We start from the raw sequence: 72,089 nt of genomic DNA, 5'->3' as shown, positions 1-72,089 counted from the left end.
CTTTAATCTCAACTCTGTCCTCTAAACCAAAGCGACTGTTTGCCACATTTAACTCACTCCTATGCTCCCCTCCACCCCCTCCACCCCCTCCACCCATTAATGTAACTGCCCAAGATCTTGCTCATTTCTTTAATGAAAAAATCGATCTCATTATGCTGAGCATACCGTCTGACAACAATCCCAGACTAACATGCAGTCCACTCACATCCACTTTGCACTCCTTCACCCCCACAACTCTAGAAGAAGTTAGCAAACTTCTAGTCTGCTCAAAACCCACAACCTGTTCCTTTATCCTCTCGCCTCCTCTATCCAATCTTTGATACACTCTCTCCTGCACTTTCCCACCCATTTAATCTTTCACTCTCTACTGGTACTTTTCCATCCTTATACAAACAAGCACTAATCACTCCTATCCTCAAAAAACCTTCCCTTGATGCCAGCTCTCCCGTTCGGTTTTCCTTCTTCCATTCGCATCCAAATTACTAGAAAGGCTTGTTTAAAAAGGCCTGATCCAGCATCTCACTCACAACTGCCTTCTCAACCCCCTGCAATCTGGCTTCCACCCATCACACTCAACTGAAACTGCACTCACCAAAGTAACCAATGATCTTCTACTGGCAAAGTCTAAAGGTCACTATTCCATACTAATCCTTCTAGATCTCTCTGCAGCCTTTGACACAGTTGACCACACTACCCTTCTAGACATTCTATACTCAGCTGGCATTCGGGACACTGCTCTTTCATCGTTTACATCTTATTTGTCTGACCTTTCCTTTAAAGTTGCCTTCTCTAACTCTACTTCTACTACGTTCCCTCTCTCTGTTGGAGTTCCTCAAGGCTCTGTTCTAGGCCCCCTGCTGTTCACTCTATACAACTTCACTAGGAAAACTTATTCAATTGTTGGACTTCAGTATCACCTTTATGCTGATGACACCCAACTCTACTTGTCTACTCCTGATCTTTCTAATTCTGTCCTTTCCCAAGTCACAGACTGTCTCTCTGCTGTCTCCTCCTGGATGTCACAGCTCCACCTGAAACTGAACCTCTCAAAAACAGAACTCATTATATTTCCTCCAAGATCTTCCCCTGTCCCTCAGATTTCACTCACAGTAAACAACACCACCTTTCATTCCACCACACAGGCACACCGCCTAGGAGTAATCCTAAACTCGCATCTGTCTTTTTCACCACATTCAAACACTTGCAAAATCTTGTCGTATTCAACTGTTCAACATTGCCAGAATACGACCATATCTCAGTTCAGAGTCAACTAAAACACTGATTCAGTCTCTCATCATCTCCCGCCTTGATTACTGCAACCTACTCCTCGCAGGTATTCCAACAAGTCACCTTTCACAACTCCAATCTGTTCTAAATGCTGCTGCTAGACTCTATCTCACCACTCAACATCAGCTGCTCCCATATGCATGACCCTTCACTGGCTCCCAATCTCATCTAGAATCAAATTACTAACACTCACATTCAAGACCCTTAATAATGAAGCTCCTCCCTATATTTCATCCCTGATCTCCAAATACTCTCCTTCATGAAACCTTCACGCTTCTGGTCTTCACCTCGCTTCTCCTCTCATCACTTCTGTCCATTCTCGTCTACAAGATTTCTCTCGGGCTTCTGCTTTTCTCTGGAACTCTCTGCCTCGAGCGGTCAGACTTTCTCCTTCTTTCCAAACTTTCAAGCGTTCCTTAAAGACCCACCTGTTTAAAGAAGCTTATTCAATGTACCTTAATTAATCAATCATTGCTGTATCATAAATCACAAAATTGTTTCTAAAATCCTAATGTCTCAATTGTACCCTAACCTTTAGTTTGTAAACTATAATTTGTAGGGCCCTCTGTAACCCTTGTTTGTTATTCACCATTTATTCCTTATTTGTAAAGGTAAAGCACTGCTTATCTTGTCGGCGCTATATAAATAAATGATGATGATGGAAACTGCTGCTATTTACATTATACAGGTATGGGAACCATTATCCAGAAAGCTTCCATCTCCTATAGACTCCAAATTTTATAATGATTTCCTTATTCTCTGTAATAATAAAACAGTACCTTGTACTTGATTTAAACTAATATATAATTAATCCTTATTGGAAGCAAACCCAGCATATTGTTTATTTAATGTTTAAATGATTTTCTAGTAGACTTAAGGTATGAAGATCCAAATTAAGGAAAGATCCATTATCAGGAAAACTCCAGGTCCATATCTGCATTGGCTTTACCAGTTCAAATCTATTGACCTTTTCGAGGCAATCCTTTATTTGAATTAATACACGAATGCCTTTTATAATTCTAGTATTCTTCTGTAGGAAAAGAGACCGTTATCATCAAGTTAAAAGATATTCATTCAATTGAGATTATACACAAAATTGTACATGTTCCTTCTTATGGTTGCATTTAAAAAGAGAATAAATAAGGGTAGCACTTGTTTTTCTACCCAGATTAGATGCTATTAGCTTTAAAAGCATAGTACTTTACTGAAGGGTTTCTTTTCATGCTATATGAGAACATAATCATCCAGAGTAATTTACATTTACCAAGTGGTTAAATGGATACTTCGATACCCCTTTCCCAAAACAAATTCCATCTCTGGAAGCAGACCTAATGACTTGCCAGGGGCTACGGCTATCATCAAGTGTCATGTGGCTGTCAGCATGATGGCATGATGCTGGGCAATGAAAAATTGACATACAGTTTAAGGGTCAAGTACAGCTGCTGCTTGAGTCTGTTTTGTCAGGCCAAGGTTCATAGTCCAATAATTGCTTTTAGGGGTGCAAGTCATCTGAATTCTCGAAAGATATGATTAATGAGGTGCAGGGGAGAGATGTCATTAGTGAGATACTGCTTAGATATATCAGTAATGAGGTGTAGGGCAGGAATGCTGCTTCTGAAGTGCAGGGGAGAGGTGGCCCAAGTCAAACTTGAGGGGGGGGGGCACCATATGTGTGTGGGGGGAAGGGTGCCACTCATAAGAAGTGGAATTTTCATAAGGGCAGCACAATTATGTTGACATTCTGACAGTTGCGCTGTAGTTCAAAACATGACAAACTGCTACTTTTTTTGTACTTTGCTCACAGTAGATAAGCCCACTAGTGTGCCATAGCCCTAAAAGACATTAGTTCAGACTATTTTTCCCACTTATGTTGCTATCTGCATGAAAAGAAGAACATTCGCGCAAGCACAGTGTAGTGGCATTTTGTTGGGAGTAATCAAGTTGTATGATAAAAGAAAACATTTACTTTAACAGCCAATAATTGATAATATTTACCATATCTAACATCCATCTACTTTCTATACTGCTCTCTATATTTTGCTGTTATGCAGACAATTTGTCCCACTGATCTTGCTGCCTGCATTGTGCCTGAAAAGAGGCACATCCTAGCAAGCACAATGCAATGGCATGATGTTTGTATAATAGAAGATGGTATTTCCCACCTACTTTCAGTATAGCTCTAATGCCACCATATGGAGCATCAGCAACACTCAAGGCTATAGAGCACAGACGGCTAGTGCACAGCAGGCATCACACCCACAGTCAATACTTGTGCCCCCAGGAGCAGAGCTTTATGGGGGGGGGCTACAACACCGCCCCAAGCTAGTAGCATGATCTCATTCTATTTGTAGTAGTCCAGCTATTTCTCAACAAGGGATGACAGAATCTACCTCACATACACTGTAAGGAACATTTAACAAATGTAAGGGGTTCATACACCCAAAAGGGTGACAGCTTTACATACCTCATGCAAGGTTTATTCCTGTGCTGTCAAATATCCTGTCAGTTATCTCCCTGGATTAGGCTGGAATGCTTCACTTAATGTCCTTCATTGGACAGAACCAGCTGTAATAAAAGAATTGGATGGAATGTCCAGTGTCAGGGGTCACAGTGGCTTAGTGCTATTGTCTCCCACTTCTTTTAGAGTGATAGTAATGCTTAATGAGATACTCCCACAAAGTTTTCCCCTTTTGGCAGAAAAGCCATTGTTGTGCTCTCCTTTGTTTTACTCCAAGACCTTACAGCCATTTTTCTGCATGCAACAAAAAGCTTATTTCCTGTAAATCATCACAAAAAATACAACAAATTCCTTCTTGTCATTAGTTCGAAGACAAGATATTGCATAGAATACAAGGGAAGTAGGTAAAAAAAACGTTGCATTTATAACAGCAAAGCATTATAATTCGAACGATATGAGAATAGGGAAGAGACTTGAAGGGACTTGCTTGGTTAATTGGTGATATCTGAAGCACAGGCTAATTAGAACACATCATTTAGGTAAGTATTTTCTTTTTATGACTTGTGAATTAACAAGAAGCTATATATATCAATGGCATATAGGGATGTATTCCCACAGTGTACTGAGCCCTAGAAACAGATGACAGTGGAATATGCTGCTAAGTGGAATTTCCCTGGATTAGTAACATAAGATTTCAGCTGACTTTTCCCTAATGTATGTAAAGGAGGGGTGAGAGGGGTCAGTTTCTTTGGCTCCCCGCAGGAGAAGCTGGTGGGGGACTGAAGCAGATAGACTATGGATCAAAGACATTCGTGCAGTGATCCTCAACCAGTAGCTTGTGAGCAACATGTTGCTCACCAATCCCTTGGATGTTGCTCTCAGTGTTCTCAAAGCAGGTGCTTAATTTTGAATTCCAGGCTTGGAAGCAAGTTTTAATTGCATAAACATTTAGTATAGTGCCAAGTAGAGCCTGTTGTAGGCTGCCAGTGCACATAGGGGCTACCAAATAGCCAATCACAGCACTTATTTGGTACTCAAGGGACTTTTTCATGCTTGTGTTGCTTCCTAACTCTTTTTAAATTTGAATCTGGCTCACGGGTAAAAAAAGGTTTGGGACCCCTGCATTAGTAAATGAGCCTAGACATCTATAGGGTTAGTGAGTGTAATATAGGTACTTGAGAAATATAAAGTAGAGCAGGGGTCTCCAACCTTTTTACCATGGGCCACATTCAAATGTTGAAAGAGTTGGGGAGCAACACAAGAATGAAAGTCCATGGGATGCCATGTAAGGGCTGTGATTTGCTATTGTTAGCCCCTATGTGGACTGGCAGACTACAGGAGGCTCTGTTTGGCAGTATGCCTGTTTTTATACAACCAAAACTTGCTTCCAGGCCAGGAATTAAAAAAAAAAGCACCTGCTTTGACACCACTGAAAGCAACATTCTAGGGGTTGGTGAGAAACATGTTGCTCACAAGCTACTAGTTGGAGATCACTGAAGTAGAGAGTAGGCATGAGAATTAGTACCTTGAGTTCCCACAAAAAATGCAATGGGGTTTGTGACTCCTTGGGTTTAGCACACTGTATGGAAAGTGATGCTGCAAAAGTATTACTGGTTTAGTTTCTGGTCTTGGTCTTGTCTAAACTGCCTTTGTCTCTCAGGCTAAATGTGGCCCACTGCAGGCTGACAAAAGCTACAAACACTACCTGTGTCCTGCATAAAGGTGGCGATAAATTGTTTGGTGACCTCTCCAAATGAGTGGATTTTGCCCTGATATGCCCACCTTGAGCGGGCAATATCAGATTGATCAATTATTGGGCCCTAGGGCCCAGCAATTGTATCACGACAATGGGAATGCAGGTGGTAGGAACAAGGAACACATCAATGAACCGAAACAGTCCTCAAATTGACTGGATTTTTAAACCTGCTAGAACAACATCTGGCCGATTTTCAGCCAGATATCTGTCAGGGGAAGCGTATCGAAGGGCCCCATACACTGGCCAATAAGCTGCCAACTTGGTCTGTCTCAAGCTTCTATTGGCCTGTGCATGGCCACCTTAATTAATATCTGCCCCAAATCTCAGCAGATATTGATTGGGCAGGTTTGTAAATCTCACAAGCACATTGATGTGGTCCTCTCTCTAGGGATGTAGCGAACGTCGGAAAAAAAGTTCGCGAACATATTCGCGAACTTGCGCAAAAATGCGAGCGGTTCGCGAACGGTTCGCGAACCCCATAGACTTCAATGGGAAGGCGAACTTTAACATCTAGAAAAGACATTTCTGGCCAGAAAAATGATTTTAAAGTTGTTTAAAGGGTGCAACGACCTGGACAGTGGCATGCCAGAGGGGGATCAAGGGCAAAAATGTATCTGAAAAATCTGCCTGTGTGTGCTTGGAAGAGATAGTGTAGGGGGAGAGCTGTTAGTGATTTCAGGGACAGATGATAGTAAGTTTGCTGGCTAGTAATCTGCTTGATACTGCTCTGTATTGGAGGGACAGAAGTCTGCAGGGATTTGAGGGACATTTTAGCTTAGGTAGCTTTGCTGGCTAGTAATCTACTGTTCTCTTTAAACAACTGCCATACGTTGACCTTGTAGGCATTGTTTGCCCAGTTTTTTTGGACGCAGCCACTGAAGCACAGTTGCCAGAAAAAATATGCCATATAAATGCTGAAAATAGTCATTTTTCGCCATACGTTGACCTTGTAGACATTGTTTGCCCAGTTTTTTTGGACGCAGCCACTGAAGCACAGTTGCCAGAAAAAATATGCCATATAAATGCTGAAAATAGTAATTTTTCGCCATACGTTGACCTTGTAGACATTGTTTGCCCAGTTTTTTTGGTTGCAGCCACTGAAGCACAGTTGCCAGAAAAAATATGCCACATAAATGCTGAAAATAGTCATTTTTTGCCATATACGTTGAGTCAACGTATGGCAAAAAATGACTATTTTCAGCATTTATATGGCATATTTTTTCTGGCCTCTGTGCTTCAGTGGCTGTGGCCAAAAAACTGGGCAAACAATGCCTACAAGGTCAACGTATACACTACTACAGCGGTGGATACGGATTACGTAAAATATATTATGGCTGCTTGAAAAAAGTGACTCCGGTGTTTTTTCTGGAGACGGTAATATTATGGATATTTAGACAGAATGGGAACAAGGTCACACAGCTCGATGGCGGGTTGAAGAAAACAGTGTGCAAATAATGCCTACAAGGCCAACGTATACACTACTACAGCGGTGGATACGGATTACGTAAAATATATGAATGCTGCTTGAAAAAAGTGACTCCGGTGTTTTTTCTGGAGACGGTAATATTATGGATATTTAGACAGAATGGGAACAAGGTCACACAGCTCGATGGCGGGTTGAAGAAAACAGTGTGCAAATAATGCCTACAAGGCCAACGTATACACTACTACAGCGGTGGATACGGATTACGTAAAATATATGAATGCTGCTTGAAAAAAGTGACTCCGGTGTTTTTTCTGGAGACGGTAATATTATGGATATTTAGACAGAATGGGAACAAGGTCACACAGCTCGATGGCGGGTTGAAGAAAACAGTGTGCAAATAATGCCTACAGGGCAAATAATGCCTAAAAGGTCAACTTATACACTACTACAGCGGTAGTAAAATAAAAAAAGTAAAATAAAAAAAAATGAATATTAAAAAAAAAATTAAAGTTGGTGCTGCTGAACTACTAGGAGCAGCAGATTAGCACACCAGTCCCACTCCCCAACACTGCTAGACTAATAGCACTGGGCTCTTATAGTAGTAGTAGTAGTAGTAGTAGTAAAACAACAAAAAAATAAATAAAAGCAGTCCTTACAAGGACTACTGTTATTGCAGCAGTCAGCAGATGAGATCAGAAGCAGGACAGCTGCCCACTGCAGCTACATACAGAGCACTGCAGTAGAAGGTAGATTACTAGCCAGCAAAGCTACCTAAGCTAAAATGTCCCTCAAACCCCTGCAGACTTCTGTCCCTCCAATAACAGAGCAGTATCAAAACGATTACTAGCCAGCAAACTTTCAACTGTCCCTGAAATCACTAACAGGCAGCAGCTCTCTCCCTACACTATCTCTTCAGCACACACAGGCAGAGTGAAAAAACGCTGCAGGGCTTCGGTTTTTATAGGGAAGGGGAGTGGTCCAGGGGAGAGCTTCCTGATTGGCTGCCATGTACCTGCTGGTCTGGGGTGAGAGGGCAAAAAAAAGCGCCAACAATGGCGAACCCAAAATGGCGAACGTCGCGCGACGTTCGCGAACTTCCGGCGAGCGCGAACACCCGATGTTCGCGCGAACAAGTTCGCCGGCGAACAGTTCGCGACATCTCTACCTCTCTCAAATGTCCCCCATTATGAACCAGTCATTGGCACATGGTGGCCAGATCAGGTGAAGATCCGCTCATTTTGTTACCTAACTAGATGATGAGTAAATCTTAACGTGCATGCTCAGCTTAACTATCCACAAGCTTCCCTGTAACCTCCAACATCTCCCCGTATAGTTATATTTCCCATTACAAGAAGGCAATAGGGGACATGACCCAGTACTTCTTTTGCGTGTGGTCAGACAAACAGGCTCATGCATGCAACCCTTGACTAAATGCATATTTTGCACAATACAAAAGAATTACATCAGCATCAACCTTTGTACTAAGCACAATCCTGCAGGAAATGCTGATGGTACAATTCAGGAAGTTTACTCTGGCCTATGAATTCAAATAAGACAGAGAGAGAGAGAGAGGGAGTGAGAAATCAAAGGCATCCACTTATGGAGAAGGCTCAGAAGATAGGAAAGGGGACCACACGGCCAGATATAAGATGCCCAGTGTATGGAGCCCTCCAATAGGTTTTCCCAATCAAATGTCGATTGGCCTGGCTTAAAAATCCCATCAGATCGAGGTTCTCATCAGTCCTCGATCCGACCACCTGTTTTCTCATCGTTGTGGGCATATCGGGGAGATATCTGCTCCTTTGTAGTGGATCTCCATATGTATGGCCAGCTTTACACTGATGTGTCTTCTAGTGTAACAGGGGCAGGGTTTGAAGGGGTGGTTCAACTAAAAGATAACTTTTAGTATGTTACAGAATGGTGAATTCTTAGCAACCTTTCTCTTGGTCCTCGTTTTTTTTTTTTTAAATGTTTTTGAAATATTTGCCTTTGTCTTCTGACTCCAGATGGGCATCACTGACCCCAGTTGTCCACAAACTGTTGCTCTATGAGGCTACAATTGTATTGTTATTGTTATTTTTGGTTTCTTATCTTTCTATTTTCGTCCTCTCCAATTCATATTTCAGTTTCACATTCAAACCACTGTGTGGTTGCTAGGGTAAGTTTGATCATTTTGTTGCTGAAATTCCAAGCTGAAGAACATTGAGCTAAATATTTCAAAAACTGTACAAAATGAAGACCAAATGCAAATTGTCTCAGAATATCACACTCTACATCATACTAAAAGTTAATTAAAAGTGAAGAACCCCTTAAATAAGTTCTCAGGAACCCCAACATTTTACACTACATTTTTCCACCACTCCCTCTGCAATATCTAAGCCTGTCTGGTGTCTCGAAAAGAAGTCAAATAAGATTTTCTTGGTTTTAATTTAAACATAAAGGCCTTAATGCCTACAATAACAAATGTGTTGAGATAATAGTTCTATGAAATCAGAAAACTCAAACCACTAGTGTTAAAGTGTGAAAACAATAGCTAGAAAAGTTCCTTCACCTCTTCAAATGAATGCATGGTGGCAAGCACTAAAAAGCCAGAATTTTGGTAGATGGCTGCCAACTGACTTGTACGTGAACATGTAACAGAAGGTTAACTTGGTTAGTGCTTAAGGGATGCAGAGCAAACCTATGTGAATTCTCCAAAGGTTAATATATTGCCTCTGTACTGTATATGACTATGAAATATAATGTACACAGAATATTTGCTTGTTTTCTCACAAGGGAAGCCCATGCCGGGAGGTTAACACAAGAGGTCACCGAACAATTGTTGTCTTAGCGGAGCACATTGTCTCTGAGCTGTTATCTGGACTTTCTGATCACAAACACCAGCAGAGTTCTCAGCTACTTCACCATGCAAAGTCCCCTTTCATCTGAGCCCTGCTATAAACATCGGCCTACAGAATCCCAAGCTCGGAAATGACTAATACCAAGTGCTGCTTTGTGCATGTTAAGTTGAGTCCCACTCAGCCAATAACACAACATTCCTTTTGTGTTCAGCGTTTCCTTTTTCATCTTGATTTATATATTGTTAGAGAATTATCTTATAACATTGTGTGGTGCAGGAGCGGGGCTTAGTTTATTCCATTGTGTGGAGCCTGGCAATGTGGTGTTTATTATTTTAGCTGTAGTTTTGTTCTTATATCGACCAATGAGAGCACTTGAGAATATCAAGTTAAGGCACATATGTACTGAGAGGACTATGATGCAACAGTAGCTTTCATGCCTGGAGTTTATTCCTTAACCCCACCCCACTGTTGCTCCTTACTACTTATATGTTAAAGAAAAATCCTATTGAATTTATTGTACCAGCCCAGATGTCTGGCAGTCCTATTTAATGATCCATGCCTTAAAAGTTATCTATTGCATCTTTTGATCCTGTTAGGCCATCTCTTGAGTAGGCTGCTGTCCAGAAGCTAAATTTAGGATTATTTATGCGGAATTCACTGTGTTTTATGGTGTTAAGTATCATAATGTTTTTATTGTATATACTGTATATTGTGAGTTAGTCCCTAAGCTCAGATAACTGAGAGCAGCCCAGAGCATAGAATGAGAATTTAATCAGCAGATAGAAGATAGGGAGCTACTGGGAGCATCTACAGAGGCACAACAATTCACTGCTACAGGACAAAGATGTTTTGGAATAGCTTGCCCCATAAATGGGGTTGCAACATGGCCTGGCCGGTAAAAATGGTGCTTGATGTCAATGTTATTTATAGGGAAAAACAATTAAAATATAGGAAGGCGGGTATTTTTTTTTTCAGAAAAGCTGGCAACCGTAGCCATAAATGATGATGCCATTGTTCATATTTTTAATATTCCATTTGCACAGTTATAGCACAAGTGCATCAGCCTTAGCATATTGATCTGGTTTAGCAGGAGAACCAGATATTTGGGAAAACACAAGTTAGGGTAGCATAGAATGGTGTTTGCCATGGTAGACTAGGAGCATTAGTAGAAAGCTTGGGGCAATTGAATGAGACCAGAAAAATTTGCTCAGTGCCCTATAACACAGAAGAACTAATCACATGTTTTACAGAAAAGTAAATAGAACTTCTGGTTTATAGTCTCTCTAGACCTATACTGCAACACTGTTTGGAAGGCTTTGAGTATTCAGTATTCTAGAACTGCAGGCTGTGTAACTGCTGTTTTGGATCAGTATGATAGTTGGAGTTGTTGTCTACCAATATGTCTGAAACTATAAATTGTCTGATATATATATATGCCTATTACTTTTGGATTGGCTAGTATTCTGGGTAAGGTGGTATAATTTTAGCTTTTTCCCCAAATATGGGTGTTTGGACTGTTTGGGTATAAGTAGAGTTAGTGGGTAAAGTTAGTTAGTAAGTGGGTCAGTAAGCACTCAGGATCATTCGATAAAATTGCATCTTTGGGAGACGGCCTTTTTGTAATTTTGAGCTTTCTGGATAACAGGTTTCCGGATAACAGATCCCATTCCTGTGTTATAGTACAGGTGATTGATATTGAGGCAAGCCTAACAGTACCAGGGTCTCAATCCACCAAATTTACCAGGAGTTTCTTCCCCGAATTCCCCAAAAAAACCTGTAATTTTCATTTACTAACAGTCTGCCTCACCCTCGGTCTCTCCTTCTGCCTGTTAGCAAGTCGGTCTGGCGCTTGGAAGCCACTAAAATTAGCTACAGTTGAGACAGAAAATCAATCGCTTAAAACACAATCAACATAGTGCATTAAAGGCAATAAAATGTATAGGATATTAGTGAGCCAGAGGCTGGGTAACAAATATGACAACCCAAATGGCTAATAATCAGCAGTAAAATTTAAATGATCTAATGAAAATGAATCAGGCCAAAAAATCCATGTGCAACAGTAGTCATAAATAGCAATATTGACATACTGTATTTGTGAAATCAATTCCACTCCCATACATTATCAGTGTGTGCCGGGATGCTAGGCTGGGGATCATGCATTAGCAAAAAAAAAAAAAAAATTAATGGCTGTGTACGTGCACTTATGGTTTTTTAATAATCCTGACTGCTTTTTTTAAAATAATTTTGTTATTAATTTCTGTTTGCTGTAATATTGACAAACTGGCATCTCACACACACACACACACACACACACTTATGCTTAACTGCAACTGCTTTTCATTGGGCAGTTCATAATGTGTGCACAATATAGGTACTTAGGCTACAAATGAAAGTATATGCCATAGATCAGAGGTGTCCTAACTGTGGGGCAGCCTCCGATAACAGGCACAAAGAGGGCTAATTTACGATGCACCAAGCAGTGTGCAAAGTGCAAAAACAGGCCGCGATCTGCCTTTTTTTGCACTTTGTTGTGCATTGTACAAATAGACTCAGTCCTCTATGCTCCGCTTTGGAGCGAGATGTTGATCCAGTTCTCAGTGCAGAGAGTAGCAACCCCAGGGACTCAAGTAAGCACTGATGGGTCACCTTTTGCATTTGCGCCCCCATAGCATTATATTTAGACATAACAATATATCTTCACTCCTCTCACCTTCTAAAACTCACTTCCTAAAAGTGGTCTTTAGTTGCAATATTTTTGCTCTCTTAAGCTTCTGAACCTACTCATAATCACAGCAGTGTTCATTACTCAGTGCTGGAATATGGATGCTTTCCTTAACTTCTAAATATGCTCATACTCCAAGCAGTTGTCACTGCTCAATCCTAGAATATCTTTACTCTCCTAACCTTCTGATCCTGATAATATTCCCAGCAGTGGTCAGTACTCAGTACCAGAACATTTTTGCTTTCCTAACCTTCAGAACTGCTGCACTTATGTTGCTAGCAGTTGTCATTACTCAATACTGGAATATCTCTGTTTTTCTAACCTTCTGAACATCCTTATTTTCCCAGCAGTGGTCACTACACAATGCTAGTATGTCTTCACACTCCTAACCCTTCTGATCCTCCTCTTATCTCCAACAGTGGTCACTACTTAAAGAGATACTGTCATGGGAAAAAAAGATTTTTTCAAAATGAATCAGTTAATAGTGCTGCTCCAGCAGAATTCTGCTCTGAAATCCATTTCTCAAAAGAGCAAACAGATGTTTTTATATTCAATTTTGAAATCTGACATGGGGCTAGACATATTGTCAATTTCCCAGCTGCCCAAAGTCATGTGACTTGTGCTCTGATAAACTTCAATCACTCTTTACTGCTGTACTGCAAGTTGGAGTGTTATCACCCCCCTCCCTTTTCCCGCAGCCAAACAAAAGAACAATGGGAAGGTAACCAGATAACAGATCCCTAACACAGGTAACAGCTGCCTGGTAGATCTAAGAACACCACTCAATAGTAAAAACCCATGTCCCACTGAGACACATTCAGTTACATTGAGAAGGAAAAACAGCAGCCTGCTAGAAAGCATGTCTCTCCTAAAGTGCAGGCACAAGTCACATGACTGGGGGTAGCTGGGAAATTGACAAAATGTCTAGCCCCATGTCAGATTTCAAAATTGAATACAAAAAAATCTGTTTGCTCTTTTGAGAAATGGATTTCAGTGCAGAATTCTGCTGGAGTAGCACTATTAACTGATGTGTTCTGAAAAAAACATGTTTTCCGATGACAGGATCCCTTTAATGCTAGTATGCCTTCACTCTCTTAACCTTCTGAACCTTCACATATTCCCATGCTGGAATATCTTTACTCTCCTCACTTTCAGAACCTCTTCATATTCCAGTAGTGGGCATTACTCAATGATTACTCAGTGATCTTCACTAGTCTCACTTTCTAAACCTCCCCATATTCCCAGCAGTGGTCCAGTGCTCATTGTCTTTATTTTTCTCTATTTCTTAATTGCCCAATATTACAGTAATGTGTCAGTACTCAACAAATTCTGCTATTATTGAAGTCTAGAAATTCCTTCTGCAGTTATTATATTCTATACCAATTATGTTTTTCATAAGAGTGCCTTCAATCAAGTCAGCTGACATTAAAAAGCCTTGTTTGACTGAAGGCTCTCGAACGACATGACTTAAGTTTCTGGAATGCATTTGCACAATACTGAGTTTTTATACAATCAAAACCCTCCTGCTTACCTAACTCCTTCAGGGCTTCATGCAGACAACCTTCTCCATCCCCTTTTAATGCAGACAAATATAACTGATGTAACAATAGACCTGTCTTCATTATTCTATGTGCTGCACTGCAGCCCTCTGATACAAGTATACAGCTTTTTGCTCTGCAAAAGTAGAGACGTTTAATAAACCCTAAGGAGATGATCTACAGCTCCAGATTTGAACTTACGCTATAAAAATAATTCATGGCACAAGCAGCTTAACCAATTGTGCCTGAGTAATTGATTGGCAATAAGGTTACAATCAGTTTAACACAAGGACTCCACTCCATGTTTATCTCGGACATAAAACGCGGCAGCCAAATCATTGGCAAATCTCGTTCTACTTGATTTAAAATCTCTTTGGGGTGAGGGTTATAAACCTCGACTGCTGTCAGCTTTCATGATTGAAATTCTCAAATGCTTGGAAGCAAGTTGCAGGTAAAACTTAGCCCCTGTATAAAATGTATAATTAAGCAATAGAATTCATAAGGAATCAGATGAAAGTGAGTGTAGGACTGGCCAGATATGGGATGAATTTGTCAAAGCTGACCAGCTTGAATATATTGCAATATATGGACAAACAATCCCTGTTTTTTTAATGGGAGGGCATTTTCAATATCTTAAGGCACAAAATGTCTCAATATCCTAAACATGTTGGTAAAGAGTGCAGAGGACCTCTTGTATTTGTCTGCTGTCAGCTTTTTCTGGATGCCAGAAAGGCAAATCCTTCTCACACATGGAGACAGGGAGAACAGTTCTGATATTTATAAAAAAGTTAATTTGTGCAACTCAAGCAGCCCCATAATTTACCCACATATAAAATAAAGCTTGGAATGATGGCACCTCTGGTATCCACACAAATCCCCTAACTACATGCATGCTCCTGCTGCTGCCATGATTCCTCCACCTTTTAAACCATACATTGCAACCAGCACTGATCTATTAGCAACCTTTTTGAAGAACATCAGTCATCCCTTATGAAACTTCCTAAAGGTTTCCTACGGAGTCGGAAATACATCACTCAAATGTACATGATATGTATTTGTCAATTAAATGTGCCATTTATACAATGGCTTTAAGTAAGACTAAGGGGGTTATTTTCTGATTTTTTATTCTCATATTTTAAACAAAAAAAGCTCAACCAAACTCCCATCCACTAATTTGCCTCATTTATCATTAAAATAACTAGAATTTATTGGATCATGGAAAAAATTCCTTAAAATCGAGTGGAAATCCCGATCGTATGATTTTTTGGGACTTTTTTTCCAGAATCTTTTTTTTTCAGTTTTTGCCAGAATTTTTTAGATTCTCGGGCTAAACCCAGAGCAAACTACAATCCCCCATATGCAATAAAAGGCACTAAGTTTGCCCAGGAGCAGTAACCGATAGCAACCAATAGGATCTTTGTTTTTAAACAGGCGACCAGTAAATTCTACCTTTTGATTGGTTGCTATGGATTACTGCTCCTGGGCAAACTTAGTGCCTTTTATTACATAACCCCTAATATCTTCAAATCGGGATAGGGACATCTCCCATTGATTTATGTATGACTTCGACAGGTTGCGGATGGCAGTTTTCCAGATTCATAATTTTTTCAGCATTGGGGTATAGTAAATCTCGAATATTTTTTTGTTTAGATTTTGCCCCAAAAAACCCGACCAGAAAAATTAGAGTTTTAGTAAATAACCCTTTAGGTGTTAGTGCCGTACTCCTTCCTGTTATTTTAAAATACAAGTATAGTAATCTCATATGGTAACGCTGCAATATTGTATACAATTTTTTCTAATAATTGTTGTGTTTTTACATCATAGCGCATAACTATATAGGGAATAATGTCTCTATTGTAATGTATAAGGATATTAGAAGTCATCAACGAGTTCCATGACCATATAAAAGCACAAGGCCACAAGCCTAAGAATATTTCCTACACGGAAGGCGGGCTAACTGCACCTGGTGCCCCCCAGTGGTGAGTGGGAGAGCTCATTTTTAAAACTAAAATGAAGGTGAGAAATGACTTAGATCAAAAGTTAATAATACATCCCAGCACAGAACATTAAATATTGGTACAGTCAAGATAATAACAAGTAGCAGTCTTGCTAATGCAAAAGTACAGAGAAGGCATATTTCCCTTCATCTGCCTTAAATCCTATTTTTCAAGCGGATACGTCTCGCTCAGGATATTCACACAGGGAACAATAAATACAAAGAGTGTGAAGCAAGACGCTGATCAATACGAATGGTTAGAGTGCTTGTGGGAGCTTACAATCACTAACTTAATCACAAAAAGATAGGCTTTCATGTTCACTATATCACAATTTCACGTTATCACGTGCCATTCCCCTCAACACGCAAGAGTATAAGACACACTAGACAGTAATCATTTGTAAAGCAATCGATGTTGCAGTGTGTACATATATTCCTACTGGTGCAGCCATTTCTCCAAGACAGATCACTGTTAGTATTCCATTTCTAGGCTCAATTAAAGTTTGTTGGCAGCTGACAAAGGTCACAAGGTAGCATGATTCATTAAGTCACAACAAGGCCTCTCCATGCTCAGGATGAGACCCAAGGGCCCATCATACATTTCCTGCAGCATTCCTTAAAGACTCTCAACCAAGCAGAACCTTTGGTTATATGGAGGGAAATGAAGAACAGGCCAAGGAAAAGGGGTGGCTTTTGAAAAAGTACGAATGTGCATTTCTCTATGCAAAGTTCTGAAGTCATTATGGAGGTGTGATATATTCACCAGAATTCTTGAGTAGGACAAGAGAAAACTGCTTTGCTGTTCAGTTGTATACACACTGTTACAGATATGGGATCTATTATGGGGTGTTCTAGATAAACCATCTTTCTGAAATTACCATACCTTAAGTCTGTTAAAAAAAACATTGGGAATTTTTTTAAAAAAACCCTACAGGACTGGTTTGCCACCAATATGGATCCATGCAGCTTAGTTACCATAAGTACTATTCTATTACTACAGAGAAAAAGAACAGATTAATAAAATAATTTTTTGCTTAAAATCGACAATAGCTTTTCCCTATTTTTGAGCTTTTGGGTAATAGATCCCATAACTGTAATATATTCTTTTCAATGTGTTACAATGATACATAGTACAATGGAGTAAAGAAAAATACTAGTAATTGGTGCAGAATTTGACTGATCAAATGGGGTAAGAAGAAGGACTTGAATGGGTAGCAGTTCAGAACACAGTAAAGGTCCCTGCCCCACTGAGAAATAGGATCAATGGGGAATTTAATAATAGTTACAACTTTTGCCCTGGTGTAGCATCAGTCAAATGCTACTTGCTGATTGGTTGATATACTGTAGGTGGCTAGACCAATACCAAGTTTTACACCTTTCATTACATAACCCTATCTGGGAGGAATGTAGTAACACGTGCATTTTTTACACCTCTTATTACATATGTTTGGAGTCTGAGATGCAGAGAGAGAGAGAGAGAATAAAAGACTTCCCCAAGCCTGACAAAGGATTCATTATCAGGAACTGAACCCAGAATTCCCTGAGTCTGAATGCTAAACTGATAACTATTGATGATGATTTTGTTCACTGATGAAGAGGAAGGGTAGATATCATTCAGCACCAAAATGATTCAGTACAGATTTGGAATTTCTTATTTCGGATAGAGGCTCGATGAAGGAACTGGGATTTTCTGAAGCTTGCCATGGTCATCATCTTAGATGAGGCTCATGGCTTAAAAACTATGAGATAATGTTAGATAAGCACAACAAAACCAATGTCTATCCATGTCAGCAACAGCTACTCACTCCTACAATGTATTCCTAAAGAAACCACTCACTTTAGGGCTAAGGGGTTATCCAATTTGCTAAAGAACATCTGCCTGATGCAACCGCTTCTTCAGGTTCCTCATGTAACACATTTAACCCCCTGAACTACAATGAGCAGAAATGTATCTCGGGTGGAATCCATGTTAGCAAAGTCTGGTCCTAAGGCACCCAATTAATGAAATTTCAGTATGGGGCATGGTTTGGTAGTTTTGTTTTTGGTGCTGTGCATCCCAACAACATCTCTTCCAGATTACTGGACTTCATCTATCCTCAGAGGTCCCCAAAGATGGGCCAGATCTCCCATGCCAGAAGGCGTGAACTCATTTCCACCATTAGCTATATCTGCCAATAAACCAGCTAGTTGGAAATAAAATCCCCTTGTCGTGTGATATTAATCAGCATTAGAGCAATCCATTTATCACATCCAATGAAGTAAATAGGGCTGATGGGTTTCACATACTGAGAAAAGTAAGTATTGCAAATGAGGGCTTTGCAGGATTTATCACAGCTAATCGAATTCAGCCTACTTACTGATAGCATACTCCGTGTTCAAGCAAATAAAAAAAGCGCTGAAGATGTAAAGCTCTCATTTCAACAGGAAGAGGAAGAACACTATAAAATAAAAAACATATTTGCATGTATAAACCAAAATCTTTATGTCTGCCACAAAGACCTGCTTTAAAGCTATTTATGGGGTTTCCTTAATTTTTCCCTTCGATAACCTTTTTTTTGTTTGATTCCTTGCCCTCAAACTGAAAGTCTGGCTGTGCCTCTGATATCCCAGCTCTCCTTTTTAACAGTGCTGAGCAATGTAAATCATTACACACAGCTAAGCAAAACAGCTTGTGTTATTTAGTGCAGCCTAATGTATGGAGCTACTGTATGAAAGGTCACTTCAGTATTAATTCTCTGCTGCTTCTATACCCAGGTCTAATTTAGGATGCACAGCTTGTGCTGACAGCAGGATTTTTCTGTGCTGTTAAGGCTGTTAAGAAACACAGATCTGTCGGCTCTTTGTGATAGTCTGAGATTTAACGCTTGGTGGCTGCAGTTCCCCTAAATGCTGCTCAAACTCAAGCAAACATAGAGGGGAACTTACAGTGCTTTCTCGTTATTTAGAAAATGCAGAATTTCTGATGACTCATTAAAACATTTGACAGTATAAAATAAAGTTGTTACAGCCTTTCCTCTGCTATTTGCTGCATTGTGCCATTCTACAGTTGGGCTGCTGAGAACCCACGTTTGTTTGTCTGCCACCTTTCAGAGTTGCCTGTTACCTGCCGACCATCTGGGCATGTAAGAACCTTTCTGGGCGGGGGGCAATTTCACCAGACCATTCTTTGTTTCTATGCGATTGCTAGTGGTTGTTTAAACTGACAATTTCATTAGTTGATGACCCTTCTTGCTTAGTGGTGCATTGGAAGATGAAGAACTGAGCTGTAGCTCCCCCTCATTTCCTCATTAATCCATTCATTCAGGCCATATGCCCCAATGAATAGATCAGTTTCATGTAGCAACCCACATGGGCAACCAAAAAACTCAATAACAGAAGGATGAGCAGTCAGATAACTGGTATATTTCCCCATGTGTCATCGCCTTAAAGACCATATAATGTAGGAGATTAGTTGATGTTTCTTGTTGTAGGCTAGAGATAAGATTTCATAGTAGACTATGATGGCCCCATAGGAAAGATTTAAACTTATTTTTAACTGGCTACAAGTAGCCAGTTAAAGCTACTGATCTCCCTGTGTGCCCTCAGCCAAGTAGCCTTATTATTAGATTAGTGATCCCCAACCAGTGGCTCATGAGCAACATCTTGCTTGTCAACCCCTTGCATGTTGCTTCCAGTGGCCACAAAGCAGGTGTTTAATCTTGAATTATAGGCAAGTCGTGCATACAAACAGCTGTACTGCCAAAGAGAGCATCATATAGGCTACCAGTTCACAAATGAGCCAATGAGAACCCTTATTTGGCATCCTCAGGTACTCAGGTATTTTTCATGACCCTTGTATTAGATCTACAGTTAGCCTTATTATAAACCATAGATGGTTTCAATGAAAGTCTCCAAGACTACATTATCCTGTCATCGAGCATACAATGGATGAAACTGAATGTGGTCCACATTTCTAGAAATTTGGACCAAATTCAGATTAAGGCTAATAGTAGTCTAGCACAACCTAGTAGTGTATCTAGGGTAGAGATAATGTCTGTTGAGTGTGCACAATATTGATCCTAACTGCTTTGGGTTTCATGATGATGAGGAAAGCCAATAGACACATCATACATCAATCATCTCATTTGTCAATACTCAACACTGACTAACATGCTGATTGATTTCTCCAGCTGATCACTTGCTGTATTCAGTCTCTGGGAATCAGAAGGGCAGTCACTTTAACACTGAGATATTATATTAAATGTTTTTTTTTTAATCATTAAAATTATTATTACAGTGCTTGTACACTAGCATTATACACCCTTACCCTGGACCAGTTGGAGATAGCGGGAAAAAGGTCATTTGCTTTGGTCCCCTACTCTCAAAGGAAATGCTAGTGTCACTAAAATCAATGGTAGAAGAGCAAATTATGTATAATAATAACAATTATAGATATTTTTATAGTCTTCGACATCACTAAAGGTCCAGCCTTTGTTTCTCCAACCCCCAGTTTCCCCATTGTGTGAAATAAGCAGTAAAAAGAAAACTGTTAATAATGTCTGGTAAATAATATTGCCATTTAGAACAAGGTATTGAAACAGAAATGCCGAGCATAGCATTTAGCATCAGTAAGGCAGAAAATCTATGTGTGAGGGGGCTGTCGATTCAGCATGGGGATCAGCGGACAGCCAGGACGTATCCGTCACATTGCCACGCAGTCATTTACAGTATGTCCTTTATAAGGTCACCAAAAAGCAACACAGTAATTACTCACAATCTATACCTCTTCCCTCATTACTTATCTTTAAGCTTCTCTGTTATCCATCACTGTTATTGGCTGCAAATAGGACGGCAAATGAGGGCTGCTGCCTTAGCTGAACGCTCCACTCAATATGATCACTGGCTGGATGGTATTTCAAACCCCTGTCTTTTGCCTCTTCCAACCACATTTGTAACAAAAACTGAAAACACACATTCAAAGGCATGAATCAGTATAGATTTTCTTGGGGAAGGTAAAAAAAAAAGAGTCAATAAACCTTATTTCATTTCATTTTATCTTAGTAATAAATCGTGTTCTCTGAATCGGGCCGTGATGTCAAACACTACACAAACACTAAATAATAGAAGACATTCACGCCATGATGTAAGTTGTGCCCCCTCCAAATAAAGGCCTCAGCTATGTATCATTACTCTTTGGAGGTTAAGGAGAATAAATCTGGACATGGCCTACCCTTTTTTGCCTTATGAGGAGCAATCTAAACGTTGCAGGTTGTGCTCTTGCTAAATACACGGAACAGCTGTCCCTAATGTTTTATCACCTTGTCTAGTAAGAACGCGAGTTCAAAGCCTCACTTGTCATGCATCCATTTAGACTGAGGAGGTGAATATCTCAAGCGGACACTTCCCTGAGCCAATTCCAGCCTGTCAGGCAATGATTAATTGGTGGTGGGGACACTGAAAGGCTTTTAGAACCAGGTGCAAGGGAGCCAAATTTATCTTTAACCCCTTCATAGCAAGATGATGCTAATGAACAAATTATGGAGAAAAATAACAGGACATCGATACATGCCTTGCCTGGGAGCTATGAAAAAGAGAATTCTTCAAGTAACATAGTAATATAGTAAGCTAGGTTGAAAAAAGACACACGTCCATCAAGTTCAAACTTAAGTCTGTATATAACCTGCCTAACTGCTAGTTGATCCAGAGGAATGCAAAAAAAAAAAACAAAAACATTTGAAGCCTCTCCAACTTGCCTCAGATTCCTTCCTGACTCCAAGATGGAAATCAGACCAGTCCCTGGATCAACTTGTACTATGAGCTATCTTATATAACCCTGTATTCTCTCACTTGCTAAAAAGACATCCAACCCCTTCTTAAAGCTATCTAATGTATCAGCCTGTACCACTGATTCAGGGAGAGAATTCCACATCTTCACAGCTCTCACTGTAAAAAAAAACCCTTCCGATAATTTCTTCATTAGAGAGAATATTATATTATCCCTTATATATTTATACATTGTTATCATATCACCCCTTAAGCGCCTCTTCTCTTAAAGTCGGCCAGTCTTTCCTCATAGCTAAGATTTTCCATACCTTTTACCAGCTTAGTTGCCCTTCTCTGGATCCTCTCATGGACTCCTACAGGTAACCTCAAAAACATACAGAGACCGAAGGTGAACGAGAGCAGAGGAAACATTTTATTAAGAAGCAGGAGGCATCACCATAGCATCATATAAGTTGGTTTTTCAAACATTTTGTTGATGTTACTGATGGAGTTTTGGAACTGTGACTATGCTAAGCAATGATTGGCAACACAGACAGATTCTATTCCTGCCTACTTTAGAGACAAAAGTGCCGCTCTTAGGCAAATGGTCAATATCCAAAAAAGTATCACCAGTCATAGCTATATTTTCCAGGTGTGTCTAACCATGTAGTTTTTATTGCCATTACATTTGGTGGATGGGTATCATTAGGCAGATATGTCCTTGGAACACTTCCAACATCTATTCTTGGAACACAATGGAGTTCATTCATTTAGGCAGTGCAATGTGCAAAGCCAACACATGGCTGTACCGCTGCAGAACCCTAACTTTGTTTAGCAAATGGTAATTATAAGGTTGTGAGTGACTGCAACAGCTGTCAGGAAGGCCTGGTGTGTAGGTAAGTCTGACCAGGGAATAAGAATGTTCATGCCTGGTAAATCACCATACTGTACAGGGTAATTGGTGTGCCATGACATGCCAGTGAGCTCAGTTTACAAATCCCTGGTAATATGAATTATACAGGTAAAGGAGCCATTATCCGGAGAGCCGTTATCCAAAAAGTTCCAAATTAGATGATGGCCATCTGCCAAAGAATCCATTTTCACCAAATAATTCCAAATGTAAAAAAAAACGTAAATTTTTCTCTGTAATAATAAAACATTACCTTGTACTTGACCCCAAAAGATATAATAAATCCTTATTGGAAGCAAAACTACCCTATTGGGTTTATATAATGTTTACATGATTTTCTAGTAGACAAACGGTGGAATGCAATAAAACGGAAAAACTATTCGCAATGCGCAAAATTATGCCTTTCTGCGAACAAATTTTGCTTTGCGCGAATTTAATATAGCTTTTGCGAACCCCGAAACTGTTTAGCGAACACTTCCGACAGTGGAAGATCGTTTGCAAACTTTATAGTTTGCGCCAATGAGCAGTAAATGTATTAAAACTTCTTACTGAAAAAGTTGTTATGTTTGCTCCAAAAGATTACGACACCTTAGTCACAATTAAAATTCGCAATGTAATCACAGTTTAAGGTACAATTTTACATTGCGAGAGGTGGATTTTTATTCTTATTGGTGCGAATTGTTTTGCTCTTTGCGACTTTTATTATATTCCCCTGTTAAGGGATGAAGATACAAATTATGGCAAGGTCCGTTATCTGGAATACCCCATGTCCCGAGCATTCTGGATAACAGGTCCCATACCTGTTTAGGTAAAGCACTGACCGGCTGGGAAAAATGGCACCTGCTATGTTCTAGATGTGGCTTAATAATGCTATATAGCCTGAAATTTGCTCTCTTTAATAAATTATCATTAGTATATAGGGCCCTTAAGTGTAAATGCTTAAACCAACTTCCTATTCTGACTTTGTATTATATAGAAACAAGGTGGCCTAGTTATTTTTAAAATAGAACATGAGTCACTAAAGGCCCAAAGAGACATCAGTTCTCCTAAGCTTTTGGGATATCTGATTAGGGCCTGTGCTGAGTGGAGGCGCATGCAGTTGCAGGTCAGTCAATGATTCCATGGGGTAAATTTATCAAAGAGTGAAGTTCCGCCACTAGAGTGAAATTCCGCAGCTCTCAATTCATTTCTATGGGATTGTGAAAGGTGTATTTATCAATGGGTGAAAGTGAAAGTTCACTCTTTGATAAATACGCCTATAAAATCCCATAGAAATGAATGGAGAGTGGCAGAATTTCACTCTAGTGGTGGAACTTCACTATTAACTTCACTCTTTGATAAATATACCCCTATGCATGCAGAGATCATCGCTTTTCCCTTTTGGCCAATCATAGTGGTATGATGGCACTAGAGTTCCATTAACCAACTCATAGGGGTTTATTTTTTTATCAAAATCTGAATTTATCTCATTTATCTCTGAAATATACTCCGACCAAATCTGCACCAGTTATTACCCCTAATCTAACAATAAATTTTCCTGAAAATTTTGTGTGCGGGAAAAAACTTGAAAAAACTTGTGAAAAATTTGGATTTTTGCTTGAAAACCACAAACTCTTCAGATTAAAGCACGAAACCCAGCGCAGATCCGGATATCTTTGGGACATCTCCCATTGACTTTCATACAACCATGGCAGGTCTGAGATGCCTGATTTTTGGATTCTAACTTTTTCCATCCTCGGGGTATAATATATCATGAACAATTCTAGGTTTTTTTACTAAAAATGTCAATTTTATAGTAAAAAAAGACAAATTTTTTTGAGTTTTTGGCTTTCAGACTTAAATAAATAACTCCCATATTGTCAACAAATTCATATGATGGACTAATCATAATACAGAGCAGTCACAAAATAGATGACGTCAATCTGTAAACAAAAGATGAGTAATTATGTGTTTTGCAGAAGGGATCATAGAAAGGTACAGTGGAGAAAGAAGAGTGTGAGGGTTAACTCAATGTTGAGCAGGACAAGACTAGGGTAGCCCTGAAAATACTTTTAAAAATGTTGCATGTGATAGTAATTCAATAGAACCCAACCAGTTTGTAAGCAGTGCTAAGCTTAACTTCTCTCAGCACCTGGCTGGGGATCTCTTTAGGGTTAAAGAGCCGGGAAGCAATATATACACATGTCATGAAATATGGCTGCAGCCCAATACAGATGGTGCAGATGGCCCTGCTTGTAAGTGCTTGCAATCATTAACATTTATTTCAAAGGAGCCAAACATATTCTGTGGAGCTCCTACGACCGTCCATCTGATGAAATTCAGACACCCAGCCAAAGTATATATAGAAACAGAGCAACGGAGAGTACAGTGTTTATCCTGCCTAAATGATGTGAGAGGGAATGTTTGATAGACAGGGGAAATGCTGGCTGAGTCTCAGTAACATGGAGAGTGCAGTTTAGGCTGGTGATTGGTTGGGTTTATGGATTCGGTGGTGGTGGCGAGGCACAAATTGAAGCATACTTGTCAGAGTCTGATGCTCACCGACCCATTGGATGTTGCTCCCAGGGACCTTAAATCAGGTGATCATTTTTTAATTCCTGGCTTGGAGGCAAGTTTTTGAGGCATAAAGACCAAGACCATTTACTAAACATTTTTCCACAATTCAAATTTTTTGTAAAAAAAAAAAAAGCTCTAAAATTTGACATTTATGAAATATAAAAACCATGAAAACCAATAACACAAACTTTGCCAGTTAAAAGAAGTCGAGGTCCTACGGAAGTCAATGGGAGCTGATCTTATTGGACCGCTCTAGATCAATTCGGACTTTTGGAGGGTTTTCGATTTGTTTCTTTCTCTAGGAATTGTCCGAAAACTCAAATTTTTAGAGGTTTCAAGGTATTCGTATTTTTTTAGTGCAGAAGTAAATAAAATAAATAGAGTTTAATATAAGAGTTTAATAAATCCCATGACTTTTGTAGTTTTAATTTGTGAGTTTAGCCGTAGTTTCAAAAACCTCTAAACCCACAGAAATGAGAAATGTTGATAAAAAAGGCTCCCATGTGTACTACCAAACAGAGCCCCATGTAGGCTGCCAGTCCACATGGGGCAGCCAATTAACCAATCACAGCCCTTATTTGGCACTCCCTATGATCTATTTTCATGCTTGTGTTGCTCCCCAACTCTTTTTTTATATTTGCATGTGCCTTATCATTAAAGCAAAGGTTGAGGGACCCCAGGCATAGAGATTAGTATAGGTGCCATTACCCTTAAAGAAACAGGCACTGCAGTTTTTTTTTCTCTATTCATACAGGCATTGTGGTGCCAACAGCTACATATATATTTTATCCCCGACGGTTCACTTTATCATGGGTGGGAAAGCATTTGGAGGAGATTAATCACCCGCAGAAGAGAAGATTTATTGTGTGCCATTGCCCTTATGCCCACTGTGTGGGCCTCCTATACTATGTGCTATTATCACCAGTGCAATATTTGGCTCTGTGCAATTAAACTAATCTACTAGTAAATACACTGCAGGCCTATTATTGCTACAGTTATGTTATTACATTTTTCTATACTCTTCCTACTTACTCTCTATGCACCCACTATTAGTGATGGAGGAATACATTTGCCAGGCGTGAATTCGTGGCTAATTTACGTGTTTCGCCGCCGGTGAATACATTCGTAAACAAGACAGCTATGATAACTGATAGTATCGCCAGGATGAGAAAGAGCGTAACAGGCAGCTTAACCTATACAAAATAGATAGGGGACTTGTATAATGGAATCTGGTAACCTGTACCAGATTCCATTATATAAGTCCCCTATCAATTTGGTACCCATTATCCAGAATGCTCAGGATCTAGGGTTTTCCAGATTTTTTCCATAATTTGGATCTTCATACCTTAAGTCTACTAGAAAATCAAGTAAACATTAAATAACCCCAATAGGCTGGTTTTGCTTCCAATAAGAATTCATTATATCTTAGTTTGGATCAAGTACAAGGTACTGTTTTATTATTACAGAGAAAAAGGAAATCATTTTTAATAAAAATGTTATTATTTGGAAAAAATTGAGTCTACGGGAGATGGCCTTTCCGTAATTCAGAGCTTTCTGGATAACGGTTTTCTGGATAACAGATCCTATATCTGTATTTTTGAACGAGGCATTAATAAATATAAATCCTACCAAAACCCCCTCACCCAACGGTTACTGCTTTCAATTTTGCATCCCGTGTTGTAGGCAGAGGCTTTGCAGTGCTATGGCGGCTGGCCGGCTGCTTCCTGCTCTGTGTAGGAGCCACATATGACGCTTTTATAATTACCAAAAACATATGGCAGAGCTCAGCATAAAAGAGATACAAATAGCTGCGCGCTGAGTAACAAAATAAGACTGATTAATTAGCTGTTGAAAAACACGGCCCAGTTTATATTCTCAGTTTCTCCAAATGGAAATTGCAGGGGACAGGTTGAGAAGGGAAGTCTGCCGGGTGAATTTCGATGAAGTGCGTGTTCAAAGCAAAGACTCAGAGAGCCCCTTCTTTTTACAAGTAATCATTAAGTTACAACGTCAGGCGGAGTAATTATATTGAACTGGGGGTCAGGATATGTTTTCTGCTCACACATTTCTGTGTTAAAAAGTAGTTTTCTTTGCTTTCTATTAGCATTTAAAGTCGTTCTTCACGCCAGGCCCTCCTGGTGCATTGTCAATAACCATTAATCACCCATTCACTTTTCTTATATCCCCAAAGATATTTATTTAGTGGAACTATCAAAATCCCCAGACCCAATCCCAAATTATTATGTTAACTACAGCAATGGCCAGATCTATTAGGTGAGGAACTTGCCATGAAGAATTAGTAGAAATCTACAACCGCTGTTGTATGTGCAAAAATGACTGCCCCAGTTAAACATGGTAAAGGCTTTTAATGAGAAACTGCGCTATAATAAGAAAAAATAAAGTACAGGTGTGGGATCCATTATCCAGAAACTAATTATCCAGAAAGCTCCTAGTTACAGGATGGTCATCTCCCACAGACCCCATTTTAATCAAATATTTATTTTTAAAACATAATTCCCTTTTCTCTGTAATAATAAAACAGTACCTCGCACTTGATCCCAACTAAGATATAATTAATCTTTATTGCTAGGAAAACAATCCTACTGGGTTTATTTGGTGTTTAAATTATTTTTAGCAGACTTAAGGGTAAGAAATGTCGGAAAGACCCCTTATCCAGAAAACTCCAGGTCCTAAGCATTCTGGTTAAAAGGTCCCATACATGTAGTGGATTTTTAATAAACCTGTTTAAAAAAATCCTGTATTATTTTATTCTGGAAAAGACATAAAATATATATAAAATACACAAGATCCATGAATATTCTGTAAATTATAGTCTTATAAACGGTGCTTACAGGACCGGATTTGGCCTGAGGGTCGCCCGGAGGCCGGCTTCCACTTAGCAAAGGCCCTGATCCTGAAGTGTGAGTCCAAATGTAACCATGCTCTGCTCACTAGCTGGAAAGTGAGTATCTGTGGTGCGGATAGCCCAGATTAGCGTTACAATATTATGTTACCTCAGAGTTCCATGACCTGTATAAAAGGACTTAGCTTTCAGCCTTGTGCCTTTATATTTCATGGAACACCTTGTTGACTTATATTATGCTTACATGTATATATATATATATATATATATATATATATATATATATATATATATATATATATATATATATATATATATATATATATATATACATATACGTACATATCCTAAGCAACTTTCTATTATACGTTAAGGAAACATTTCCAATGGTTTTAAAGGAGAAGGAAAGTCGTTTTGCACTTGGGGTTGCCAAATGTTAGGCAGTCCCAAGTTAATGTATTGACTTACCTGTACCCCAGGCCGATGCTCCTATTAGCAGAAAACTGCACAGGCCCGGGGTTATACCAGTGAGCACCATGGAGAGATCTTCTTCCTGCTTCCACTTTCTTCGTGCATGCGCAGTAGAACAAAAAACTGAACTTTAACTAAAAAGTCACCTATTTCGTACTACTGTGCATCATGTGTTTGCCCCAGAATATATGAAGAAGAAGCCAGAAGAACATCGCTCTCTGGTGCTCGCTAGGTAAGTCAATACAATCACTTGGGGTGCCTAACATTTGGCACCCCCAAGTGCAAACAGACTTTCCTTCTCCTTTAAAGTTATGTAATTGCTACTGCAAGCGGCATTTGTTTATCCCATCTGTTCTCTGGATCTGACTCAAGTGTCAGTTCTACTTCATAGGGAACATTTACTTTGATCCGGACCCAAGTACTAAAGCACAAAGGGGCCCAAAAGTACATCCTTTAGTTCTCATGCAAAAAGCAATTGCATCAGGGGTCTGCCTTTGCAATGTAGTGCTGTCCTGCACTTAGACAAACAGAGATGTTAACTCCAGGCCTGGTTTTCCTACCCCGGAGCCCATTGGCTGCGTGGTCGTAGCACCCGCCTGCCTACCTTCATGCATGCAACCCCCCCGCAAGGGTGCTGTACATCCCCAGTGTTCCTTAGAATGTGACTGTACGGTATGCAGCCCTAGGCCAAGGCCTTTATGGCCTTGCCACAAATCCGGGCCTGGTTAACTCCCTTGGATTTTCTGGGACATATAAAACATCCTATAACATACTAAAAGATATCTTAAAGGTGAACCACCCCTTTAATGCCTGGTATAAATTTGTCTCAAAAAATATTTATAAAAATCCTATTTGGAACTTCTACCATGTCAAACCACAGAATGCTTAGTTGTGGGAAAGCAGAGGATGGAGTTCTGGTCCTCTTGAAACTTGTTGAGGTAACAGCATGACTGGTGGAGCAAATGAGTGAGAGTGGAGCTCGCACAACAATACCAATGGGGAAAGAGATGCCCTAAAACTGTATAAGTTCCAAATGAAAGGGGGTAAATACAAAATATATCAGTGATCAGTAAAACAGCAAAGAATATACCAATGCCATAATTCTTCTACAATGATTTGGAAGAATATGGCAGAGTTAGCAGGGAAGGCATGTGCTTAGGATGCAATGTTCGGGAAGTGTTATGGACATATTTCTTCTGCCTGTCTACCCTATTTCAGCTTTCTATAACTCCAGGAGCCAACTGAGGGAGCAGCAGATGGTGATCACTGGGGGTGGGGACTTGCCATAGGAGTCCTTGCCCTTTGGCCTGGTACTGAAACACCTAACCAAATCTGACCACTAGTAAATATTGAGATTTCAGCATAATCACCAGAATTGCTTCATCATCAACATCATCAACAAAAATGTGCCCAGTGCTGTAAAGTTACATTACATTATGAGCAGAACCCTTATGTAACTTTACAGCACTGGGCATGCGAAGAATTCGGGTAAATCAGAATCAGATCATATGTCTAGCCATAGCCACTAACTTATATCCTGCTCATTATTTCTATTATTTGCAGCAGCAGCTGAAAGATTCTGGATCCATTTGCTGGTTCCCTTATGAAGGATATGTATTTGCTTTCCTTCCCATTGCAGAGAACTGAAGCCCAACATTCTTGCATTTTGTTTCAGTTTTCTAGGTCCACAGTGTAAGGCCAAAAGGCCTCAGAGGTAGTGAGGACCAAGGGAGGAGGTAGCAAAAGTCCAAGTTCGCGGTACAAATAGGGATGAGACGAGAGAATGGTCAAACAGGCAATAATATCAGTCCAGGCAGAAGAGGTTCGAAGTCGAAGAATCAGGCAAGAGGTCGGTACACAAAATAGGCAAGAATATCACAAGAACACACCCAGGAATAGCAAGCTAAAACCTATAATTGGGCATAGGTGAATTCCCAGAGCTCCTTAATATAGTCCCAGATTTGGCGCCAATTTGGACGCATCGCCGTCATAACGTGCGCGCGGACGCGCTGGCGTCAGCGACCGACGCGCTGGCGTCAGCGACCGACGCGCTGACGTGTGCGACTGACGCCGGCGCCAATTATTGACGCCGACGTCCATTCCGTCGCCGGCGACCAATCAGAGTGCGGGAAGGGGTCGTCATCATCCGGCTGCGTCCGTGAGGAACCAGGGAGCCGCCATCTTGTAAACTAATTTCGGACTCCATTACACACAGCAACTTAAAGCGAGTAGGTGCACGTCTTGTGCTACGAATATTATTTTTTATTTAAAGATCTGTATCTCTGCAAAGACTTTAGAGTGGTCAATACTGATGCGGAATTCCAAACCTACACATCTAAACTGGATCTTTGCTCGTGAGATTTGGGGAATGGGGTGGATGAGTATTGCTTTGAGAAGCAATCATTTAAGATAGACAGATATGTATCTACAAGTGAACAAAATGTTCATCATCCGCTCAACCACAGCTGTCAGCATAACTATGTGTGAATAGGAAAAGTAAATGTGAAACAAGGAAAAATAGAGGAAAAAATGATTCTTATGATTATTGGAACAAAACCTGTGCTCTTCATACTTATTATCCTGCCTGTACCTTCACCTGTAAAATCGGTATATTGATTTAGCTATGCCAGATTTACTCTCAAAATCCTACTTATAGGATCATCTTTTAGAGAATTCTCAATAGAGAGGACTTTTGAGGACAGGCAGAACTCAGCAGAAATGTTTAATGTCAAACTGCAGCTGCAAATATTTATACATAAAATGTGAAAAAAAGTGGGGATTTGTTCAAGGGCAGGCTAAATATGTCACTAGATCATTTTAAATTCAGAATACAAAAGTAAAGAGTATGAAGAAGAGTAAATTGTATAGGGAAGAAAGGTCTGTTTATAATCAGACAAGATCTAGTATATTTATAGCACAGGTATGGAATCTGTTATTCGGAAATTCATAATCCAGAAGGTTCTGAATTACTGAACGCCCACCTCCCATAGACATTTTTAGACCCATTCTTACCCGCTTGCACCCGACCCGCAAGTACCTTATCTGCAACCCCAGACCCGCTGACCATCAAGAATCAGGAAGCAGTGTCACCGGAAGTTACATCGTCAGAAGTAGGCGTGATCAGGAAAAACGGCGTAAAACAAGAAGTGGTGTCATTTTAAACTGAAAGTGACATCATCGGAAGTAGGCGTTATCAGAAAAAAGGAGTAAAAATCGCTACTGAGAAGACCCGCGGCCCGACCCGCAAACAAACAGAACCGCCGACTCGTGTCTATACCGGCCCCACAATCTTCTACCCGCAACCCGCAGGGTACCACTGGTTTTTCGGGTAACCCACGGGTACCAGACCCGCTGCAGGACTCTACTTCAAGGAACTGTAAGGGATGTAACGAATCCAAGATTCACTTCTGAATTTAGCCAAGATACGGCCTGTTTCAGCAGGATTTGGATTCGGCCACACATTAAAAATATTCCTCCTTTTCCCATAATTTACATATGTAAATTAGGGTTATGATTCGGTATACGTATTCAGCTAAATCTTTGACAAAGGATTCGGCCAAATCCTAAAATAGTAGATTCGGTGCATCCTATCTTCATTCCCTAAGGGTAGGACTACACGGGGCGCGATCCGACGCGCTGAGCAAAAACGCAGGCGTCAAGTCAGATGCGACAAAAATGAGGTAAGTAAAAGCATTGTCGGATAAAGTTGCAGCATTGATCCAACACGGCACGACTGTCGGATGCAGAAGCAGCGTGCAGTGTCTGCATCCGACAGTCGTGTCACGTCGGATCAACATCCCGACATTTGTATTTCTTACCTTATTTCTGTCGCATCTGACTAGACGCCTGCGTTTTTGAATAGCGTATCGGATTGTGCCGAAAACGCCAGTGTAGTCCTACCCAAAATCTACTAGAAAATCATTTAAGCATTAAATAAACCCAATAGGCTGTGTTTGCCTCCAATAAGGACTAAGTATATCTTAGTTTGGATCAAGTACAAGCTACTGTTTTATTATTACAGAGAAAATGGGAATCATTTTTTAAAATTTGGATTATTTGGATAAAATGGAATCTATGGGAGACAACCATCCCCTAAGTCGGAGCTTTCTGGATAACTGGTTTCCAGATAATGGATCTCATCCCTGTACTAGTTTGCAGCCTTAACACATGGGAAGCGAAGAAAGGATGAAGACAAGTGTAAGAAGAAAAAGTGCGCTGTGAAATTGCTGAGAAGCTGACCCATTAAGCCGTGATAGCTGCAACATTTTTCAGAGTTAAGCACTGTTTGGAAAGTCTCATTTGCATGAAAACCCCATGTATCTTCCTTAACAGGCAGTTGTGGTTGTGCATGTGACCATCCTTCATTCTGTTCTATATAGCAGCGACCTGCATCATGAATTGTTTTGTCATAAATAATGCTGTACACACACTCACAGATTTGCACAGATAAGAATGTCCCTTATTTCCTTTCCCACAGAAGATAAAACAGTGACCACACAGCCCCCAATTCCAAACACTTCCTCTGCCTGACAGAGGCCAAGAATGATTACCGGCCATTAACGGGGCTAATGAGATCTATCGTGCATATGTATAAAGAACCTGCTGTTAGAAGCACACACGCGGCCCTTAATGGCTCCTTGTTTTATGATGGGAAAAAAAGGCAAACAGGTGACAGCGGGAGAGTCAGATATAAAAGGTATGTGCTTTTAATTCAACAAAAAAACATGTCTTTATGTCCCAACTGATCCAATATCAGCGGTTTGGGTGTTTCACATAAATAGAAAAAACAGAACTTAAATAGAACATATACTATCAACAAGAATAGAAAAATGTTTGACAATTAAATACTCATTAGGGGTCATTTATAAACAATGGGCAAATTTGCACTTGGGCAGTAACCCATCTCAACCAATTGACAAAAAGCTATTCACTGATTGGTAACTTCTAATATAGTCATATTTTGCAACAGGGGGTTCTTTATTTATAATAATACGCACGTTTCAGTGAGTCATGTGACAGAAATGACATCACCAAGCTCCAATTATAACTGATGACATCACTAAGCACTGTTTGTAAGGATATAATTTACAGGATATTCATAGCTCCTGTGTGTGTGTATATATATATATATATATATATATATATATATATATATATATATATATATATATATATATTTGCACGAAGAGCGACACTCACGGGATAATTTTGGATGCAAGAAAAGTTTTTGTTTATTCCACTCAACGAACTGTTATAATATATATATATATATATATATATATATATATATATATATATATATATATATATATATACATATATATACATATATATATATATATATATATATATATATATATACACACACACAATTAAGAACCACAGAAAGGTGCAAGTTACTCTACTTGTAGCATGTTAAAGTGCCACTTGTGAACATGAAAATCAAAGCAATATGTTCACTTAGTGGTGCTGACAAGGTTGGACTGGCCCGATGGTACACCGGGTAAAAAACGGTGGGCCCTGCCTGTGTTGGAAGCCCCCAGTGGGCCTCGGACCCTCCACTCCAAAACTGGGTACTGATCTGACAAGAATTACATAGTAGATCAAGCTTAGAGAAAGACTCAAGCCCAAACAGCCCCCACAGGCCCAGTAATGACGGTCTATGGTAGTACAGGCCTCGATTTGCCAATGAAGGACCAAATTGTATATGGAGAAAAGCATGGTCAGGCAGTCCAGGTCGAGGCAGGCAGCAACATTCACAATTGGAGGAACAGGCTGAGGTCAGTGGAGTCAGAATCAAAGGATCAACTCAAATACTATAAGAGATGTTGGGCTCTTTGGAACAGAACCAAGATGACTTAATGATTAGCTATTTTCGATTTTCTCCTAATTCAAAAATGTTTTTAAAACTCAAAAATCTTGGTTGTTTGCTTATTTTTTTAAAGAATCAAGTCTTGAAAACTCAATTGCTTAAAAATGTAAAAAAAACAAAAAAAAAAAAACATATTGACCACAATGAAATCATATTCTACTCACTGCAGAGACTAATAAACTTCAGTACATCCCTCACTAAGTTGTGAACAGAACACCAGGCTTGAAACAAGTGCCCTCCCAACTGTTTCGATTTTTGCAGGACAGTCCTGATTTTAACAGCTCAGTCCCGGATTTTTATTAAAATCTCCCGTTTCTCTTTGCTCTCCTGCACTGATGCCGGAAAGAGATACAAAGTTTCTGAAACTTAATTAAATAGAAGGCTTTTGGTAGAGAGTCCAGAATACTCAGCCCCGGCACTTAGATACTGCTGTAACTATTTAAGATATACAATTGTAACTAATAAGATCAGCAGGTCTCTTGGGGGAACTGAGTCTTAAAGGGGAATTTCACCTTAATTAGCAAAACTGTTTTAAACACAAAACATGTACCTAAAACCTCCAGAAATGTGTTAAAACTTTCTTTTACTTGCCAAATTTTTTTAAGCGGAACGTTACTTAGGGGGTGTAGCCATATAAATGGGCGTGGTTTAAAACGTTCACTGCTCGTGGCAGATCTTTTTGTCTTTGCATTTTTCAAATGTTGGGAGGTATGGAAGGTGGCCACATATGGGGCGATAAAAGCTGCCACTTCGGACCTTCTGCAGCATCTGTTAGGCCCATGTATGGGGGCCTCCGATGGGCCTGCCTGTCTGATTTGGTTTGGTTGATTTGTGATTCTGCAGATTTACGAACCCCATCAGATCGAGACCCATGTTAGCTTGATAATGCGGTTCTTGCCCCCCGACAACCTGCATTAAAATGCTGTTGTGATCCAATCATTTGGCCCTTAGGATGGGCATAATGAGGAAAGATCCCCTTGTTTGGTGAGATCCTCTTGTTTAAATGTGTGGCCAGTTAGACACTTAACCTTTCAATCTAATGCCACAACTAGGGTTGCCACCTGGCCGGTATTTTACGATGGTTGATCCCAATGTTATTAATAGGGAAAAAAGATAAATATATAGGAAGGCCGGTATTTTTTTCCAGAAAAGGTGGCAACCCAAGCCACAACAGGCTAAAGCATTCAGCCTCTAAGCTACAATCAGTCACTTGCGTGGGACCAGTGAAGACACACACAGAGGATTTTGATGGCACAATGCATATTCACGCATTTCAGAGCTGAAATCCTCTTTGCGTCCCTGCACCTGGGGCGATGCAGTGGCTTGGGGTGCAGGTTGATCTAAGTGCAGGGGCTACGTTTATCCGCAAGCCCCAAATCAGGCTGGTGTGGTCGTAGCCTAGACTCTTGTACTGTTTGTTGATATATGAGATAATGCTGCTTTTGAACTGTGGGTGTGCAGTGCTTCCGTCTTTCTTAGTCTCTTCCTGTGTATTGTAGCATGGAATGCATGTTTCACCTTTTCCACTGCTACACATCTGATTTATCCACCAAAATGAACCCTTTAAAGTACTACTTGGCACTGCTGAATGAGAGGAAGGTGAAAAAAACCCTATAAATCTCTTGAATTTGCCATTCAAAAGCAGTTAAAAAAACCTTCCAGATTACTGAATGGCAATCTCTGGGCTGAATTAATAACTCTAATTAATTGTAGCCCATAATAATTTTGCTTATCCAAGAAGATATGTCATTGAGGGAAGCTGCCATTCTGCCTCACCACTCAGCATTCCATAATTGTACTGCTCCCTGCTACTTTGCTGAAGGTGGAAACATCTTTTCTTCTAATCTAATGGGGTGACCTCTGTCCTTTTACATTTCTGTGATGAATGACGTCCTCTAAGATTTGTCTGGGTTGACCTCAAACATATTTGTTAAAAGTAACCTTATCACCTCACGAGCGAAACAAACCCAGTTTTGACAGCCTTTCCTCCTAATTTTGATGTTCCATTATAGTTATGAATTTAGTTGCACATCTCCGCACCTTTTTGCAGTTCTGTTATATCCTTCTTCATACACAACTGTACTGAGAGTTTTCCCAGGGATTTATGAAGAGGCAAAAGTATGCTTTTATCCCTTGAGTCAATACCTCTTTTTATACATGAAAGTACTTTGTTGGTTTTTATAGACACTAACCGATGCTGCAAACGGTTGCAAAGCCTGTTATACACAAAAAAACCCAAATCCCTCTCAATTAAAGAGCCTTCAAGCACCGTCCCATTTATTTACTTTATAAGTAGTGTGTGTTTTCTTTTCAGCCGTACCTTTATCTCTAATAATAAACCTCATATCCTCGATCCCCCAGATTATTGCAGTCACTCTGTAGAAAGTGAACATCATGCATAGATTTTATTATTTCATGAAATTTGTATTATCAGCTGTCACAGGAACAGTCAATTCAATGGCAGCTGCAAGGTCAGTTCTCTATAAGCTAAAAAGAAGGCACACAAACAGCCCTAACTGCCCTGGGAAATGGCACATTTATCAGCACTCTATATCTGCATACAGGTATGGGATCTGTTATCCAGAATGCTCGGGAGCTGGGGTTTTCTGGATAACAAATTTTTGATTAATTATATTATAGTTGGGATCAATTACAAGGTGCTGTTTTATTATTAGAGAGGAAAAGGAAATATTTTTAAAAATTTGGATCATTTGGATAAAATGGCATCTATGGGAAAGGGCTTTCCTGTAATTCGGAGCTTTCTGGATACGGGTTTCCGGATAACAGATCTAATAACTTCAGTACAGGTGCCATGTTACAATGTTCAGGCAAATCAACATAAATCCAATACATAGAGCCTAAAAAGTCTACACACATTCATCCATGGAGATGGCAATCAAATTTATCCCCCAACATTTGTTTGTAAACCATGGAGGGCCATATTTCTAATATTACAGGTTACAGTAAATATTTTAGCTATAAAAGTGTGGTCCCTAGCTACGAGGAAAGGCTTGGGACACATATGTGAAACAGAACTGCAACTTCAAGTATTTCCCTAGTAGGTTGGACATCCCCAATATTTACACTATGGTGCATGATTATTTATTGAAATTTGTTTTTCCTGGTAAAATGATGTCATTTTACTGCTAGCTGATTGTTTTCACTTTTATGAAAAGCATTCCCGACATTCTGAAACATTTGCCAACTTTCTAAAGAACAATGAGTGATCTGGTTCATATATTAAAGCATTTCCCAACTTCCCCCATTGTTATTTTCCCAAGAGAGTATACTCAACCTTTGAGCAATTGAAAACCATTTTATCCTATGGACCAAAGTCTGTTCCAAGTCCAGCTGAGAATCGGTGAAACCAACTAAGGTGCACAGTAATCATCTGATCAACCTGGATCAAATCTGCCTACTATTAGGGACCAAAATTATTCCCAAACAGTGTGTCGAGTTTATATAGCTTGCTGCAAAAGATCATTTCCATATTTTTCAAATGGGGGATTGGATAATTGGATGCAAAAAGCACATTGTAGTTAATTTTCAATACTCCTAAACACTAAGGGGCTTTTTTATCAAAGGTCAAATTTTAGTGGTTTATGGGGTTTTTGAAACCATGACTAAACAAACTCGAATGTTGTGAGATTTATTAAAGAAATCCAAAAAGTACGAACGGAAAATTGCACTTAACGCTAAAAAATACGAATACCTCTGATAACCTCTAATCATTCAAGTTTTTCCTAGTGAAAAAAATATATGAAAACCTCTAGAAGTCCAAGTTGATTTGGAGCAGTCAAATAGGATCAGTTCCCACTAACTTCTATAGGACCTCAACAAACTTTTACCTGGCAAAGTTTTTTTATACTTCATAACTCTAGACTTTTTAGAGCTTTTTTAAAGAGTAATAAAACCACACGTTTTTAGAGATTCGTGAAAAAAAATCTAAATTCCATTAATAGTAATTTTTTCCCCCATAAAATTAAAGACCTGGTTGAGGGTATGAATACAAGGCACTTTATATGTCAAGCTTACAGGTCTATGGTTTCCTGGCTGAGGACCAGTTCCCTTTTTTAATATATTTAAGTACTTACAAAAGTTGTGAATGGCAGTTATACATAACAATCAACCAGTCTACTTAAAGTTAGAAAATAAAACCAAAGATCTGATTGGTTGCCAAAAGTAACTACATTTTTTCAATACACGACCACCACTCTCTTTTATTATTTATTATTATTATACATGAATTCACCACATTTGTATTTATTTTCACATGGAATTTAGACCCACTAATTAGCTAAACTAGTCTAAACTACTTTTAAAAGTTGGGTGGTTGAAACTCTACTCTATTAGACTGATAGACGTGTCATGTCATTGCATTAATATCCTGAAGATACACCCTTTCTTTATCTTATTCTTCTTTAAAGATTTTTATATTTATATTACAGTCTAATTGCACATAAAATGAATACACTGAATGACAATCATATTGCTGCAATACATTTCTTCACTGTACTGGAAAGAGAAGAAAGAGACTGCTAACCCACTGTATTCAAATCAGAATGAATGTTAAATCATCCTCTGGGATACAATCAGAATGATGAGGTTAAATCAGACTACAATATTACGTCCGAATAATCATCCTAACTGCCAGGTCCTACTGCATGGTAGCATGACACACTGTTAGGGAATCTCTCAGACTTCAGAAATGTCATATCACACTGCATCATGCAGCAGAGGTTGTTGTGTGTGTATTTGTGTGAGTGTGTATGTGTAGGGAGAGAAGCAAAATAAGGCAAAGTGAGATGGACCTAAACTGAAGGCGCAGATGTTGCCCAGCCTATTATTGTGATTATTCTAAATAAAGACAGTAGTTTTCTGTTCAGTCTGTTGTGCTTTTACAGGGTGCTATCAAAACTGGGCCAACTGGCCATCATAATTGTCTTTTGAAAGCTGCTGATATTAATTCCGTCATAATCAGACTGATGAGGCTAAATCATAGATTCTTAAATGTTGGGTGAGTGACAAAATAAAATTTGCACCAGGTCTAGTAAGCAATAGCAACAAACTGAACATGGGTTACTAGATGTGGTGCAAAGCTTTGGTCATGTTAAGTAGGTATAAAAGGTGAGTTGGTTCTGTATTTCAGAAACTACTCTCAGGGGTCTCTTATTGGGAGTTACATTGGACTTCATTTTCACATTGCACATGTCTGTCTATGGTACCATGTCTAGTCATTCCAGATGTTCCTCAATGGCTCCCCTGTTCAACTTATAGGGAGATGTGTTGTACCCTTTAAGAAAGAACATTAATAAAATGTAGGTGCTCAGGTCTGGACTTCCAATCTGTATATTTTGGCATGTACCAGAGGAGCTCCTGTAAGATGCCAGAGGCATAGGCCTATGGGGCTGTTTGGGTTTCTGTGTACGTAAAATGTAAGGACCTATTTTGAATCTCAACCTGTAGGTACAGAGTGTGTGGGTTGAGCCATATTTGGGTGCCAGCATGTTGACTGAATAGATATAGGTTGAACATAGCAGAATTAAACAAAGTCAGGGAAGTCTGCTGAGAATATATCTGAACTCTAGGTACCAATGTGGCTAATTGGAAAACAAAGTACATGCAAAACATAGAGTAGAATAAATCAGGAGAGGTAAAGAAATAGGACCTTCAGACTTGGACAAGCCCCTTACTGTCTGGAGACTAACCATTAAGATCACATTTACGGACTGGAACAGAACATGACTGTACAAGGGCTATGGGACAGAATTAAGAACATGGCAAGGGTGGGCAGAAACAGGTAATATCTGCTGAAACAAGCATGGTCAGGATATAGCAATACAGGCTTTACAGGAGCAATGGAGACTGAAACAAATAAAGGTGGCCTTAGGCAACAGATACAAAGCTTAATACAACGTGGCAGGACATAACAGGGAATCCTTTTTAATGGGCAGTATCTAACAAGAACACTGCTTTATTTAAAGAGCAACCAAATAAGAGCAATGTGAAGCCACATGCATGACACCAAGCATTCTTGCCTGCCAGGAGCGAGACACTAATGTGCTCAAATAATAGCACATGCCAGAGACATGATCTCACTCACGTCACTGCAAGAACTCCTTCCTGTGCCGAAGGTACAATGTCTTTCTCACTCTTCCCAATGCATGTCCATGTGACATAGGTATAAATCATAGAATGAAATGATCAACTAAAGGTTCTTTACCGTAACCCTGAAAGTACTGTACATAGAACAGAAACCACCTAATATTTTGCATTAAATCCAGTTTATCAAGGGAGCTGCCTTTAAAATTAAGATTGCTCCTTTTTTATCTTTCCAATTTTACAGTTTTTCGTTATAAAATGTGTTCAGTTTTTAATCAAACGCATCCATGAATCTTATATAATAGTAGTGTTGCTTCCCATTATCACCAAGTGACATGGCAAAGTTTGTTTGGTCCCCATGCTCTTCAACTCAAGAATTGAGTGATGAAAGGAAGCCCACCCTTTATTTAGTTATATTATACTTAAGTGTGGGTATTCTTTCAGGGAAATGCCTCCTGAATCAGACCACCGGGATTAAATATTAAAAGCGGCGTTTGGCTTCCCTCCAACATGATGTGTGGGCAGTGATTAGGTGGCAGAGAGGGCAGGAACATCTGGGGCTCCCATACAGCCAATTCTAGGGGCTGGAAAGAGAGTCCAATAATTATCTGCCCATGTATGAGACCCAACATATTTGTAGCAACATAGGATTTCTGGAATCCATAAGAATTTGCCCTTCATTATTATTCCTGTGTTCTAGCAGCAGAAGAGTTAAGGGTCAGGGAGAAGAACTGCAGGCTCTTTAAGTGCCATGTGAGAAAGGAAGGGCTGTCGGACCTCATTAGTTGTCAGAACTAACAATACAGAGCTGACAATGAAGGTAATTTGGAGCCTGTTGGCCATTAATCATTTCCATGACAAGCCTGACGGGAGCATGGAGCCTCTGCTCAGTTTAGGGTTACATGTGTGTCTGTTTATACATGTGCATTACTGATGGTGCTTCTCATGTCAGGGAGGAAAAAAAGACTCATTAGTCAGGAATCCTGCTCTGTTAAGTGGAATCGGTGACAAGGTCCAACAGTTGCCAGGGATGTCACAGGGATACACAGACAGAACCATCTTTGTTCTCCGGGACAGGACAATACGGAAGAAAAAGAGAAGCGAAACGCAAAGGCTGAGTGACACATTTTAGCAGGAAAATCATTTAGAGATTCCACTGTGATGGCAATAAAGAGCGTTAGACACAGGGCTGGCTGATTTACACTTGTCAATGAGGTCACCTATTTTACATGGAAATGTGGCTTGTGTTAAGATAGCTGCAAATAGCCTTGATTTTCAAAATGTCTAAGACACTGTGCCCCATATGTAATAAAAGGCAGTATGTTTTCCTAGTAGCAGGGCCGGAACTAGGGGTAGGCAGAGTAGGCACGTGCCTAGGGCGCAAAGCTGGGGGGGCGCAAAGCTGGGGGGGCGCCAGGAACGTACCTCCTCTGTCGCCTACCCCAAGTCCGGTTCCCTTCTCTGCCCGACTCTCTGGTTATTATCGTATCTTTTTCGCTTCTGCGCATGCGCGCAAACTCCATTTCAGATTCGCGCATGCGCACGCGAGCGTAGATTTGCGCATGCGCAGATTCGCACTGGCGCCGCTACTGCCCAGTTTGCCTAGGGCGTCTTGCCAGCGTGGCCCGGCTCTGCCTAGTAGCAGTAACCCATAGTACCCAATAAGATGTTTACTTTTGAATAGGTGACCAGTAAATTCTATATGCTGATTGGTTGCAATGGGTTACTGCTCCTGGGCAAACTTAGTGCCTTTTATTACATAACCCCGTGTGTGTTTTATGTGAAAGTCCTACTAATCCAGTGGTTTTAAATTATTCTCAAAGATCTGGGCTTTCCAGCTGGAGGCTTACAGGCCAGACATTTCTGGCTCCATACTGTTTCAGATCTCCACTAACCCCCATTGAACTATATCATCCTATCATTTTAATCTGGTGCTGGAACACGAAGAATAGTGAATAAGAAATTGAGCGATATACAGGTGTGGATCTTGTTATCCAGAATGCTTTCTAGATAAAGGACCTTTCCGTAATTTGGATCTTCATACCTCAAGCAGCGTTGGACTGCTGCCTTGGGGTCCCCCACACTACCCCCCCAGCCGCAAAGCACCTTTATACAATAAAATATATAATAGCCATGACTTCTCCATTTGCCACTTACTGTATATAAGTGCTGGATCTCTAATTAGGACCCATTTTAGTTATCCAACAGCTCTGCTGTAACTGAAAATATCTGTGTTTGCCACTAATATGTATAAAGCACTTGCTACTTTGCAGATTATATACATCTGTCGAATAGGCATTTGCATATTTCTTCGGAGCAATTGATCACTTATTCTGACGTTACAGCAAGTTAGAAGTAATGAGCATATTCTCATTAGGAGAAGTGTTTCATATGATCATGATTTGTTGTTTTACTTCTTGCTTCACTGATTAAATGGCAAAGTTGTGTCCCTTAAATTGACTGGGAGCATTTTGGTTAAAAAGTTACCCTATACTTGTGTCAGTAATATAGAGACAGGCAAGGGAATCCAGCATGATAAGTGTATTGTAAAAATGCTTTAACCCTGTCTTCTGCCTCCAAACCAGGGGCACAGTACCAGCTGCTGACACTTAAGAAGTCAAGAGTGAGTTTATGGTCATTTCATCCATATACGTTTGTACAGTACACAGTGAAACGAAACAACATTCCTCTCGGACCATGGTGCTACACAACACAACATAGATGTACCAAACAGACAAAAAGTGCAAGTGCAAAAATATGCAACTCCTGCAAGACAGGACAGCATAGTGCAGGGACAGGACAAAACAGTGCACACTCAGTAGATGTAGACCTGGACTTTAGTTGTTCCGATGTCCATAGCTTCACAAAAAACAAAGTAGAAAACCACAAAAACCACAAAAAAAAGAAAGCACCTTGTGATCCGGAGAGGCTGTTGCAATCTACTGTTGCGCCGCCATCTTGTCCGCCACTAGGCCCACAGTCTCCACCGAGGTGCCCCACATCACCAGGCCAGAAGTCTGCCTGCAGCTCAGCAGTCTGCCCTGCAGTTCAGGCCCCAGGTCGGTCCCGGATACCTCTACTACTCGAGTCCCCGGCTTCTGTCGAGGAGGTAGGCCCCGTTTTGTTCTCCGGCTCTGTGTGTGCTAGAGAGACAGTTTTACCTCCTTTAGGCAGCAGATGTCCCTTTTATGCTGCTGGTGTGGGAGATGTTGGCAGTAGGGGACTTGTAAAGCACGGATGGGTGCAGATTTTAACAGTGCCCTGGGAGCCCTTGCAGATGTGTCTTCCCTGGAGGAGGGTGGGAGTTGTATGTTGGTGGTTACACACGCTAAGATTCCGGGGAGCCCAGTGACAAATCTCCGCTTCTTCGGGCGGCTAATCTCCCCGAAAAGCCTTCGGAGCAATTTGTTTTCCAAAGTCATCCGAAGTTTCTTCATGAGACCACTTCGGGCAACTTCAGAAAACAAAGCGATCTGAGTGCCGGTGATTTACATTCTAGCCGGCGGGAAGTCATACTGAACGTTGACTCAAAGGTGAACAACTCCTTTAAGTCTGTAGCCCCTTATCCAAATGAGCTTTATGTTTGGGTTGATTAACAAAATCCTGGGTTCTGATTTTTATGTTTTCTCTGTTAAGTATAAGTTCCTTACATTTTAAAGGATAAATTACAGTGTGATGGAACTAACACACAATCACAGATGAGGCTACTAAAGGGGTTGGATTATGATAGGAGTGATTGGGGTAACTGAAGTTCATGGGGCCACGGCCTAATTGTACATGCACCAAAGTCCATAGACACTTGATGAAAAAGTAATCCTCTACATGCATGTGCTGTCACTTTAAAGACCATTTTGGAAGTGATTGTAAGCTCTTCTGGAACGAACCATATATTATCACTCTTATCAGTTTACATTTGGATGTCATAACTTGTATTATCCCATTTCAGAGCAGCGACATGGAAAACGCCTGCTACTTTATAAATAAACAAAAATAATAACAAAACAATGTATTTTCCAGGCTAAGGCCAAATTCACCCTATGCTAACAATAAATCACCCAGGAGTGATATCTGATGCTTAACAGCCTCCCCAGATGAATTCCATTACTATACCAAATCCACAAAGGATCATAGAAACTCTAACATAGCTGTGTCTGTCCTTTCTCATGTATATTAGTCTAAACCTGTCACTGTAATTAGGCTTTAAAGTACATTGTTTGTACTATGTAAATAAAAATACACAGGCACACAAGGCATCAGTCTGCTCACAGACCACAAACTACTAATTGCAAGAAATAACTCCATGTGCTGAAATTAGAAGGTGTCTCTTCAGTTAACAATGGGTTGTTCACCTATGAATTCACTTATAGTATGATGTAGAGGTTGATATTCTGAGACAATATGCAATTGGCTTTCATTGTTTATTATTTGTGATGTTTGAGTTATTTAGATTTTTATTCAGTACCATTTATTTCAGCAATCTGGTTGTTAGGGTCCAAATTCCCCTAGCAACCATGTATTGATTTGAATAAGAGGCTGGAGTTTGAATAGGAGAAGCCTGAATAGAAATACGAGCAATAAAAAGCTTCAACAACAATAAATTTGTAGCCTTACAGAGGATTTGTTTTTAGATGGGGTCAGTGACCCCCATCGGAAAGCTGGGGTGAGTCCGAAGAAGAAGGCAAATAATTTAAAAACTATAGAAAATAAATAGCGAAGAACAATTGAAAAGTTGTTCCGAATTAGCCATTCTATAACATACTAAAACTTACCTTAAAGGTGAACCTTTAAAGCTACTTTTTCATTACTCATCTTTCTAATCAGGCCTCCGCTATTCATATTTCGGTCTCTTATTCAAATCAATATATGATTGCTACGCAAAGTTGGGGACATTTCAGTACAAATCCGGGACTGCAAGTTGAGCTGTCAAAATCAGGACTGTCCTGTGAAAAACGGGACAGTTGGGAGGTATGATTAGAGGAATATATATATGTGTATATATATATATATATATATATATATATATATAGTATACACACACATTAAAAAAACAATTATATTGTATATAATGCACAAAAGCCATGAATATGCTGTAAATGATATCCTTATAAACGGTGAGTAGTGATGTCATCAGTTATAAACGGTGAGTAATGATGTCATTTTTGTCACATGACAACCTGTGTATTATAATATATAAAGTACCCCTTGTTGAAAAATTTGAGGATATTAGAAGTAACCTTGGCGTTGCATGACCTGTATAAATATATATATGGTCATGGAACTCCCGGTGACTTATTATATCCTTATATATATAACAGGTCTGGACTGGGAGTCAAAATAGGCCCTGGCATTCAAATTACAGAGAGGCCCATTTTACAGCAGCCCCTCTGGCCTTTGCCAGAACCCACAGACTGCCAGTCCAGGTCTGATATATAACTTGTGGAATGGGTGGCACTCCGCTTCTAGACTTCACTCAGTTGCACGGTTAAAGTTTAGTATAATCTCAGGAAGAACCAGCAACACCGGGTTGTTTTTTAGTAGTGAAAAATTGTATTTAGTAAGGCATTCATAGCCAACGTGACGTCTCGGTCCCTACTGGGAGAAATGTCACGTTGGCTATGCATGCCTTACTAAATACAATTTTTCACTACTAAAAAACAACCCGGTGTTGCTGGTTCTTCCTGAGATTATAAATATATATATCTTCACAAGGGCAGCACCCTGCTGATATCGTGTTCCCTAGGTGCACGGTAAATAATTCAAATTCTTCAAGAAGACCCTCAACACCAGGATATGTTTATCAAATCAAGGTGTATTCATTTTGTGCATGAATAGCCTATATATATATATATATATATATATATATATATATATGTGTGTGTATATATATATATATATATATATATATATATATATATATATATATATATATATATATATATCATTGCACCCCTTGCCTAATGGTTTTAAAAGTTAGTGGTGAGCACAACTTTCTCTTCTCTTGTTTGTTATATATATATATATATATATATATATATATATATATATATATATATATATATATATTTATATTATTTTTAACTACAAAATGATATACTGGATATATATTTTTTTTCCTTTTAAATGTGATATTCATCTCTTACATCAATCCCCGCACCAGAAGAGCTTACAATCTAATTTTCCTAGGCATATACACACCTAGGGAGCCAATACATATGTAACTATGACTTATAAAGAATATTTTAATAGCTAAGAGGAACCCAAGCACTGGATATGTTATCCTTACCTGCAATGCTTGACTGCCTCTTATTAACCCCAAAACTGAGCTCTGGTTCCACCTGCTGGCAAAAACCAACATGTGCACTTCCGCCATTGAAAGGGCAAACGCGCCCTTAACTAAGATGTCTGCTTGTTCGGCACCCAGGGTGAAAGGTATGACGTTAACGGGAGCGACACTCGGAAGTAAGTGCAGCTCGTGCAGGTGGTTCTAGAAGGAAGATTAGGATCGATCAGAAGCGGTGCCCTGGAGGTGCAGTGATAAAGGTCGGGAGGAGCCTTTTTATTTTTAAGTTCTCATAGCGTGGACGACAGTTTATTGTGGGTTCTGGGTGTATTGGTGTGGGCCTGGGAAGTCAGAGCAGGGGGTTTATATTAGCACTGCGAGCTTAAAGTACAGCTTTATGTTATTCTCTTACTAAGTCCATGGCATGATTAAGAACTGACCAATTGCATAGAAATTGTGCTAAATAGATAGCAAGTCTAAGAATATTCCCCCTCTTGTACCCCCTCCTTCTCTGTAAGCCAAAGACAATGGTGGGGGAGCTGGTTTATTATATATTATTTTTAGATCATTTGACATATTGTTTTAATAAGCATTGTGGTATATAACATTAAATATGTATGGCTCCGGACAAGTTCAGCCTCCTTTTGTTTTACTAGATATTCTGAACTCTGTACAAACAACTCCCTCCCTTTGTTGTAACTGTCTGCGCTCACTGATAAGCACAAGCCAGTTATGGGGTTATAGATATGCTGGTATTATCAGCCTCACACATTATAAACATGTTTGACTGAATAAGTAAAAAAAACTTAATTAATATAATGGGGAAAAAAAAAAGTATATTTAGCACAATCATTATTTCTTGAAGTTTTAACGGGTAAACAGCCCCTTTATATGCACTTTTAAATTGACAGGAGTCGGGTCTTGCTGAAGCGGTGAGCAGGTTGCCGTCAGAGATAGGGGCAAGCAAAGGAAAGCCCCGTCCCATGGCAGCTGAATTGGAAAGGGTGTAGTTTTGGGATCATTACACATGCGGGGAAATATCAGAATTTCCTCGTTATGAACAATGAACTAAAACTTGTGCTTTCAGTTACACATTAACAAGAAATAACCTGGCGTTGGTCTCAGGCACTATACAGCCACACCCTTTTGTCTCATCGTCATTAGCCTCTGCTCTGCTTGTGTGTCAAAGGGCTTTTCAAGGTTGTGTTAAATGGCGGGTTACCAACTAAACTCATTTATTATTATTTTAAGGGGATTTTACAGCCACAACGATCTAAGTATGTGTATCGATTGCACCATATGTAGACAAGTTAATTGTTAAAGAGAAAGTATACCCCCCCCATTGACTTAAGCTCTTTCAGATTTTATGTAGAAAAGGTTCATAAACATTATTTGAACTTCCATACATTGATATAAATATATTTGTTTACCTCCTTCAACGTATTGAAGGAAAGCATGATAATCTATCCTTGACTCGTACAAATGATTTCTCTACCCCCCTTAGGCTCACAGTGTAATATATCCCTGCCTTTCTCACCTTGTTCCAGTGTGAAGTGATGGGTTCTGGTACTTGAAGTCCCACTGATTTCCATAGTGGGTGGTGCAGAGATTCTCTGGGAAGCAGAGGGACCTCAAGTCCCAGAATCCCTTACTTCACAATGGAACATGGTGAGGGAGGGGTTGCAGAACACTTTGAGGTTCTGGCAAGTGTCCTGATATTCTTTCAGTCTGTGGAATCGGGTATATCTGTGTAAAAAAAGTACATTTATATGAGGGATGTGGCGAATCCACTATTTTGTATTCGGCTGGACCCCCAAATCCTTCGCAAAAGATTCAGACGAATACTGAACCGAATCCAAATCATAATTTATATAGGCAAATTAGGGGTGGGAATGGGAAACAATTTTTTACTTCCTTGTTTTCTGACAAAAAGTCATGTGATTTCCCTCCCTGCCCCTAATTCAGATTGGGTTCGGCCAGGCAGAAGGATTCGGCCGAATCCAAATCCTGCTGAAAAAGACCGAATCCCAAACCGAATCCTGGATTCGGTGCATCCCTAATTTTTATTAATATTTTATATTTTATATATTTTAGAATATTTTGGCACTTCAGATAATATTTATACACTCCTTCTGCATATTCCAAACTGAATTAGCTAATGTCAAAAAGCTGGATTCTTTTTTTTGTTTTTAATTGGTACCATGCAGTAGTGTGTGCCATTGTGCCACAGCACAGCATAGTGATGCCTTTTACAGCTCTGGCTAATTTGTGTTTCTTTTCCATAGGAAGCTGAGAATGTCCCACGCTGGAGCTATCGTTGGCCTAGGAGTCGCACTTATTGCTGCTGCGCTCTTCTCGGCTATTCATAAGATAGAAGAGGGGCATGTAGGGGTGTATTACAGGTAAGCACCAAGCATATGATACATTCTGAATCCATAGTGATACAGTATGGGTCAGTAATACCACTAGGCTTTGGAGTGTTTAAAGGGATTGCTATGATGTAGTTTTCATTCCTAAATTATACTGTTTACACTGGAAATAATTTACTAACATATAAAATGTAATTCCTGAACCAACATGTATATATTTAGTTGTAATGTTGGTGTGTAGGTGCCATTTCAGGTCACTTTGCCTGGTCATGTGCTTTCAGAAAGAGCCAGTGCTGCACTATGGAACTGTTTTCTGGCAGGCTATTGTTTCTCCTCCTCAATGTAACTGAATGTGTGACCTGGAATTTACTAATGAGTGCTACCAGGCAGCTGTTATCTTGTGTTAGAGAGCTGTTATCTGGTTACCTTCCCATTGTTCTGTTGTTAGGGTGCTTAGGGGGGAAAGGGAGGGGATGATATCACTCCAACTTGCAGTACAGCAGTAAAGAGTGTCTGAAGTCTATGAGAGCACAAGTCACATGACGGGTGTCTCCTGGGAAACTGACAATATGCCTAGCCCCATGTCAGATTTCAAAATTAAATAAAAAAAATCAATTTGCTGTTTTGAAAAATGGATTTTCAGTGCAGAAATCTGCTGGAGCAGCACTATTACCTTATGCGTTTTGAAAAAACGTGCTTTCCCATGACAGTATGTTTTTAATTGAAAAATAAATATTGAAAATAGACTGAGCTTTCATGAACCACTTTTTCTTTCTTTCTGTAGGGGAGGAGCCTTGCTGTCTACCACCAGTGGCCCTGGGTTCCACTTAATGTTCCCTTTTATAACATCATTCAAATCAGTACAGGTAAGGACAAGACCACGCAACTCCACCCTGGGCGTTGAACAAGGTATCATTGTGTAATAACCCCTTCCTGCATTGTATGGCTATGCAGGGATTCACACTGTTACACTTGAACAATCTGTAGCCTTCATCTATGAGTGATTTGTATTAATGAGCTTTTGTGTGGTCTGTTCTCTAAGGTAACACTTCCGGACAAGACGCCATATGTTTAGCAAAAGCTTGTCCCTAAACACTTCGACACACTGGAACTTGTTTTCTTTGGGAGGTGTTTTTGAAAATGTGTACTTTTGATGGGTTATTCATCTGCTGGGAATGCAGGGACTTGTATAACAAGCTTTGCTTGCTTCTATTGTTCCCATGAGTTAGGCAACCTTGTCTTTTGTACAGTTTGTTTATGATCTGTAAATCACAATTTTTAGTCAAAATCCTACAGCCTTGTGTTTCCTGCATTAGTAGATGCAGGTATGGCGGGGTGAATACCAACTAATAAAGGCATTTCTATTACTGAAACATAAGCAAAAACTACCATGTTCAGGATAATGTGCTGGAAATATTGTGCTGTATAATATATTCATCGCTTTTTGGGACCAACACATGGAGCAGTGTCAAACTTGCTTGACAAACGTTATCTGCCTGCATGTTCCCAGCTTTATTTATGTAAAAGCCAGAGCAAGTGTTCTGATAAAGGCAGGACTTGTAGGTATACCTTGGCCAACAGGTGCATTGTCGGTTAGATAAGTAGGTTTATATGTTCGGAAATGAAAATGTCAGTGTTTATAGGCCATGTTTGGATGTACAGGTATGGGACCTGTTATCCAGAATGCTCGAAACCTGGGGTTTTCCGGATAACGGATCTTTCCGTAATTTGGTTCTTCGTGCCTTAAATCTTCTAGAAATTAATTTAAACATTAAATAAACCCAATAGGCTGGTTTTGCTTCCAACAAGGATTCATTATATCTTAGTTGGGATCAAGTACAAGTTACTGATTTATTATTACAGAGAAAAAGGAAAACATTTTTAAAAATGTGGATTATTTGGATAAAATGGAGTCTATGGGAGACAGCAGAAAGAATCCCAAGGCACACAGGATAATTGCAAGCAAGCTGCCTTGCGTGTTTATTGCGAAGTGCAACGTTTCGGGGTCACGCCCCTTTCTCAAGCATCTATAGGAGACCGCCATTCCATAATTCGGAGCTTTCTGGATATCGGGTTTACGGATAAGGGATCCTATACCTGTATTACTTATAGGGATGCACCGAATCCAGGATTCTATTCGGGATTCAGCCTTTTTCAGCAAGATTCGGATTCAGCCGAATACTTCTGCCAGGCCGAACCAAATCAGAATCCTAATTTGCATATGGAAATTAGGGGCGGAGAGGGAAATCGCGTGACTTTTTGTCACAAAACGAGGAAGTAAAAAATGTTTTCCCCTGCCCACACCTAATTTGTATATGCAAATTAGGATTCAGTTCAGTATTCGGTCGAAACGTTCGCAACGGATTTGGGGTTTAGCCGAATCCAAAATAGTGGATTTGGTGCATCCCTAATTACTTATATATAATAATAATATTTAATAATCATTTTGGAAACATTTCTTTATCGTCATTTTTCCTACAGAGTACACTACAGACAGATGAGATAAAAAATGTCCCCTGTGGTACCAGGTAAGGGCTGAATCTTTATTTCACTATACTTTATATTATCTCTAAATTTTATATAGTACATTCAGTTTCTTGATATCCTCCAGGCAGAATTATCCAGGCATAACGAGGACATTTACAAACTGCCCCTAAAGCCAAAGGTGTCATTAAAGGAAATGTAAACCTTTTAAAGGAGAATTCAGACGTTTTAAAAAAACAAAACAAAAAAACAAAACCCTACCCCCCAACCCATGTAGACCTCCCTCCCTCCTCACCCCCCCCCCCCCAAGCATAGCTGCCCCCCGGGGAAATGCCCCATACTTTACGTCGTGTGAGGGGTCAGAGTTTTTTTTTTTTAAACAGTTGAATTCTTCTTTAAAGGGGACATATTATGTAAAAAACAAGAACGTACCACTGCATTAAAGGAGAGTGCTTTAAAAAGTAGTGTTTCTGGTTACTTTATTGAATATTTCTGAAAAAACTGTACTTGTCCCGCCCATCTGTTCCACTTTCTGCTGCCTCCTTTCCCAGGCTGTGTAGAGGAGCTGACGGCAATCAGCGCACTCTTGGATAGGAACCAATCAACAGCTAGGCTGACATGATAGGGAACTGAAGCCTGCTTTTGCTTGTGTGACTGCAGGGCTGTGATTGGCTATCCCCCTCCTACTGTGCTTCTGGCAGGGACCATTAGGACACACCCACCCCTTATTTGAAACAAGAACCAGAGAACATCTATGGGGAGTCAATAAAGGGGCTAATTTTAAATATAATATTAATTTACAGCCAAAAGTAAAACCAGCACCATATACTGTACATCATTGCCTACAATATCAGGGTGGTTCCATTTATCCTATGTCTCCTTTAAAGTGGACCCGTCACCCAGACACAAAAATCTGTATAATAAAAGTCCTTTTCAAATTAAACATGAAATCCAATTTCTATTTTTTATTAAAACATTCATAGCTGTTGTAAGCTCATTTAAACATCTCAGCTGTCAATCAAATATTGTCTGCCCCTCCTCTATGCCCGTGGCATAGAGGCAGGGCAGACAATTACTTTCACTTTCAATTCAGCACTTCCTAGATGTCACTGCTCTCCCCACATATCCCCGTTCTCTTTAACATTTAACTGTTTAGCCAGTGCATGGAAATGGACATCAGGTCCCCTATTCTGGTGGACAAACAAGATTCTGAGATGATACAAGGCTTTCCTTAAAAACAGTGTCCACAAAATGGCTCCTGCCTGCTTGCTATCATTTTGAATTCCCAGACTGAAGGAAACAAGATTCAAATAATTTATATTGTGTAATTAAAGTTCATTTTGCATGACTAATGTGATAAAATAGGATTTTGAATAATTTTTTTGGGTGACGGGTCCCCTTTAAAGCAAATGCAAGGTTAAGTTATTTAGAGTGCTGTCCTAAGCACTTTTGTAATTGACATTTGTTTTCTAGTTTTTAAGATATCAGCATATTTTACACTGTAAACACAGTATAATGAATTTGAAACATCAACACCACCTGCTGTTCATTTTGGCCGACTGGCACTTTTGTACAAAACGGAGTATTTTAGCTGGGTACTCCTCCCCTTTCATGAGATTTGCCTAAAATGATGTCTAGTGTTATAATGGTTTGTGTATATATATTTCAGATAAAGTCATAGTGAGTATGAATTCTATTTTATTGTAACCTGAATCATTTACAGAATTCCTCATTTCAAAATTCTCTTGCAGCGGTGGCGTCATGATCTATTTTGACAGGATTGAAGTAGTCAACTACCTGATTTCCAGTGCTGGTAAGTATCTGATGTGCATAGAAAGAGCTAAGTGCTTCTTTAAAGTGGCCAGTCAACTGGAATCAACCCCTTTCAATTGGTTGTAGCAGTTACTAAAAGTTCTAGTTCTGCCATGACTTGACTGAGTAGGGATTCTAAGTGAGATTGGTTTGGGTATAGCTGGCTGTTGTTGGGGCAGATCCCATCCTTTAAAGCATACCTTTTAAAGAGGTTGTTCGTCTTTAAGTTAACTTTTAGTATGTTCTAGATTGGCCAATTCTAAGCAACTTTTCAGTTGGTCTTCATTATTTTTTTATATGTTTTTTTAATTATTTGCCTTCTTCTTCTGACTATTTCCAGTTTTTGAATGGGGGTCACTGTCCCCATCTAAAAACAAAATGCTCTGTAAATCTGCAACTTTAATGTTATTGATACTTTTTATTACTCTTGTTCTATTTAGGCCTTCTCCTATTCATATTCAACTCTCTTATTCAAATCAGTGCATGGTTGTTATAGTATTGGTTACAGTCCAACACAATTTCCGCTTGCACTCACCGGCCCTCCTTCGTTGATCCTGCTAGGTGCCGAGTCCTTGGGGGATACGGCGATCCCCACAAATCGGTATTGACAAAGTGGAGAGTACTGACACTCAATAGCAATTGCAAAGGGATTACCCCCTACGTTTTTATTCAGTTTGACTGAATAAACACGTAGGGGGTAACCCCTTTGCAATTGCTATTGAGTGCCAGTACTCTCCACTTTGTTATAGTATTGGACCCTAGCAACCAGATTGCTGAAATTGCAAGCTGCTAAATAACTCAAAAACTACAAATAATAAAATATTAAAATCAATTGCAAATTGTCTCAGATTATCACTCTCTAAAATATACTAAAAGTTAATTTAAAGGCGAACAACCCCTGTAATGAAACGGTGAGTTCATACATTTTACCAGTGTTTAGGGTGTATTATCTGGAACGCCATGGAGAACAAAACCTGTTCTGCACCTTCTCTCTCTCCCTCTAGTGTATGATATAGTGAAGAACTTCACCGCCGACTATGATAAAGCATTGATATTCAACAAGATCCACCATGAACTGAACCAGTTCTGCAGTGTCCATAACCTGCAAGAAGTGTACATAGAACTATTTGGTAGGTAATTGGAGTATTCCTCAGTAACCCATAAACCCTGGACCTGCAGAGTTTTCTCTCATCCTCCTTCCTAACCCTACAGTTTATGTGGTTGTGACAGATGTCTAATATCGGATTCTCCTTTTCCCCAGACCAGATTGATGAGAATCTGAAGCTAGCATTACAGGAAGATCTCAACTTGATGGCTCCTGGGATTATAATTCAGGTACCTTGTTGGTATTCCATACTGATCGTTTGTTATTGGGACTGTGCTTATGCAGTGTAGCAGCAATGCTCTAATCAGGCTCTAATATATATATCTGCACATTAGAACTGTGATGCCTGTAAAAAGCTGGGGCTGTCTCTTTTTTGGGTACTTAAATCTGCCTCAGTGGAGAGACTGCCTGTAGAGAAATGCTGATGTGGGATGCAAATGCGATTTACTTATAATCCTATTAACATCATACAGTACTAATCCCTAGGTGTCCTGACTGCTTACAGCCCAGGCAGACTTTATGATTTCCTAACCATTTTTTAGAGACTATGAATGATAACACAAAATCTTTTCTTTTACTCATGGTTAGTGGTTGGCTGAAGCCATTTATTGTCAAACAACTGTGTTTACTCTTTTTAAACCATAATCACCACACAAACTACCCAAATTACCCTGATCAAACGTTTACATACCCTGGTGATTTGGCCTGATAACGTGCACACAACTTGACACAAAAGGGTTAGAATGGCTATTAAAGGTAACCATCTTCACCTGTGATCTATTTGCTTGTAATTAGTGGGTGTGTATAAAAGGTCAGTGACTTTCCGGACTTCTGACAGACCCTTGCATCTTTCATCCAGTGCTGCACTGATGTTTTTTGAATTCTAAAACTGGCCATAGACGCAAAGATCCGATCGTACGAATCATCGTACGATCGGACTTTCCCATCTCCCGACCTGCCACTAACCATTCAGAAGAACAGATCAGCTGATGTTCTGCCTCTGACAGCAATCGTGCGAACGTTGGTGACAGTCTCCCTCTGAAAATCGTACGATCGGCAACACATGCAGCGATATTATCGGCAGCTGACAGAAATCTTTTAACCTGTCCAAAACGACCGATCTCCACTGGATGAAAAATGTCGGGACTCTCCACACACGGTCTGAAAATCGGCGGAATCCTTCGATTCATACGATCAGATCTTTGCATCTATGACCAGCTGAAGTCATGGGGAAAGCAAAAGAATTGTCAAAGGATCTGTGGGAAAAGGTAGTTGAACTCAATAAAACATGAAAGGGATATAAGAAAATATCAAAGGAATGCCAATCAGCAGTGTTCAAACTCAAATTTCGAAGTGGAAAATTAGGGGTTCTTTTGAAACCAAACCACGGTCAGGTAGACCGACTTAAAGGAGAAGGAAAGGTTAAAACTAAGTTAGCCTTATCAGAAAGGTCCATAAAAATATACCAGTAAACCCCAAAAGTAGTGCTGCTCTGAGTCCCCTGTCAAAAGAAACACTGCATTTCTTTCCTTCTATTGTGTACACATGGGCTTCTGTATCAGACTTCCTGCCTTCAGCTTAAGGTGGCCATAGACTCCAAGATCCGCTCGTTTGGCGACATCGCCAAACGAGCGGATCTTTCCCCGATATGCCACTAAACTGTGTGGCTATATATTTGAACGTTCGGCCGTATGGCCGAACGATCGAATTACGATGCGCCAAGCGGCTCCGACGGGTCGGTCGGGTAAAAATCCAACCTTCCCGATCGATATCGTGGCCAGATATCGATCGGGAAGACCCGTCGGAAGCCCCCATACACGGGCAGATAAGCTGTCAAATCGGTCCAAACGACCGATATCGGCAGCTTTATCTGCCCGTGTATGGCCACCATTAAACTTCATTGCCCTGGGCAAGAGCATGCTCAGTTTGCTCCTCTCCCCCCCCCCTCCCTTCTTTACTGTAATCTGAGCCCAGAGCAGAGAGAGACTCAGGCAGGAAGTGATGTCACACCAAGCTAATATGACAGCTGTTATACTTAACAAACAGAGAGCTTCTAGAGCTTTTTACTCTATGGTATGGTATGGTAAAACATTCTACAGAATAAATTTCTCTTGCCTAAATTGGGGGACACAGGCACCATGGGGATGAAGATCCTGCAGCTGGAGATGGACACTATGTTGCAAAACATGACTCCTCCTCCTGCCCTGGGCTTCATCCCCTGCCTCCTCCTATTACCCTCAGTTTCTTTTAGTGTCCTCAGAAGGAGAAGACACGGATTTCTTGTGGCTGGAGCACGGATCAGGGCCCCAGGCCTAAGATCTTGCCACTTTCAGGGGCCACTGAATTATTCAAGAGCCTCTCCAGCTGCACCCTTTATGCCCTTCAGCCTTCCCGCTCTCCGGAGGTCTGCAGGCTTGCTCCTCACCCCTGCGCTGTCTTCCCGCTCTACGGAGGTCTGCAGCAGCGGTATACACCCTCCTGGGTCTATACTAGCATACATGGATGTATATTTATATATATGTATTTCAAGTGTATATATATATATATTTATATTTTTCTGTGTGCTTATCTTCACAGGGGTTAATCTACACAGGGCACAACTGCGCTGGCTTCCTAGGTGAGTACCTACTTCATTTTATTTTACCCAGCTCTCTCCTAGGCCCCCTAGCTTGATCCAGCTATGCACACAGGGCCCTTTGCCTTGGCGTTATGTTTCTGACGCCATTATCCGCCTTTCCCTTGGGTGACACGCATCTGCGTTCCACCCCCTTCCATTCCGCCCCCTCCTGGCTTCTGGCGCGCTTTTTCTTTCCTAGCGCCATTTTGTTTCTCTCGTGACACGCACTTGCGTTCCAACGCTCTCTCTGACGCCTTCACACGCGCTTTCCCTGCGCCTCTGCCAGTCGCACAACATTACCGGAGGGATTCTGGATACCAACGCGGGCTCAGGTCTGTTATCTACCCTTCTCCACATGCCTTACCCTGCGCTCTCTCTCTCTCATCGCTCTTCTCCCTCTGCTGAATACTCTGGAGCGCGTCCCGATTGTCACTGCAGTACAGATTGCAACGCCTTTCCAATCTGTGTCTGCCTACCCTTACACCACAACTGGTGCTGTGGTGGTGCATTGCATAAGGTGGATAGGGTGTTTGCTTCTCACTCCAGGCAAGTCACTCATTTTATTGTGCCCACGGGGAGTGTTAATGCTGTTTGCTACTCTGTGCATGTATGCCCTTGTATGCTGTGGGAGTATGGGACCCATGTGTCACTTCATATCTCTCCCTTTTCTCTCTGCAGGCCACCCCATCTCTATTGCACTGCCTTTTTCCCCTGCCTTAAAAAAATTAATAAATAAATAGATAAATAAAGAAATAAATACATATGTATTCCTAAAGGGATACTATTAGGGAATCATTCCTCCCTGACATCCTACCGTGAAGGAGCGATATGGCTACAAGGCAGAAGAGCCCAGGACCAACAAGTCCTCAGCTCAATCCCTCTCACAGGTTTCTTTTTTAGCCTGCTCAAATTTAATTCAGCCTCGGCTGATTCACTGTGTGGGGCCTGCAGAAAACCTGACTCGCTGCCTGCCTCCCTGGCAGCTAGCTCTGACCCTGATCTACTTAGGGCTTTATCCCTCTCACTTGCAGGCATTCAACATGGCCCGCATACCTGAGACCCTGGACAAGGTTCTTGAGCGTCTATCGCAGGTCTGGTCAATTCCGCGGAAAACTCTGATCAGGACCTCCCTGATCTAGACACAGACACCCCCAGAACCTGAGGGGAGGTGGAGGGCCTCATTCAAGCGGTACTCCGCACACTAACCAATGAGGACTCTACTGCCTCTATTGAACCTGCTAAGTACATTTTCAAAAGGCACAAGAGGAGCTTATGTTTGTTTCCAGCATACGAACAGCTCGATGAGATTATTAAATCCCAATGGAAACACCCTGATCACAGGGTACAGCTCTCCAAACGCTTCACCCAGACTTATCCATCCCGAAGGAATACATCGACCTCTGGTCTTCTCCCCCCGCAGTAGATCCTACGGTCTCCAGACTGTCTAGGATTACCTCCATTCCGGTCGCCGACGCGGCCGTATTCAAGACCCCATCGACAAGCGTCTCGAGGGTTTTTGCAAATCTGCCTTCACAGCCTCTGGTTCCGCCTTCCGTCCTATTTTCGCTATAGCCTGGGTGGCGAAGGCCATGGAGATCTGGGTCGAACAGGTGGCACAGCACATCGGATCCGAAGAACCTGCTGCCGACAACTTGCTCTCCCAAATCGCTGACGCCACTACATACATTGGAGACGCGGCTCTTGACGCAGCACGGATGGTTGCGCAAGCTTCCGCTCAGTCAGGAGCAGCTCGCAGATTTTTGTGGTAAAAATCTTGGTCCGCTGACCTAACATCCAAACGCTCCCTAGTCAGCATACCCTTCCAAGGAAAACTCCCCGTCGGGGCTGATCTGGACAGGATTATTTCTCAGGCAACAGGGGGCAAGAGCACCCTTCTTCCTCAATCTCGAACCAAGAGACCACCCTTCAAACGGAGACCCTTTTTTCGTCCCTTCAGACAAGGGCAAAGATCAAGGACGCAACCTGACAAGTCCAACTCCAACTTCCGCTCCCGATTTCAGGGCACACAAAGACAAGCTTGGTCCTCTTCCAAGTCTACCTCTATGCCCTCTCAAGACTGGTCTCACACGGCATGAAGGTGTGCCCCCTCTCGACGGGATACCCTTAGGAGGTCAGCTCATGTCCTTCCGAGAGGTATGGCACAACAGGATTCGGGATCAGTGGGTCCTCCGGGTGGTGTCACACGGCATGCTGATCGACTTCACCCAACCCCCCCCACAGATTTTTTGTATCCAGAATGCCAACCAAGGCCTCCGACAAAACCAAATTTCTCTCCGTCATACAAGACCTCGCATTAGAGGGATCCATTCAACCCGTCCCACCAAGGGCCGAACGCAGAGGCTACTATTCAAATCTTTTCATGGTTCCCAAGAAGGACGGTTCCCTCAGGCCCGTCTTAGATCTCAAGGATCTCATTCCATTCGTTTGGAAGTGCCATTTCAAAATGGAGTCAATACAGTCGGTACTGTCATCCATGGAGGCGAGTTCATGACCGTTATCGACATCAAGGACGCGTATCTCCATATACCGATCCACCCAGCTCATCACGGCTTCCTCAGATTCTACGTGGATGGCCAGCATTGGCAGTTCGTCGCCCTACCTCTCGGTCTGTCATCAGCTCCACGCACATTCACAAAGGTCATGGCGGCAGCACTGGAGGAACTCAGACTCAAGGGTATAACTGTCATTCCTTATGGGACGATCTCCTCGTCAAAGGTCATTCCGCTCCAGTAGCCCTCCGCCACGCATCCCTAGTGCTAGAGACCCTCACCTCCTTGGGCTGGACGATCAATTTCAAGACGTCGTACCTCCACCCAACCCAATCTACAGAGTACCTGGGTTTTGTACTGGACTCCAGACGAGGGAAGGCCTTCCTTCCTCGGGACAAAGCCTTGACGCTCCAGAGCCGAATTCGGTCGCTCAGGGGACCCAACACCATACCTCTTCGGACAGCCATGCAGACTCTGGGCACGATAGTCGCCTCCCTTCCGGCCATCCCATATGCGCAGGCTCACACCAGACCTCTCCAACACATCATTCTGCTCCACCAACGCAGGGATCGCAGCAACCTGGATCGCAAGATAGCCATTCCCAGTCGGGTACAGCTCTCTCTACACTGGTGGCTTCACCCACATCGCACGACGGGCGAAAAATCCTTCCCCCCCAACACTGGACAGTTCTCACCACGGACGCCAGTCTACGGGGGTGGGGCGGGGTCATTGGCCACACCACTGTCAAGGTCTATGGACCCAGGAGGAAAAGAGGCTACCCATCAACCTCCTGGAGCTCAGAGCGTTACGCTACTCACTCGAACACACAGCGTCGTTACTCCGAGGTAAGCCCGTGCGGATCCAGTCCGACAACGTGACGGCGGTGGCCTACATAAACCATCAGGGCGGGACCAGAAGTCTCCGGGCCCTCAAGGAAGCCCAATCGATTCTAAGTTGGGCAGAAAACAACGTTCCAGCGATCTCCGCGGTCCACATCCCAGGTGTGGACAATTGGATAGCGGACTACTTCAGCAGAGAGACAATCGACCACGGGGAATGGAGCCTACACCACGAGGTGTTCCGCCTCATAGTGGAAATGTGGGGGATACCAGAGATCGACCTCATGGCGTCCAGGCACAACAGTACGGTCCAACAGTTCGTCTCCAGAAGCCTGGACCCCCTGGCCCATGCGGTAGACGCACTGGTGATTCCATGGCAGTTCTCCAGAGTTTTCACCTTTGCCCCCCTCGCCCTTCTACCGAAAGTGCTCAAGAAGATAAAGAGGGAATGAACTCTCACCATTCTAGTGGCCCCATTCTGGCCCGACGGTCTTGGTTCGCAGACATCGCAAACCTGGCGGCAGTCGAACCCTTCCATCTCCCGCAGCGGGCAGCCCTACTCACTCAAGGTCCAGTTGTACACCCGAATTCTCATCCCTGGGCTTTAACGGGGTGGCTCTTGAAGCCTTGATTCTACGGCGCTCAGGCGCCCCTCCAGAGGCAGTTCCCACCATGCTGCGCACACGAAAACCCATCTCAGCTAAGATCTACCATCGGGTCTGGAAGGCTTCATCTCCTGGTGCGAGCAGAGGAACCTTGTCCCACAACAAGCGGAAGACCGGGAGACTCTTTCTTTCCTACAAGAGGACTCGCGATAGGTCTAGCCCTGAGTCCTCTGCAGGTGCAAGTGTCAGCGCTGTCCATACGTCTACAAAAAAAAAAAAAAAAAAAAAAAAAAAAAAAGCTGGCACTACACCCCAACATCAAGACCTTCTTACAAGGAGCTACACGCCTTATTCCACCCTATCGTTGCCCCGTGCCTCCGTGGGACCTCAATCTGGTGCTTTCCGCCCTGCAGGAGGAACCCTTTTAACCATTGGAACAGCTCCCTATGTCTACACTGTCCGAGAAGGTCGCCTTCCTTTTAGCCATCACCTCCGCTAGGAGAGTTTCCGAACTGGCGGATTTGTCCTGCAGTTCTCCCTTCACGGTTCTCCATATGGACAAAGTTGTTCTCCGACCCACGCCAGATTTTCTGCCTAAGGTGGTATCTGAGTTCCACTTGCATCAGGACATTGTGGTCCCTTCCTTGGGTCCAAACCCCAAGGGTCCCATCGAAAACAAACTCCACACACTCGACGTAGTCAGTGCCATCTCTTAATACCTTAACGCCACAGCGGAAGTCAGAAAATCAGAGGCTCTCTTCATTATCCCGACGGCCCTTAACGGGGCCACAAGGCGGCCAAGTCGACATTGTCCAAGTGGATTCGAGCCATTATCTCCAGGGTTTATGCTGTCAAGGGGAAACCTCCGCTTCTCCAAGTGAAGGCTCACTCTACACATTCTCTCAGCACCTCTTGGGCATTCCGTCACCAAGCTTCAGCGGAACATCTCTGTAAGCGGCCACGTGGGCGTCCCTTCATACCTTCACTCGCTTCTACAGGCTCCACACTCACGCCTCAGCCGACGCTGCCTTTGGGAGGAAGGTGCTCAGCGCTGTTTTTAGCTAGGCGCCTGATATACAGTGTCCCACCCTTAGGGGAGCTTTGGGACATCCCCATGGTGCCTGTGTCCCCCAATTTAGGCAAGAGAAAGAGAGATTTTTGTACTTACCGTTAAATCTTTTTCTCTTGTCCTATATTGGGGGACACAGGCCTTCCCTCCCTATTCTGACACTGTTTCTTTTTTCACACCTGTTGGTGATTTTATAATAAAGTAATTTCATACTTTTGATCAATGTTGTTCTTGTTTTAGTGGGTATTGTTGCTCTGTTCTCTTCTGTTTTGGGCTGTTCTGCTCCTTCTTCGGTTGAAACTGAGGGTAATAGGAGGAGGCAGGGGATGAAGCCCAGGGCAGGAGGAGGAGTCATGTTTTGCAACATAGTGTCCATCTCCAGCTGCAGGATCTTCATCCCCATGGTGCCTGTGTCCCCCAATATAGGACAAGAGAAAAAGATTTAACGGTAAGTACAAAAATCTCTCTATAGCATTCTAGCTTGCACTATTGCAGCTAATCTATTGGCAATAAAATGCCTCCGTAGCTTTCCTTCTCCTTTAAAATTTCAGCCACAACTGCCAGAAAAATTGTTCGGGATGCAAGAAAAAACCCACAAATAACTTCAGATGAAATACAAAAAATACTGGAGGAAAATTTGCACTCATCAGCCCGGAAGCTTCGCATGGGACTCGCTTGGATATTCCAACATGACAATGATCCAAAACACAAGGCCAAGTCGACCTGTCATTGGCTACAGCAAAATAAAGTGAAGGTTCTGGAGTGACCATCTCAGTCTCCTGACCTCAATATCACTAAGCCACTCTGGGGAGACCTCAATCGTGCAGTTCATGCAAGACAGCCCAAGAATTTACAGGAACTGGAGGCTTTTTGCCAGGAAGAGTGGGCAGCTTTACCGTCTGAGAAGAGAAAGAACCTCATCCACAACTACCACAAAAGACTTCAAGCTGTCATTGATGTTAAAGGGGGCAATACACAGTATTAAGAACTGGGGTATGTAAGATTTTGATCAGGGTCATTTGGGTAGTTTGTGTAGTGATTATGATTTAAAAAGAGTAAAAACAGTTGTTTGACAATAAATGGCTTCAGCCAACATCTTACCATGAGTGAAAGAAAAGTTTTTGTGTTATCGTTCATATTCTCTGAAACATGGTTAAGAAATCATAAATTCTGCCAGGCTATGTAAACTTATGAGCACAACTGTATATAAAATCCTGGCACTATGAGGTCTATAACACCCATTTCATATCCAAGCATTCTCTTAAATTTCAATATGCCATACCATCGCTCCAGTGTGAAATCTATTGGAGTGCTGGTGCTGTCATAACCGAGACATGAGAGACAAATAAAATGAGCTTGTATAATCCTGCATATATAAGGGGTGTGGAATAACAACTTTTTTTTTTTCCTTTGAAGGCTGTGAGAGTTACCAAACCCAAAATCCCTGAAGCCATCGGCAGAAACTTTGAGCTCATGTAAGGAATTTGCCCTTTTGTTGAAGATTCATAGGCAGATTTATCAGATATCAAAATAGGAAATTCTAAATTGTTCCCAGCAGTTTGATATGTTTCCATTGTCTGCAGTGGGGGTGGGGTACCAATTGAAATACAGGTGTGGGACCTGTTATCCAGAATGCTCAGGACCTGGGGTTTTCCGGATAACGGATCTTCATACCTTACGTCAACTAGAAAATCATGTAAACATATTTAACTTGGATCATGTACAAGGTACTGTTTTATTATAAGAGAAAAATTTTGGATAAAAAAAGTGTATGGGAGACAGCCTCTCTGTAATTCAGAACTTTCTGGATGAGAGATTTCCAGCATAAAAATGTTCATGTTAACATGCTTGGTGTAGGGTTTATGATATCTGTGTGTTCAGGCTACCAGCAAATGCCTTTGCTCTGCTTGATATTTGCAATGTTCAGGTACATTCTGTTCCCCAAATTCCAATGGGGTTACCCCTTCTTCAAAAACTTCCTAAAACCAAGGCATAGTCAAGCAAAACTATCTTGGCCCTTAGAAGTAAATGTAGTTCCCTGAAAGATATCACAGTCTCGCATACCAAATTACTTGCTGTTTTTACATAAAGAATTGCTTGTCTGGAACATACATCTGAGATGCACGCTGGAGTTGAGAATGTGGGGAAATCCTTGTTAGCATTCATTTTATCTATGAATTCTAACAAGATTAGTGATGGGCGAATTTATTCGCCAGGCGCGAATTCGCGGCGAATTTGCGCGATTCGCCGCCAGCGAATAAATTCGCAAAACTCCCGCGAAAATTCGCGGAAAAAATTTGCCGGCATCAAAAATTTTTTTTCCGAAAAACGGGCGCCGGCGTCAAAAACGAGACGCCGGCGCAGTTTCGCGAATTTTTCACCATTTCGCGCGAAATTCGCGAATTTTTCGGCGAAGCGAAACGGCGCAAATTCGCCCATCACTAAACAAGATCGCTCCTCTTGCGGTTAGAGCCTTTAACATTGGATGTCCTCTTTCATTGTTACTCTAAATAAGGCTCAGTTTGTGGGCTTAGCTCTGTTTAAATGTTATAGGGTACAACTTTTGGAGGCACATTTATCAAGGGTCGAATTTCGAATTCATGTGTTTTTTTTTTTATAAACTCTCATAAATTCGAAACTCAACCTCAACTCAATCTAAATTTATTAATAAAATTACATTTTCTCAGCTCGGACTAATTGTATCGACCCGAAAAATTTGTTTCGAATTAGAAAAACTTGAATGGAATATATCTCTCTATATATCTATAGATATATAGATAAATAATAAGATATGAATCACCGCAAGAATGTTTCAGTTTCCTTTTCAAAGCTGAGTACGTTAGGTAGAAAAGAGACACACATCCATCAAGTTCAACCTTTAAAAAATTATATATATATATATATATATATATATATATATATATATATATATATAATAAACACAATGAAATGCAGCTCATCCCTTATTGGGTGCACGTGGTCAGGCTTGATGTACAAATTACACAATTTACCACAGCACTCCAACATATAGCCCACTGGGAAAACCTATTTTGCACAACTGAACTGTAACTCTAATAGAAAAGACCCTTTTAGTTACAAAGTTTGTACAAAGCATGCATAAGCTGACGCGCCCCGTCAAGGCAGTGTCCAAGCGTCATGCTAAATAAAGAGAAAAGCAGGTATGGTGTTTCTCCCCCCAAAGATACTTTTTTCACTTAGATGGGACTGACGCTTGGACACTACCTTGACGGGGCGCGTCAGCTTATGCATCCTTTGTACAAACTTTGTAACTAAAAGGGTCTTTTTTTTTATTAGAGTTACAGTTCAGTTGTGCAAAATAGGTTTTCCCAGGAGGTTATATGTTGGAGTGCTGTGGTAAAGTGTGTAATCTGCCTAACTGCTAGTTGATCCAGAGGGAGGCAAAAAAAAACCATTTGAAGCCTCGACAATTTGCCTTAGAGGGAGAAAAAATTCCTTCCTGACTCCAAAATGGCAATCGGACTAGTCCTGGATCAACTTGTACTATGAACTATCTTCCATAACCCTGTATTCCCTCACTTGCTAAATAGCCATCCAACCCCTTCTTAAAGCTATCTAATGTATCAGCCTGTACAAGAGAATTCCACAATTCTCTCCCTAAATCAGTTGGGAAGAGAATTGTGTTTCTCTATCTAATTGCTTTGAAATCAGTAGTCCTTTACAGCTGTCTATTCACTCCATCAGCCATTAGCCAAAGGGAGGATTGTGAAGCTTTGTAAAATTTGTTCTGTGTTTTTATTAGAACTGACTGATCTAGTAACACATGATATTGAGACTTACAAAAATTAAGAAAAAGAAGGGGTTACTGGCTACCGATGAAATGATTATGTAAACAAACCTACAAAATGTATGTAGGTTCTGGATTTCTAATGTCTTTAAGGGCCTGGAAAGTTCTTGATTTTCATTTGCAACATCTTGTCTGCAGGGAAGGTGAAAAAACCAAACTACTCATTGCTGCCCAGAAGCAGAAGGTTGTGGAAAAGGAGGCCGAGACTGAGCGGAAGAAAGCCATTATTGGTGAGTGATCGAGAATAGCAAAAACATTGTTAATAAAGTCAACTCTTCCTTTCTGCTGCCCAGATCCCTATAGGAGTGGTAATAAACTGCTACTCTGAAAGTTTGTTCATAGGCAGTAACTCATAGTAACCAATCAGTGATTTGGGCTTACTTATAAACATTGAGCAAATTTGTCCATAGGCAGTAACTCATAGCGATCAGTGATTGGCTTTTTTCAGCCAGCTGCTGGTTAAACAATGAATGCAAGCATTTGATTAGTTGCCAAGGGTTAATTCCCAAGGGCAAATTTGCTCAGTCTTTATAAATGAGTCCCATCATATATATTTGTGGAAAAATGTTCAGGATGGTCTTCTAAGCTGTCGATAGCAAAAGTGCTTAGAAGCTCAGTTAAAGAGCAGAGAAGAGCCATCTAATGTTTCTGTGGTCTGTTCTAAGCAGAGCAATATCACAATAAAGACCGTTTTCAGAACACTTGCTTGTATTGCCGAACAACAGTAAATCACAATAATATATGTTATATGTTTCCCAACAGAGGCAGAAAAAGTTGCTCAGGTGGCACAGATCAAATACAAGCAGAAAGTCATGGAGAAGGAAACTGAGAAGAAAATTTCCGAAATCGAAGGTGGGCTTTGGAAAGAAATCGCTAATTGTATTAGAGATAATGTCCTCACAGAACTAGCAATTGTGTTTATTGGAGACTTTTTGTTGCAGATTTTGCGTTTGTTGCACGAGAGAAGGCAAGAGCTGACGCTGAGTATTATACTGCACATAAAGTAGCAGAGGCTAACAGGGTATGTATACTGACACTCGGTCCTAATTCCTGAACAGTCACGATCGGACTGCCATCAATTTAATTGTACTTCATACCTATATTTCTCTTTGCATGTCCTGCTGCTGCCTGTGCTTCCTTCTTAAACTTTATCTGCACCAACGAGGCTCACAAGCTATTAGTATCACTCAATAGCCCATGCCACACAATAAAGACCTTTAACCTGCACCTTCTCCTCTCCAGTTTCAGACCCGGACTGGGATTCAAAATAGGTCCTGACATTTCAAGTACACTGAGGCCTAAACAGCCCCCATAGGCCCAATAGCTTGCTGCTTCTTGTGCTCTTTTCCTGACAGATATTTTCCGGCTAAATGATAAGGTTTCATGTCCTCGGATAGAAGCCTACTGTATAATCTCTGCTCAGTCCCACTATAAAATAAAATGGTATTAATTAGAGCTAGTGCTAGATGACACTATAAGCTCCATTTGGGCTGTATTTTCTGTACCCCATTGATAAATGTATATGCCATCTATTGCTGCCTTTGCTATAATTTGCCTCTGTCCTACCCCATCCCCTTTACACTTGTCTCCTTGTCCTACATGTATTTCTTTAACATCATCTCACTTTCATTACCCCCTGTATAACCATCGTCTTCATTTCTCAATATCTCTGTGCAGCTTAAACTAACCCCAGAATACCTGCAGCTCGTGAAATATCAGGCAATTGCGGCCAACAGTAAGATCTATTTTGGCCAAGACATCCCAAACATGTTCATGGACAGCTCGGCAGGGCCTCGGGTTCAATCAGCGACAGTGTTTCAGGACGATTCACTGGGTCTTGATGAAGCCGCATCAGCTGAGGAGTAGAGCCTGGAGAGCAAAACATTTTTAGGAACAAATATTCAAATTGGAACAACTATTTTTTTTTTTTTTTTTTAATTAAAACAAATTTGTACGTACCATTCAAACATATTGCTGTAAAACCTGCAATTTTAATAAGGTAAGAGGATATTCGCTCCGGAACTATAGGAGCGAACACTTTTGTATTTCATCGAGCGGAATAAACCAAATGATTTACATCAAAGTTCACGGGTATAAAATATACATGTGAGGCTACATTTTGGCACACTGCCTCTTCATGCATTGTTACTTAAAGGCATCTTATCGCTTACAGTGTAGTATATTCATATAAAAATGTTCTTACTTTGACTTCAAACCTGTAGGAAAGGAGGTGGGCTTGGCTAGGCAGTAGCCACCTGTCAATAAACAAAAACTCTCCAAATTACTCTCTATTGTCACCTGTTAGAATTGCCTCCAAGCATCGGCACATTCTTTCAAATGAGAATTGACTGACAAGTGCTGAAACTGGCTTTCTCATTGGGGACATATCATGAATGTGTAACCTGAGCACCCTCTGCTGTTTGGTCTTGTCAGACTGAGCAAGGAAAGGGCAAAATATACTTCCTCTTTAGTAAAATGCTGATCTGATGTTAGCAGTGAAACAAACTGAAAATCTAAAATGCAAAAGAGCAGCTTGATCAATTTTACATTTTGCGGTAGGATAAATGTCCCCTTTAAAAGGTATAGGTTAAAGGGATACTGTCATGGGAAAACATGTTTTTTTCAATACGCATCAGTTAATAGTGCTGCTCCAGCAGAATTCTGCACTGAAATCCATTTTTCAAAAGAGCAAACAGATTTTTTTTATAAATTCAATTTTGACATGGGGCTAGACATATTGTCAGTTTCCCAGCTGTCCCCAGTTATGTGACTTGTGTTCTGATAAACTTTAGTCACTCTTTACTGCTGTACTGCAAGTTGGAGTGATATCATCCCCTCCCTTTCCCCCCTAAGCAGCCTAACAACAGAACAATGAGAAGGTAACCAGATAACCGCTCCCTGGAAGATCGAAGAACAGCACTAAATAATAAAAGCCAAGTCCCACTGAGACTGTTCAGTTACATTAAGAAGGAGAAATAACAGCCTGCCAGAAATTAGTTCCATCCTAAAGTGCATGCACAAGTCACATGACTGGGGCAGCTGGGAAGCTGACAATATGTCTAGCCCCATGTCAGATTTGAAAATTGAATATAAAAAAAATCTGTTTGCTCTTTTGAGACAATTCGATTTCAGTGCAGAATTCTGCTGGAGCAGCACTATTAACTGATGCGTTTTGAAAAAAACATGTTTTCCCATGATAGTATCCCTTTAAGTTAAAAATAAATGCAGAACCTGCTACTTTCATATCAGGGATACTCAACATCTGTTCAACTAAAAAGCTGGCCGTAGAAGCAAAGATAAAGTCTTACGAAACAAAGGTTTTTGAACTGTATTTGGATCTTCCCAACGTTTTTCATACCGCGGCGATCGGTCATTTAGTTAATCGGACAGGTTACAAAATTTCTGTTGGCTTATGACAATATCCCTGCATGTATCTGACAATATCAATAGGTGACTCACTATTTGTCAGACATAACTTTTTCGATTTCCGTCTGTTAATTAATGACAAGAACATAGTCTGATTTGTACTTTTTATTACTTTATTTAATCTGAATGTTTAATTGTAGATCGTTACATTGAAACAAACGATCTTTCGTCGTACATAGGATAAAATCTGCATGTCTATGGCCATCTTAAGTCCCGGTAGCCTTCCACTGTGACTTAAAGTCGGAAATGTTTGTTCCGTCACAGCTGGGGAGCTGCCGTTTGGACATCCCTGTTGGAATAAAGGAAATCTCCTGGGACATTGATGTGAAGCAGATATTATGAACCTGTAATGCTATTAGCAATATATGTGTAGGTTTATTCACTCCCGTACCTGCTGTGCTCTGTTTCGTTTAAAAGCTCTCGCCCATGTTTGCCTGCTTATGGAGGATGCTAGAAGTAAGCGGTGGGATTTACATTAGTAGACTATTGATACATCCATCCACCTAATGTCCACCTATCTATAAATGCTTTATTTTATATACTGATCTTCCTGTATTAGCAGAGAGATTGAGTAGCTTTATGACACTAATGATCCAGTTTTATCACAGACAGCACCATCCATGGATATACAGTATTTTCTTAAATGCCTTTATTGAGACACAGGCTCTTGACCCAGATAAAACACGTTTCAGACCTGCATAGGTCTTTTTTCAAGCCATAATGATCCAGGCCATTCAAAGTTGTTCAATGAAGCTCCCCATCTTGGATCTTGTTGGGCTACCTGAATGCCAGTAGCACTGCACACACTCAGGGCAGCTAAACTTACTGGTCATCTTTATTATATCTTCTCTAATAAAGGGCTGGGATCACCTCGGGCTTATGCAGAACCCCAAAACATAATCTGTATAATTTCTTCATTTCTAGCCTAATTTTTGTGAAGCTTTAGTTCTCCTTTAATGAAATACTAACATCCAACACTAGAGCTGCATCGCATTGAGGTGAACCTACTTAGGCTAAAGCTGGCGTAGACGCAAAGATCCGATCGCACGAATCATCGTACGATTGGACTTTCCCATCTCCCGACCTGCCACTAACCATTCAGATCAAATAAAGTACAAAAGAACAGATCAGCTGATGTTCTGCCCCTGACAGCAATCGTACGAAAGTTATGTCCTACAAAGCTAGTGACAGTCTCCCATTGAAAATCGTACGATCGGCAATACACGCAGAGATATTATCGGCAGCCGACAGAAATCTTTTAACTTGTCCGATCGACCAAACAACCGATCTCCGTAGGATGAAAAATGTCGGGACTCTCCACACACAGTCCGAAAATCGTACGAATCCTTGATTCTTTGCATCTATGGCCAGCTTTAGGGTTGTATTTGCTGCAAATCGCTTAATAACAAAAGTAAATAGTTAACTTTTCCATATAGGTATAAACACACACTTTTTTTGCACTTCTATCCGTTTACCTTTATTATTGACACTGTTCAGATGATGATTTGCTTTACATTGAGATCATGAACTCTTCAGGAATTTGCAGGTGCTCTACATTTATTTATTCACCCTGTAGCATGTTTATTTGGGCTTTTACTTTGTACCGTCAGTCTCTTTGCTACTGATACACCTTGCTGCAAGCCCAAATCCCCTTTTAGTTTCTCATAATCAGTCTTGACTGCAGTGCACAGACTATTCCGCAATTGTTTGTTGTTTGCAAACTTTTTGGGCTGCTCTCAGCAACTTAGTGGGATTTTAAGGTTTAGGATTAATCCATATGATTGTTGTAGGCGGACTGTAAAGAGTTGTGAAATGGTAGAAAATGTGCCCCAGCTGCTCTTTTAAACAGTTTTGTAATTTATTTTAAATGAGAACAAAGCCCTACGTTATACTAAGCCCGCTCAAGAGCCATCAGTCCCCCTCCCTAATGCACCACTGGGAACCTCCTAAAAGTGGCCATTTGCTGTACCTAGTTGTGAAAATCATAGTAGCATAGCGAGGTTGAATGACTCCATCTTGTGCCTCTTCAGGTTCTCTTTTCTGAAGTCCTTTTTACTGAAATCCTCTGATGGGAACATGCTCAGTTAAAGTCAAAAGCAGATAGAGCACATTAACCTTGCCATGCTGCTTTTTTTTCTACAGCATATGGCCATATTTAACAGGTAGTCATTGGTGTGCTTTAGGATGTCTCTGGAAGCAGGGCCAGTGATTACTTAATGTTTAGTTCTTCTTAAGACCTGATAAGTATCTTACCTGTGAAGGTTCTCCCATTAATCTGGAGTTGCAGGGCACATTCCCTGTGCCGGAGGCCAATCAACTACTGCACAACTAGATCAAAGGTGGCCTAGGAGGATCACAAGATGGGGAACTGCTGTGGACAATTTGGAAGGCATGGAACATTTGAGTTTTAGGGCTGCTGAACCTCTGGGCTGGTACAGTAAGTTCAGCAGGGATTTCTTATCCAGACCAATTACCTGGAAAGTTCTGTAACACAGCAATGCCATTTTTAAGTGTCCAAGCATCAATTTTATTATTTTTGTTACGTCATCCAGCACAAATATTTTCAATTAGGCAGGTCAATAATAGATATATTTTCAAAGATGCTTAG

The 72,089-nt window shown here is 40.9% G+C and overlaps 1 protein-coding gene across 3 annotated transcripts; it reads left to right on the top strand.

Annotated features, from left to right (window-relative positions):
• The first annotated feature begins 43,623 nt into the window (after window positions 1-43,623).
• Window positions 43,624-68,318, top strand: erlin2.L (ER lipid raft associated 2 L homeolog). 3 transcript variants are annotated; one of them, XM_041585190.1, is made up of 12 exons: window positions 43,624-43,648; window positions 49,105-49,221; window positions 49,973-50,054; window positions 51,670-51,716; window positions 53,424-53,485; window positions 54,489-54,614; window positions 54,746-54,819; window positions 63,646-63,704; window positions 66,194-66,285; window positions 66,818-66,907; window positions 66,997-67,076; window positions 67,733-68,138. In XM_041585190.1, the coding sequence occupies exons 2-12, from the start codon at window positions 49,115-49,117 to the stop codon at window positions 67,919-67,921; spliced, it is 1,008 nt and encodes a 335-aa protein (XP_041441124.1). In that variant the 5' UTR covers window positions 43,624-43,648; window positions 49,105-49,114; the 3' UTR covers window positions 67,922-68,138.
• The last annotated feature ends 3,771 nt before the right edge of the window (window positions 68,319-72,089 follow it).

The sequence above is a fragment of the Xenopus laevis genome, chromosome 3L (assembly GCF_017654675.1).
Source record: "Xenopus laevis strain J_2021 chromosome 3L, Xenopus_laevis_v10.1, whole genome shotgun sequence".
NCBI classification, from domain to species: domain Eukaryota; kingdom Metazoa; phylum Chordata; class Amphibia; order Anura; family Pipidae; genus Xenopus; species Xenopus laevis.
The sequence above is the reverse complement of the archived record's forward strand: the minus strand, read 5'-3'. Positions and strand labels throughout refer to the sequence as shown.

Excerpts from the sequence above, each read along its gene's own strand:
- erlin2.L (XM_041585190.1), top strand. The coding sequence starts at position 49,115 with ATGTCCCACGCTGGAGCTATCGTTGGCCTAGGAGTCGCACTTATTGCT. Across the intron at positions 50,055-51,669 it reads CATCATTCAAATCAGTACAG|AGTACACTACAGACAGATGA; the intron begins GTAAGGACAAGA and ends TTTTTCCTACAG. Across the intron at positions 66,908-66,996 it reads GAAAATTTCCGAAATCGAAG|ATTTTGCGTTTGTTGCACGA; the intron begins GTGGGCTTTGGA and ends TTTTTGTTGCAG.